The following is a 60,948-nucleotide window of genomic DNA, read 5'->3' as shown; positions in this document are numbered from 1 at the left end:
GACCTCGGTAGGCACTTCTTCCTTAGCGCTAGTGCCCTTCCTCCTGTCGTTCGCTGTCGATCCACCGTGTTACCGCTTCTTCGATCGAATCAATCCCGCGGTAAGCTTCCCAGCGACCTCTTGAATCCTTTGCACGCGTCCATTTTTGTTTGGTGCGTCGCTGGCACGCTCCTCCGTGATGGACGAGCCGCCGCTGCCGCCTCCCCACGCATGCCGCCAGCCGAGCCGTTGCCGGGCCCATCGGCAAGTAGCCACGCTGTTGCATTTGCACACCCGCATAGATGCCGTAGGTGCCTTTGGTTAGCCCGTTTGCGTCGTTGTTCATTGTCGAGACGCCGCGACAGAGCTACTGGCATGCTATCACCGTTGTGCATCGCCACTGCTGCCCTTCCGGTTGTCGCTGTCGGCAACCCGTGCCTCAACCGGGTATGCACGCGCATGCTGATGCCACTGGTGCCCCTGACCAGCCGCTTCCGCCACCGGTGAGTCCTGGCCGAGCCGCCGGCCGTGTGAGTGCCATGTTCGAAGGCCTTTTGACTCAAGGTCAAATAAGCTGGGCCTGCGGTCAGCCCCTATGGCTAGAAGGCCACCAGTGCAAAAAGGATATTGGGGCACTTTTATGTTTTGTTTATTTTGGGTATTTCGGAAAAGGCGAAATTGATTTATTTTTATGCTTTTAATTCAACTAAAAGTTGTAAAATGCATAGAAAATAGAATATTGCTCCAAAAATAGTGAAACCAATTTTGTTGGGTTTGTATGAGCATAGTCTATATGTTAAAAATACTGGGAGCTATGAAATATGTATTTAAATTTCATGGGTTAATAAAATAGGTTTGATCTTCATTAATCCATAATTAATTGTTGGTAGCTCCAAAATTGATGGAATCAATTTTGTAAATCTTGTTGATCGATTCCCTGCTCATTGAAAATAATCACCCTCATGTTAAGTATAAATTGAGTGTCTATTTAGGTCTAATCTTGGATTTAACCAAAATAAATCCAGAAAAGTATTAGATGTTTTATAATGAATCCAAATCAAGAAATATTTGATGCTTTAAACTCTTGTCATGAAACATTGCATCTCCAATATTGATACATTGTGGAGCATCCATCATTGCACGTCATTCATGCTCATCATTGCATGCGTTATTCATTAGTGAACGAAGATCCGAAGCGAGAAGCGAGCGCGATCGAGGACAACGCCAACCTTCCGTATTTTTGTGAGTTCTGTTCGGCAAGTATCGGGCAAACCCCAGAGCAACAAGGCAAGCATCTAGGCTTACTGCATCCTTTGTTCAAATTAAATGGAGTCTAAATTGATAAATTATGCCTTATGTATATTTGCATGTGTTGAGTCTAGTGTCGGGCTGATATGAGTAGAACCTATGTTGATGTATTATCTTTACCTTGACTTATCGATGAATCCTTATCCTTGTAGCCTTGATGATATAGTTGGTGTCTAACTTCACAGATTATTCGAATTGCTTAGCAATGCTTAGGTCCTCGGTAGAAGTCGAGCGACGGTACTACCATTGTTCGCGAGCCTATGGCTTAATCACTGTTCATAGATACAAAGATGAGGTTAAGATGGATGGTTGAGATGTGAGATTGAGGCGAGATGTGGGCGGTGTTAGGGGTATCTTCTGCCCAAGAGGAATGCTCTGGGTAGTTGAGGAGAGGAGCCCGGATGCCATAGACCACTTGCATTGTTTAAGGCCGTCTGTCGGTACAGTTGGCTCTAGCACTTTCCGTACTCACCACATGTTGATCTAATGGTAAGGTAAGACGATTATCATATGCTGTGCCGACACTTGCCTTGCAGCTCTATGTCACGTCCCGAAATCCATAATTGTGTGTTTTAATTCTAAAACATGCAATTTCAGCTTCATGTTCCAGTTTGGGTCGCTGGAGCACTTCACTTTGAGTCAATGAGGTGGGAGAAGGAAAAACTAAGAGAAATAAAGGAGCTGGAAGCAAGTCTGGACTTTCCTCTAGGTAAATGGGGCCCACTTGGGTGGAAAATATCTCTCTATAAGTGGGCAACAACTATCTCTCCCCTCAAACTTGCCCATACGTACTCCTCACCCACTCCACCATATAAGGCTTTTTGAGGGAGCAAGTTGGAGTTGGCTGTCTCTCTCACTCTCTCTCTTAGGCTCTTTTTTTTCCCCTTTGGATCCCTACCTCTGGGAGCAAGATCAAGGTACGTATGTGGTACTCACGAGACCACCAGCTCAAGGACTACTCGTCCATCCAATTCATTTTCAGTTTCCCCGAAAGAATTCGAGCTGGTTCTGAACTTGTTTGGTGTTCTTTGGGAGAAGCAAGGAAGCAGCAGTTTTTCCTCTCTTCTCCAAGCCATTTTCCGTCGTTTCCATGGCAAGTATGCTCATTTTTGGTTGGATAGATCTTGAATCTGGAACTAGGGTTACAAAGTTCTTAAAGTTCTGCAGTCTGGGAACAAATGAGGATTTATGTGGATTTGAGTTAGGAATCATGTTGCTAGGCGGTTGAGCAAAGTCTAGACCCTGTACACCCTTCTAGGCATTTTTACTTTTGATTTAGAGAGACTCTCAGGCTAGTTTAGCCCAGTTTTTCCCTTCGTAATGGCTGCTGTTCTGGAGCTGCGCGAGGCTGATTTTACTGTAGCGCCGAGACTGTTCACCCGAGCACCCCGGGTACTGTTCACCCGACGACCCCGGGTACTGTTCACCCGAGCACGAGCGCAGTCACCCCGAGCACTCCCGAGCACCCCGGGTACTGTTCACCCGACGACCCCCGGGTACTGTTCACCCGAGCACGAGCGCAGTCACCCCGAGCACCCCGGGTACTGTTCACCCGACGACCCCGGGTACTGTTCACCCGAGCACGAGCGCAGCCACCCCGAGCACTCCCGAGCACTCCCGAGCAAGGTGCAGGATGTGCTCGACTGGGTTCAGCCCCAGAATGTCAGTGAGATTCGGAGTTTTCTTGGACTTGCAGGCTATTACCGTCGGTTCATCGAGAACTTCTCCAAGGTTGCGAAGCCGATGACTCAGTTGTTGAAGCAAGGCAGCGTGTTTGAGTGGTCAGATGCCTGTGAGTCTGCCTTCCAGACATTGAAGAAGCTGCTCACGACCGCTCCAGTGCTTGCTCAACCTGATGTGACCAGAGGATTTGATGTGTATTGCGATGCGTCTGGCATCGGTCTCGGCTGTGTTTTGATGCAGGAGGACCGAGTCGTTGCATATGCATCCCGACAGCTGAAGCGTCACGAGGAGAACTATCCGACACATGATCTTGAACTTGCAGCTGTCGTGCACGCCCTGAAGATGTGGCGCCACTACTTGATGGGCAACTTGTGCCGTATCTATACGGATCACAAGAGCCTGAAGTACATCTTCACGCAGTCAGATTTGAACATGAGGCAGCGCAGGTGGCTTGAGTTGATCAAAGACTATGAGCTGGAGGTTCACTACCATCCTGGCAAGGCGAATGTGGTCGCCGATGCTTTGAGTCGAAGGGCTCATTGTCACTGTCTTATAGCCTCGCCGATGGATTCCACGTTATGTGATGATTTCCGGCGTCTTGGGCTTGATATGGTGCCGGATGGTTTTATTGCCAATCTCGAAATCAAGTCCACGCTCATTGATGAGATTAAGGCTGCACAGAGGGATGATAAGGGTATGGCCCGAATTCGAGAGAAGAGGAAGATCAGGCAGGCCTTGTGCTTTACTGAGGATGATCAAGGCGTTATCTGGTTTGGGAACCGTCTAGTGGTTCCGAGGGTCGAGGCGCTGAGGAAGAAGATCCTTGACGAGGCTCATGATTCGTTGCTGGCCATTCACCCTGGCAGTACGAAGATGTATCAGGATTTGAAACCCCGTTTCTGGTGGACTCGCATGAAGCGGGAGATTGCTAGGTATGTGTCTGAGTGCGACGTCTGCCGAAGGGTGAAGGCTGAACACATCAAGCCTGCCGGCACACTCCAGCCTTTGCCCATTCCATCTTGGAAGTGGGAAGAAGTTGGGATGGATTTCATTACCGGCTTACCGAAGACTTCGAGTGGGTATGACTCTATTTGGGTCATCGTGGACCGGTTGACAAAGTCCGTGCATTTCCTTCCTGTCAGGACCACTTATTCTGCTAAGCAGTATGCGGAGTTGTACCTCACTAGAATTGTTTGTCTCCATGGAGTGCCGAAGAAGATCATTTCTGATCGGGGTACACAGTTTACTTCTCATTTCTGGAGAAGTTTCCAGGAGGCTATGGAAACCGAATTGTTCCACAGCACGGCGTATCACCCGCAGACGGATGGTCAGACGGAGAGGGTAAATCAGATTCTCGAAGATATGCTCCGTGCTTGTGTGCTCACTTATGGGAAGAAGTGGGACATATGCCTGCCGTTCGCGGAATTTTCGTATAACAACAGTTTCCAGGCTAGTATTGGGATGGCGCCATTCGAGGCCCTTTATGGTCGGAGGTGCCGTACGCCGCTGAATTGGTCTGAATCCGGTGAGTGGGCTTTTCTGGGTCCGGATTTGGTCAAGGAGGCAGAAGACCATGTCCAGAATATCCGCAGGAGTATTCTCACGGCCCAGTCTAGGCAGAAGAGCTATGCGGATCGACGTCGCCGAGAGCTCACATTTGAGGTGGGGGATCACGTGTACCTGAAGGTCTCACCTCTCAAAGGCGTTCGTCGATTCCAAGTCCGAGGCAAATTGGCGCCTCGGTATGTTGGCCCATTTCAGATTCTTGCTCGGCGTGGGGAGGTCGCGTACCAGTTGGACTTGCCTCCATCTCTCTCCGCCGTACACAATGTGTTCCATGTGTCACAATTGAAGAAGTGTCTCCGAGTCCCGACGGAAGTCGTTGAAATTGCACCCCAAGAGTTGCAACCGGATTTGACATATTGTGAGCGACCAATTTGTATCTTGGATGAAGCCGAGCGCAAGACACGGCGCCATTCTATCAAATTCCTGAAAGTCCAATGGAGCCACCATACAGAAGCCGAAGCGACATGGGAGCGGGAAGATAAGCTCCGCTCCGAGTATCCTGAGTTCTTTAAGGACTTGTGAAAGATGTCGTAATATGGCATATTGGAATCTCTCACATGAGTGTGCTCATCGTTCTCTCCCCGACTCATACTGAATCTCGGGACGAGATTCTTTTTAGGGGGGGAGGTTTGTCACGTCCCGAAATCCATAATTGTGTGTTTTAATTCTAAAACATGCAATTTCAGCTTCATGTTCCAGTTTGGGTCGCTGGAGCACTTCACTTTGAGTCAATGAGGTGGGAGAAGGAAAAACTAAGAGAAATAAAGGAGCTGGAAGCAAGTCTGGACTTTCCTCTAGGTAAATGGGGCCCACTTGGGTGGAAAATATCTCTCTATAAGTGGGCAACAACTATCTCTCCCCTCAAACTTGCCCATACGTACTCCTCACCCACTCCACCATATAAGGCTTTTTGAGGGAGCAAGTTGGAGTTGGCTGTCTCTCTCACTCTCTCTCTTAGGCTCTTTTTTTTCCCCTTTGGATCCCTACCTCTGGGAGCAAGATCAAGGTATGTATGTGGTACTCACGAGACCACCAGCTCAAGGACTACTCGTCCATCCAATTCATTTTCAGTTTCCCCGAAGGAATTCGAGCTGGTTCTGAACTTGTTTGGTGTTCTTTGGGAGAAGCAAGGAAGCAGCAGTTTTTCCTCTCTTCTCCAAGCCATTTTCCGTCGTTTCCTCCTTCAACTGGCGGTCACCAACCTCAGCAAAGAACCTTGGGTGAGTCTGCTAGGCTCCCATGGCAAGTATGCTCATTTTTGGTTGGATAGATCTTGAATCTGGAACTAGGGTTGCAAAGTTCTTAAAGTTCTGCAGTCTGGGAACAAATGAGGATTTATGTGGATTTGAGTTAGGAATCATGTTGCTAGGCGGTTGAGCAAAGTCTAGACCCTGTACACCCTTCTAGGCATTTTTACTTTTGATTTAGAGAGACTCTCAGGTTAGTTTAGCCCAGTTTTACTGTAGCTGCTGTTCACCCGAGCACGAGCGCAGCCACCCCGAGCACTCCCGAGCACCCTGGGTACTGTTCAACCGACGACCCCGGGTACTGTTCACCCGAGCACCCGAGTACCCCTGGTACTGTTCACCCGAGCACCCGAGCACCCCTGTACTGTTCACCCCCGAGCACCCGAGCACGGTCGATCCCGAGGACCCCCGGGTACTGTTCACCCCGAGCACCCGAGCACGGTCGACCCCGAGCACCCCCGGGTACTGTTTATCCCGGGTACCCGCGAGTACTGTTCATTCCGGGCACCCCGAGCACGGTTTATCAGGCTTTCCTGATAGCTGATAGCTTGTAAAATTCGTAGTTAATTCGTAGGAACTCCAAACTTTTTGAGACCACTTGGAAAATTCTGGTTTGGACAGTACGATCTTGGAATAATGTTGTCATGTATTGTGGAGCATATTTTTCTTACATGATCGCATTTCATACATGCTCATTACATTGCACGCGTTGCTCTCTGTAGTGAACGCCGATCCGTCGATCCCGGAGGCCGTGGGCGATCGTGAGGCGTCCCACCTTTCTGATTCAGGGCAGCAAGGCAAGCATCGTTCATATTGCACCGTGTCTACTTGAAAATTTAATATGTTATCTACGCTTATGTATACATTGCATGTGTCGGGTACCGAGTTGGGTAGAACCTATGCCGATGCATTATCCCATTTCGGTCACGTGTCATGTGTTGTTCCTAGGAGCCTAGTGGTGTCGTCGCGGTCTAATTTTAGTTTGCTATGCTTAGTGGTACTTAGGCTTTCCGGTAGAAGTCGACGACGGCGTCCACCGTTGTCGCGAGCCTAGGACTTATTACCTGTTCACATTTGTGGTTGGGTTGATGATGAGTCGGTTTGGTGAGTGGTGAGTTGAGACGAGGTGTGGGCGGTGTTAGGGGTGTCATCTGCTCACGAGGAGTCCTCAGGCAGTTCGGGGAGGGAACCCGGACACCGTAGACCGCTTGCACCGGTTAAGCACCGATCATCGGTGTAGTCGGCTTTAGCACATACCTTACTCACCACATGCTGATATAATGGTAGGCGAGCCGATTACCTTCGCAGACGTGGTCATGTGGGCCTCGTCATAGACGGTGTGAGTCCGGTTTGAGTCCGGGCTTTTAGCGGTATTAGTTTGCTCGGGGAGTAGTTCTAATACCGCCTCGCCGGGCTATGGTTGATCCACATGGTTGGGCCTGGTTGGGAAAGGTTGTCACGGGTACCCCCTTGTGCGCATCTTAGCGGGTGGCACAAGCCGTATGGTCCCTGTGTCGTGTGGGTCCAGGAGTATCCCCCTGCAGGGTGTATAATCAGTTCGAACTGCCGCGCTCTCGGTCATGAGCATCGCTATTGCTTATCTCCACCGAGCGACCATATTTTGGTCGTAGAGTTTCGATGTGGGTTGTGGCATGGTTGGTTTGGGTGGTTTGGTCGGTTTGTGGTCGGTGATTTGGTGGTATTGGTTTACTTGGTGATTTGGTGGTATGGGTTTACTTTTATACACTTGTTGTTTACATATCTGTTATGGTCAGTTGGTTGGCAGGGTTTGAGTTGGTGGTTGGTTAAGTTAGTTGCTTACACCTAGAGTCTAGGTTGCTTACCGCTTAATGAACTTAAACATGTCTTAATCCTTGCTACAGCTTTAAATGCATGATCCTTGGAGTCGAGAATATATATATACTCATACTGTGTCAGACTTGCTAGTACCTTCGTACTAAGGGTGCTGCCCTTAAGTTGTTTTCAGGTTCACAGGTCGGCGAGGAAGAGGCGGTTTTCGGCTACTTTTTGCCTGCCGATCCGGGTGGCGGGCAGGAGTAGCACGTTCTACTCCGAACTCCGACGCTTTTGGTATGGAGCCTAAGGGCATACGGCTCCATACTCTTTTGTTGTATAGGTTTTTCTTCCGCTGCTTAGTTGTTGCTGTTCTTCTTTTGTTGTAAATTGTGGAAGTAGTTGCATGTTTAATAATTGTAATCCAGTTTAATTACTTGCTCTCTATTAAACTGTGTTGTGATATTTGGGTTGGAAGGCATGTGTTCTGATCCTGGGCACAAAACACGTGCCGGGACTACCGGAATGGTATTCTGGTTAATCGTCGAGGTTGTGATTATGAATAATGATCCTCCTGATGATTAATTAGAATACTATTTGGACGGTTCCTCACACTCTATGACGCGTAAGAGAAAAAGAAAAGGAGAAGCAAGGTAGCAGGGAGCTGAAGGTGTTCGGGACACGCTCGCGGTAACCCAAGTGTCATAGGGGCATTACAAGTGGGTGGTTCTGGGTATGAGAAAGGTTGACACGAGTACCCCCTTGTGTGTACTTCCGTGAGTAGCACAAGTTGAATGGTCTTCGATTCGTATGGGTAAAGTTATACCCCCTACAGGGTGTAAAAATATTTTGAAATACCGCGCTCTCGGTCATAAGCATGCTATTTCATTTGTATCGGTCGTAGAGTTTACGAATGTGAGATAAGGTTATGGTATGATGGCAATGATTGGTGGGTTTGTTGATGAGATGGTTCTTTTTGCATATGTTTATGTTGGATCTTCTTACTCTATGTTCATGTTGGCTAAGTGTAGGTGCTCACACATGTGTCTAGGTTGCTTACCGCATATGTTTCATTTAACCTTGTGGCCTACTCTTTCTAACAGCTCAATGCATAATCCTTAGAGTCGAGTTATGTATATGTGCTCTATATGGATTAAGTCTTGCGAGTACCTTCGTACTTATGCCTGCGCTTTAAGGTTCTGCTGGTGAGGGTGATACGGTGTTTGGCTACTTCGTGCCCGCCGATGCAGGTGGTGGAAAAGAGTAGTGCATCCTACTCTGGTGAGGTGTAGTTTTTGGGGTAGAGCCTAAGGGCATATGACTCCACTCTCCTTTTGTTGTTGTTAAGGTTTTAATCTTCCGCTACGTAGTTTCTTTTTGTGTAAACGGTTGTAAATAGTTACATGCTTAAGAACTTGTAATATAACTTTAATTACTCGCTCTTTCTTAAGCTATGTTGTGATGTACATATTGGAAAGGCATGTGTTCTGATCTTAGGCACAAAACACGTTTCAGGACTACCGAGATAGTATTCTGGTTAATCATCGAGGTTGTATTTATGAAGAATGATCCACCTGATGATCAATTAGAATACTGTTTGGACGATTCCTCACAGCCACCATCTAGTCTACACTATGTTGAGAGTAGACTAATTAATTGGCTAAGACACACCTATAGCTTGGCTTGTGGTTATACTGTAAAGCTCGATCCAATCGTACCATGAACCAATCCTTAATCGATTTGAGCAACTACCACCAACTTGCACCATATAACCCGCACCTGTCTTAAGCATTATTTCGAGTTTTATTTTAGTTGCACAGTACCATTATCACATATCTTTGTACAATTATATTTACTAAAACTCCAAGAATGGCTAAGCACAATCTACCCTTTCCATGTTCCAACCAACTAAGGCAACGAGGAATATAAGGGAAATATAAGGTATAGCCTATTTTAGGATCCCCAGTAGGTTATTAGCATGCAGTCTTACAAACAAAACATTTACAAACATAGGAGTCAGATGTTTAAGGACAACTTGCTTTCCTCTTAGTGCTCAATAGGTTAATTTTATGGTGAAGGAAACGATCAAACCAAAGGTACAACAATTAAGATATGCCTCTTGGAATCTTAAAACAACCCAATAAGCATGAAGGACAGAAGATCATAAAAGAATATGAATTTTCTGGATTTTCTGAAGTGATAGAAGATTTTCATGGATTTTCTAGGATTTATTATGAATTAAATTAATTTATTGAGAATTCTTTATGGACTAAAAATAATTAATCATGGGCTAACTGAACTAATTGTGATTTAAAACTAATTAGAAGGCTAACATTAATTTTATATAATTTATTTCCAGAAAACAGATTTAAATTACTACTTAAAACTCTACTTAATGATTTATCTAATTTTATAAATTATTTTTCTACTGGAAAAGGATGGATATGACGTAGGCACTAGGTGACTACCACGTAAGTAAAAACGGTGACACGAAGCTGACTAAGCGGTGACATGGCTGACTGGGCTGGTTGAGTCAGACAGTGCTTCATAAAATCTAGAGCTCAGATTTCAGATCTATCGGCTGATATCAAAGAGGTCGAAGGGGTATACGGCGATCTAATATTCTAAACCGTTGGCATTAGATCGAACGGTGGTGGGTGAACTACCTCGGCACCGGCATGACTTGAACACAGCGCAGAGCTCCCGCAGCGGCACTTCGTTGGAGTTGAGGAAAAACGGTGTTGCAGTGGTCACGAAGCTCCAGCGAGCGGCGAAATAGCACCGAGGGACGACAACAAATTCCTTTTAATCTGTGACAGGTGTCGGGAAGCTCCTCAGTGGTGCGGCGACGTCGTGCAACTTTGGCGGCGGCGTGAGCTCACAAGGCTTGCTCTCAAGCAGCGCTCTCAAGGCATTGAAGCATGGGATATGATCGGTGTGCTGTGGGGTTCTTGACGAAGGGTATCGGGTGGCTTTTAAAGTGCAAGGGGACGGGGCCGAGGTCAACTATGGTTTAAAGTAGTACGCGCGTCCACCGACGTCGGTTTCCTATTTTCTGTCCGCTTTCACCACGAAATTGGTCGAGCTGTGAATGCACGTTCTTGCGGTTTCCTTTGGAGTCTTAATGATCGATTTATTTCCTTAAATGAGGGCGAAACCGATGGGGATTCTGCGTCGGTGCGGGAACATGGAAGGGGATCACGAGGTTGAAGGAAGGTATGACCGGTGGGCCCGGCTCGGCAGCTACTCTGAAAAAAGGTAACTGGTGTGACATGTGGGGAGGGTTGGGCTAGGCGGTCGGTCCAGTGGGGAGTCGGGTGGAGTTGGGCTGAGGTCCAGCGCATAGAGAGAGAAAGGAGTGGCACGTCACCTGAATTGGGCTGCGTCTCGGCCTAACCCAGTGACGGATGCGCGTCGTGATGGAAAAGGATGCGGTCTGAGGTTCTAGTCCAGAGAGGATAGTGTGAACGGGCCGCGGATGGAAGGAAGTAAATGGGCCTAGGGGAGGAAGAGAAGGTTTCGGCCCGAGAGGATTCTATCTTTTTCTTTTTACTATTTTTTCTATTCTGTTCTTGCATATTATTAAATTTTGTTTATTTAGGAGAAGGGAGAACTAACAAAAGGAAAAACAATCGCACTAGAACAGGGATTAAAGCTATCACGATTTAATTGATTTATCTCATTGTTTTTGCCTTCGCGATTTTACATTAAAAGGTTCTAACGACAACGGGCTGTTACAACCCCTGCCCAAGGCAACTCTGCTGTGCCTGAAATGGCAATCGCCTCCCCGCTCGAGGAAGACATCCCGAGTGGTGGAAGATGGGCTGGTTGTCGCAGCTAAAAAGATATCATGATGACTGATCATTCACTAGTCATGTTATTGGGGTTTGTCTTTATAGAAAACGAGAATGGGATAGTTGATATTGGTTCTTTGAGCGGATAAAGTATGTTATTATTTTGGATCGGTCTGATGTATGTTTGATTTATTATATATTTACAGGGCTCTTGTAGGCTTTGCTAGATATGCAATACCGCAGTGTTTGATGATATGTAACAGTAAAATGATCAGACTTGAAGAGCAGGTGTTGCATGAGGCATATGAGTGCAAAGTTATACGAACAATTCAAAAACAAGTATTTGATGAATCTTTTCAAGAAATTGTGTAGCCAGTTCAATGCACTATGGGTAGACTAGATGAACTAACTATGAAGCAGCCAGCTAAGGTATCAGACACCAGAGATGAGCTGGTTGCTCTTAGACCCATCCCAATAGATACTCTCCAGATAGTAAGGAGGTTTAGGTCATCTATTATGAACTTCTCGTAGTGGATATGAAGTGAGCCAAGAGAGAAGTGGGCCTTGATGTATGACACTGGAGGGGCAAGATATGAGACAATGACAATTAATCTTACTGAGGTCTACAACTAGGTAATGTGGAGTATGAGGTCCCTCCCTGTTGTTGGAATTGTTGAAGGTATTATGGATGGAACTTACAAATATTTCATTGATCTCTACGTAGTTGCTTCGAAGGCAATGACAGATAACCGTATGTTGTATGGATCGATGCTATGTCACTACATGGAGAAGGCCACAAACAAGGCACATATGCATCACGCAAATCAGAAGGGAACTACGAAGCATAGGTTCGCTATCTTGTGCCGGGATAAGAGTCGTAGGGGTGACAGAGGTGAACACCATGTGCAAGAGTGCATGCTTAGGAATGGAACATGCAATAGTTGTGCAAGAAGTCACAATTGCTACACATGCCATGCATACACGTCATAGCTGCATGTGGGGAGTCCAATATGCTACCCCGACAATATGTTTTCTGCTACTTTATGAAAGACCCAATAGTGAACATATGGAACTATGAGCTTTATGGCTATGTCATTGTTGATACGTTTATAAGTGAGCCAAGTCCATCGTGAATGTATGGGCCAGACTTTGAGAAGATAAAGTACACACCGGGATGTCGACAAACTCGGTGGATTCAGAATGATATGGATGAATCCGAGGTGGGTCCAAGGGTCTAGCGATGCAACAAGTGGATGAAACTGGTCACACGTACTAGAAATATAAAAAAAAATGCACATGATATGTAGATGGGGTCGGAATAGTCGTCAAGTGTGAATGTGTTTATCGTATCTGGATGTTCTATTTGTGAAGTTTTCGCCTAACCTATGTTCGGGGTAGTTGGACATTACATTTGTATTTGATTTGGGATTCCTATATGTTGCAATATGTTTATATAACTATTTGTACCTGTATGGCATACACTGTTCATGTAACTGTATGTATATGTAATATGTTCACGTAACTATGTGTACTTATATGTTATACGATGTTCTTGTAATTGTGTGTATATGTATAGTACAAACTATTTAATTTTTTTTAATGCGGATGTGGTGCACCTATCGACCCCCGAGCTTCTTGACCCTACAATGGACAAGAAGCGCCACAGCCTCTTGTCTGTTGTTCACCAGACTGAGTTAGGAGTTTTGCGACCTCGTGGCCCTGGGGAGCTACTTACAACTGACAATCGTTGGAAGCATCGGTATGTCGAGACTTACCTGCATATAATCCTAATTATTTATTTGTTACATATTCTAAATTCACTTAATATTCCAAACTATACAGATTGGCAACAATTGGACTCCTATTGTTGTGTCATTTGGTGGAGGCCCAAGCGACAGAGAAATCTGAGGTAGTTGCGAGGCGATTATATTTCAACTGATCGCTGATCGCTGCACTGGTCTACCGGTGGAGACCTGAGACCCACACTTTCCACCTCCTCTGTGGTGAGATGGCTTCGATGTTGCAGGACGTAACCTATCTATTAGGCTTACCTTGCGTCAGACCCGCCGTTGGAGTCGTTGACGTGGATCCTGACTAGACCAACGTCATGCTCGTGCGGTTCGGCGTTGTTCAGTGGAAGGACGGCACACCTCCCTACATGCCTGAGTTCCTATCAGATCTGAGCGGGCCCACGAAGAAGTGGATCCTCCAATTCCAGGTACCTTGCAATTTACCTTCACAATTACTATAAGCTTTTCAAGACATTTTACTCATCATGATTTACATTACTTCAAGCCTACATACATCCACCTGGACGCCGGTCCGTACTCGGTTGTGAGGCACTTGGAGGCCTACCTACTTTGGTTGTTCGGCTGGGTTATGTTCACCAGCGGCCTAGGCCACCTGGTGTTGAGAACCCTTCTTCCGTACGTGAGGTGGATAGCAGATGCGGAGCCCAATGATATCCCCTAGTTTAGCTGGGCCTCCGTTATCCTAGCGGCGATGTATTGGGCCTGTGCGACGCGTGCACAAAGATGGAGTCACTAGCCACATTTGCTGGGTGCCCACTCCTGCTGTGGTTGTGGTCATACACGAGGTTATCCATCGGTCGATCTGCTATGGATCAGGCCCCATACCCTGAGGAATAGTACAGGGAACCCGAGGAGGACGAGCCCACTATGGGCTCAATGTGATGTCATCGGGTACGTAGGAAACATAGCTCTGCTTTACTTGTCTACTGTTTTTAGTCAAGCTTAATACATTTTTTCTCCACAACTACACTAGGCACACTAGTAGGCCAACAGCGTATACGAGCTTTTTAGGGTGCAGTTCGACCGTCTACATCCAGAAGATGTGGTCTGGACCCCCCCCCCCTACAGCCACACGTAGATATATGGTTATGCGCCTTTTGGCCTTTCTCCTTTGTGTGACCGCGACGAGGACTACTATCTTACAAAGAAGCCGCTCGTCTTTGACATCTACGTCGAGGAGTACTCACCGCACTTCGTGATGATGAAGTTTGAACACTTCCAGGCGTTGCCCCTCATCAACTTTCACACTGTTCAGCCCCATGTTCACAAGTAAGTAAACTTAAATATATAATCCATATCATTTGTATCATTTATAGTCTATCTAACATGGTTAACCTGCAGGTATTCACGTAAGGATCAACCAAGTGGCAACATCTAGGCAGGTCTCTTAGCACCATACGTCTCAATGTGAGCCCATGCCTTTGAGGATGTCGTTGAGGAGCCTTTGTCCTTTTGCCAACTCGGCCAACAAGGGGTACCTGAGGTGGTACGTCTCGCGTATTGAGAACCATGTTCTAGTTGCCCCTTCAAGGGCTATGGGAAGGTAATTTTCCATTACCAGTTCGTCCCTGCCATCCGCTTGGATGACCATGGTATAGATGTGAAGGAACTCAACTAGGTTACTGCTCCTATTGTACCTCTCGATCATCTCAGGGCGGAACCTTGCTGGCCACTTTATGTTTTGTAGATCCAAAAAGAAGGCCAGTCACAAATTGATAGCGCCTTGCTTGGATATGGCAGTCTTAGGGTTTTTTCCACAGGAGTCAGGGATCATCTCTGACTTGTATGATGTTGGGATGTCCCCCGATCAGGTTGTCGAGGGGTGGACGATGCTCCCTTGGGGGTCCTCGGACGTGTAAGTCGTTGATTGGATGATTTTTGACTAGCGAAGTTTGATCATGATTATTCATCCTGTTGCCATCCAGGAAGCCTTCTTCCAGGGATTACGCCTCTCTAAGTCCGATATGTCTCATGATGGGGAATTGCACGATCTTTCTTGGTTAGCACTATTTCTGGCTAGGGACTGATGGGAATTCTCAGCCTGGATGAGAACCACTTTAGTCGAGTCGATCGCCAAGTTCATCCAGCCCTTCCCGACCGGGGTCGTCAGATTTGTGGTCGGCGGACACATGAGAGACTCTTGTAGGAGCCTCTTGGTAGTTGCAGATCTAAAGCGTTCAGCCCCCTGTTAATATTCAGGAGACAAAAAAAAACCAAAGCTCTGTTAGGGTTCAGGTTCAGGGGCAGCATGTTCAACTGGCCATCACCTAGACCCAGAGCGAGAGAGCCTCATATGCTTGCTGGGTCGTCCTCATGATTACCCAAACTATCAGCCCCGTCTCCGATAGCTATGATTTCTCAAGGGTAACCTTCTCTAGAGAAAGAAAGTGTCTAGATCCATCATGGATTTTTTTTATCGGACTGCTCTTCAAAATCCATGTTGTCGGAAGCTACGAGGGAAGATCCCAACTTAGGGTGAATAGGCATTCACCATTGTCTTCACAGCCGAGTGGTTCGGACTCGATGCCGTAATCCTTGGCGCATTGATCTATAAATCAATTTACCTCATCGCTAGAGTCGTCGCCGAAGAGTTCTTAGTCAAAGTTCACCCGATCGATTGTCGATTCGTCAGTGGGAGTGGTAAAGTTATCGTAGAACCCCTCCCTTTGAAGAACTAGTCCTCGGTGCCGATGCAATCAATGGCATGTTCTATGTAGAATCTTCAGCGCCTATTGTCATGATCCCCATGGATAGCGGTAGCTATCGACGATAGATAAATCGCCGATCTTACAAACTTGTAGAATAGATGGGGGATGCTATGAGTAGACAAATCATAGGAACACACTGAGAGGTTTTTATATAGGTTCGGGCCTCCCTGAGAATAATAACTGTATTGTATATTTGTCTTGTATTGATCAGAGCTTATTTCAAGGGGGAAGGTGCTATCCTAGATGTATCTAAACCTAGTCGATGAGTTTTTTGCTTAGCTTGCTTTGCTTGAAATGGCTCGTAGCTTGTGCGACTTGTCCTCCGCAAGATCCCCAAGCTCCGTATGTATAGGAGCGTCATACATCCTCTAGAGTCTTCTTTACTATTCTTGAGATAAACTTCATTGTTTATGAGATACTCTGGACTCCTACGGGCAATTTTCTTTCATCCAAGGATCCCCTTCTCGAAGATAGTGATATGCTCTAAGAATTACGGGAAACCCTGGGGTGTTCAAATATGGTAGTTATCCAGTAGTCATCGTCACACCTGAAGCACCATTGGAAGGCAAAAATTCAAAACTATCAAAGTGAGCTGGGCAAAAATTCTTTATGTCGGCATTGTTCCCTTGAGATGCTATGCCTCCTCGATTTTTTTATTTATATATTTTATGTTTTCAATATTTACAAAATTACACATCCGTTTCAATAAATTGCAAGAATAAGCTACCGTCGCCCAATAAACGGGCGAGATCAAGATCTCATCTGAGACATTGATCATGAATATGGTAGTTCATCTGGTACTTCATCGGACGAGACCTTGTGGACCCTACCGATCAAAAGATTAAAAATGCAAAAAATATGGTCAGGCCACGTCTCGCACTGAATAGGCGAGCGATACGTCCGCCTGCTAGCCTGTGTTGTGTTTGTATGTGTATATTTCTTTTTTTTTCATTTAACTCTTGATTTTATCTAAGAGACACGAGTGGTCCAAAAATTTCTAAACATTTTTATGAGTAAAGTAGAGCTCAGTAGCAACTTATTTTAATTGGTTTGATCCAAAAATCCTAAGCCAATATTTAATTAAAATTCTCCAAAGAAGCTTACTTTTATAACTTATAGAAATTTTTAGTGTCTCAAATAAATTCCCAAAAATTAGGAAGAAATCACTAATGTTCTTCTCATATGATGTACTAATTTATAAGAATATTTCTAACCCTAGGTTATTTTGTAAAAAAGTGAGTTCCAAATAATGCTCTATTTATATGTATTTTTATTATTTCATGTAATATTCTTTTGGTGAACTTACCTTAGGTTATTTGATCATCATAAAAAATATTTTCACTTCCTTGATCTCTCCCTGTGAAAAAAAAAGAACGAGGGTATGTGCCTCCATTTGCTTAATAATGGCTCGCACAAGTTTTAAGTTGTTGGTTAAACTTTGGCTATGATTCGAACATAGCTTTTGTAGGTAGTGATATTGCTATGCAAGATAGCAAGGATCTTACCTATTATTCATATAATTATATTTGCATTTTATCTTGTGCTATATATATGTCTCAATTGTTTTAGTCCAAATATAATTTAGATATTGAACCCAAATCCTTTTAGCTGTTTTATTGTTATTTTGTTTAGATTTGTCCTTTCAGTTATTTGTCTAAATTATAAGCATAAGTTACCCCTATCCTACATTGCAAACTTATGATTATGAAGCCAGAACAATTATGTTTCATGATTATACTTTCTAAATGTATGTATATTATGTACCTCCATCAACTGCTTATCAGTTTATATCACATTGCACCGATGATCTTTTAGTGAAGTTACCCTAGATTATTTGGTGCAATTTTTTGTGATAATATTTTAATGAACTTACCCCTTGATTATGCAGCATTTGGATGAATTTGTGTATGTTTAGTTTCAAATTGAATTAAAAAGAGAATATCACATGAAATGATAAAAATGCATATAAATAGAGCATGACAACGAAACTCTTTTTTTTCACTAAATAATCTAGGGTTAGAAATATTTTTATAAATTAGTATATCATATGAGAAGAATATTAGTGAATTTTCCTGATTTTTTAGGAATTTATTTGAGGCATTAAAAAGTGCTAGAAGTTATAAAAGTAAGTTTTTTTGGAGAATTTTAATTAAATATTAGCTTATGTTTTTTGATCAAACCAATTAAAATAGGTTGCTAATGAGCTCTAGTATGCTCATAAAAATGTTAAAATTTTTGAATCACTGGTATACTATCAAATAAAATCAAGAGTTAAATAAATAAATACACACGTACAAACACAACACAAGCCAGCAGCAGACGTGCGGCTCGCCTGGGCGAGAGCAAGGTCAAACCACATTTTTTATTTTTTAATCTTCTGATTGGCAAGACCCACCAAAGATATCGCCCATTTTTATCGGACGAGACTTTAACTTCACCCGATAAACAGATGACGGTAGCATATTCTTACAATTTGTTGAAATAGACATGTAATTTTATAAATATTAAAAAAATAAATATATAAATAAATAAAATTCTGCCTCCTTCCCCTAGCTTCGCGGATCCCGCCCAGATCCTGAACGCTGCACCAGTGATCCTGCCCCCGAAGTCCACCACTGTCGACGATGAAACGCAACCTAAGTTAGGGCCGGCAACTTTCTAGGAGGGGTTCCTCTCCCCATGGCTGTAGTGTTTTTTCCCCTGAATCTACCAACGTTCGAAACTTGCAGTTTGAAACACAAGATCTGCAATCTCGCATTGTATCCTAACGGGATACCGCCACCTGCAAAGAATTGCCCATAATGCCGTAACCAGGCAACGTACAAGCTCCGTCAGGTCCATACATTTTTCATTTCTGTCGTATCTTTTCCAAACTTGCAACAACTTACAACTTCCGACAAGTGGTAATAACATATAGGTTTAGAACAACCAAAAGATTAAAAAAAATGGCAATCAATACCAGGAACAACAATGCCCGCTTTATTTATCAGTTACATGACTGGTTAACAGCAGCAACAGTGCTCCCAGCATCCACCAAGATTTCTGGTTCTTGACAGTAAAATGACCGGTTAAAAGTGGGAATCGGAACACTGATCTCGACTTCAACCCAAAACATAAAGTCTACAACTATTGAGCAGGTGACCATCCAAGCTAACGGTAAATCAGAGGCAATGTAACTTTTCCTCAAGGGTATTAGCACTTCACTCGAGGGGAATGTCTCGAGTGCATTGGATGCTCTGCTTACCATCTCCACACTAAGGTGGATAAAATTAATTATCCAGTCCATGAAGCCCCTAACATCTTTGCCATAAAACTATATCTGTCTGTAGCTTCGTCAATCTGAAAATATATGCAGGATATATAAATTACTGAATGTGAAGCTAAAGCAGGATTCGAGAAACGGTTGCACAAACCATTTTTTTAGTCGGCCTGCCAGCTCCATGCCCTGACTTGCGGTCAATGCGACCAATTATTGGATTTATCTGTGGGGTGTCCTCTATGCTAGTACAAAGGACATACTGCAATGTCTACGAAAAACAATGGAAGCGTAGTAAGAACATAAAAAGCAAATATGTTAGAACACATTAAGAATATCAAACAGCTACATATAATGCTTTGAACCAAATTTATCACCAATACAGTTGCTGTAAAATTCACTCATAAACGACATAAACATATTTATAAAACATTCATTTTTACATTCAACTGTAAACAGTTATTACTGATAAAATCATAAAAACAAACCAACAACAGGCGCTAAAAACTATATAGACTAAGCCCAACAAAGAGGACAAACATGATAAGCCCTATCTGACTGAAGGTATAGCTGTTGGCGTGGAGGCCGAGCCAGCCGCAGCATCCTGCGCACCTTGCACAGCTGCTGCCCTTGGCCACCTGCCGCGGCCTCATTATGACAACTATCCACATTTCTTTCAATAGAGATTATTTTTCAATAGAGATTAGCTTAGCGGATAGATCTAACTCAATCCACTGAATCTAAATTCAACCATATCTTATCTCTGGCTCTCTTAGGGTGCATTTGGTTGGAGGGCAAGGTTGGATGGGATATGACCATCTATATTTTTCTGATAGGATGATACAATTTTTTATTTGGTTGGGATGGATAAGATGAGCCAGTTTTATGTTTAGTGGTGGGATCAGAGTGGATATAATGAATCAGTTTTATGTATGGTTGGTAAGATTATAGTGGATAGGTTAATCCATTAATATTTATATGCATTCCATAAGCATTTGGATGAATTTGTGCATGTTTAAATTTGTTTAAATTCAAATTGAATTAAAAGAGAATATCACATGAAATTATAAAAAATGCATATAAATAGAGCATTACAAAGAAACTCATTTTTTCACCAAATAATCTAGGGTTAAAAATATTTTTATAAATTAGTACATCACATGAGAAGAATATTAGTGAATTTTTCTAGATTTGTGAATTTATTGAGGTATTAAAAATTGTTAGAAGTTACAAAAGTAGGCTTCTTTGAAAAAATTTAATTAAATATCGGCTCATGTTTTTTGGATCAAACCAATTAAAACGGGTTGCTAGTGAGCTCTAGTTTGCTCATAAAAATATTTAGAATTTTTAGACCACTTCTATACTTTTAAATAAAATTAATCACAACGCACACGTACGAGAGCACGGATTTCGACTGGATCGACTCATCCAGGATCTAAGGGAATATTCCCACGCCTTGGCCACCCCATCCACCCTTGCCACCCAACCAAACACTACAAAAAGCGGATGGCCATCTCTCAGATGGCTTGGTCTGTCCATCCAAACACACGCTTATATAGACTATCTTATCACCTACCGTAACATGGAAAAAGCAAAGGATAATTAACTTGTCTCTAAGATGGATGTCATGCAGCTGTTACTGTTACGGGTGGGTGACTGAGCACAAACATATACATCACCTCATGTGAAAATAGTTTAAGCCAGATTAGCATAGAAGCATTCCTGAGTACGAATTGCTAATAGAAGACGATTCTAGGTAGAGCACTGCATGTTTTCAGTTTGAATGAAAACTCAGAAACAGAATACACAAATTAACTTACTGCTAATAACTTCAATGAGTGCAGTGGCACAACACGATCATCATGATCAGCTGTCAACAACATGGTTGCTGGATATTGGCAGTGGTTATCAGAGCTTTGCTCCCAAGGTCTCCGCACGTTATGAAGGGGAGAATATCTTGTTTATGTCATCAGTGCAGCAAACAGTGAAAAAATGATCAGGATAAATATAATAGAATAAATCTAGCAATGAAAATCTAAACATAATTGTTACTCAGAAACAAGAACAGTTAGATCAAGCACCAAGATAACATGGTGTCATTATAAGTTTTGGGCTGTGGCATGTCCTCCACCATACAAGAAAATCAGAGAAAGAAATAGTTTCCCCATGAATATAATACTGCAGATCAGTTTAATTATATACTTATGTATAGAGACATAGTACATACGATTTAGCCTAGGAATCTAGAATAATAAGAAACCATTAACAAAACAAAAAAAAACCATGTGATACAGAAAGCACCATAGATCCCTTCTTTAGTGCACCTGCATAACTACCTCTGACAGCTCAAAAATTGTAATTTTTGACACTTCAATAACATTATTTGATTATTGACTATTTTCTAAATGGCTCATTAATCAGTCAGAAAGGTAATGCAGTGACTCAAATATAAGTTCTAGCATACGATGATGTTGGAAATAACAGAAACACCCATACTTGATAAGCCAGTGGAACTCTTCTTCCTTATCTGAACAACCATAGTCTGTAGTCCAGGCATGACCTATAGAAAACATTAAACATTCACTGGTAAGCTGTATCAATATACAGGTAAAATATAGCTAATCCACAGCTGAACTGAAAATTAGGGAACATTGCAAATGGTCCCCTTAGCTGTCACTCTGAGTTTGTTTTCCCCTGATATCTCATTTTTTTAGCAAATACCGTCAAGAAATGTGTAACAAGTCAAAAGACCCCTACCATCACTTCTTGGAAGCACATGGATCATGTTTTTGGAGTCGGACTAGGAGAGCACCAATGACACGGAGCAGAAACTGGTGCTGGAGAAGACGATGCATGCTATTGCATGGGCGGTGTGCAACAACAGCACTGGTGAAGGATGCCTTCAACCATAAGCAGCACCAGCATGGGAGCCAAAGCTCGACTTAATTTTGCTGGATGATGATATAGGAAGAGCTTGAGATTGGTGGGTGGTGAGGTTAGGAAAACAAGAGAGATATAGAGATGGGAGTGAGTAGTGAAGGCTAACACAACAGCAACACCGGTGAAGATGCCTTCCCCCACAGCTAGCAGCATTATTGGGAACCAAAGTTGACTTTATCGTGCTGGATACAACAGTGCTGGTGGTCGTTGGTCCACAGTGGTTAAAGATCGATGACACAGTGACAGATTGACATCAGTGGGTGGTGCGTGGGGTTAGGGAAACGAACAGCATTTAGAGATTAGATAATCTTATGTTGGGCTACCATTAATATAGACAGCGAAAAAGAAAAGAGCTACTTCGGTGCTATTTGTTGAGGTGGGAAGATGATGGCACTGGGGGGCTTTTACCTTTTTCATACTTCTGATAGCTATACGATCAAAAAGGAGTAATTGGGGGGGCGGGGGGGGGGGGGGGGGGTTGACCAAACTCAGGATGAATTTGAGAGGGTTTTGCAATTTTCCCTTAAACATACCAATTGTGAACTTGTGAAAACGGAGCATGTCCATAACGCCAACATGAGCAAGAGCACACCCAAAGAGATCAGGCCGCTGCAACACAGTGCTTGATTTAGTTTATGCATGACAGTACAAATACTGCGTGATGATAAAATTACAAGACAAAAAAGTACAAATTCATGAAGCAGCAATGATGTTAAATGGGAGTTTATTACCTGATTAATGGAAGCTGCAATCAGAAGACCACCATTGCTTGCACCTTCAATACATAATTGTTTGGGACTGGTGTAACCATCAGAAATGAGGAATTCAGCACAAGCAACAAAGTCATCAAAACAATTTTGTTTCACTGCAAGTGCTCCAGCTTTGTGCCACTCTTCCCCATATTCTCCGCCACCCCGAATGTTTGCTACACAGACAACAAAACCCAAGTTCTTGCATAGCACAACACGACTAACGCTGAATGAAGGGGTAAGGCTTATGTTGAATCCCCCATAACCATATAGCAAAGTTGGGTGTGATCCATCAAGTTTGATATCTTTCTTCGACATTATGAACATGGGAATTTTGGTTCCATCCTTACTAGGAACAAAAACCTGAGGATAAGAGTAGTTGGCAAAAGATAAAGTTGTGGTAAATAAAAAACATCACATATTGAAACCAATATTGTTCAAACCAGCAAAAAGAAAGCACACAAGATTGAGCAAAACTATTTATGATACTTCTGATGAAAATGTAAGTTATCAATGCTTGGAACCATAGCTCACAATCCAAAAAGTACAGTGGAAGCTACACAGTAATTTTGGAATTAGCCTAGGTGTTATTTGACAAGGATTACATACGTTGTAATGCAAGATGAAGGAAGTTAACAAGCCTTGGGAAAATACAAAGAGGAATAATATAAGATTGATCATACTCTACTCAGGGGGCTCAGGAGGGGGTGTCAGTGAGGCCTGAGTGATTTTTTGCACAATCTTAAGACATTTATTACAAATTCAGCTCATATTAGGATTGAATAAATACAATAGCAAACAGTCCAAACTCCGAAAAGCTGCATCTTCACTTTTTTGTCATGCTTAACTTGTTGGTGAACCGATTTTGTAAGAAACGTTTAGTTAAACCGGTGATCTCTAGTAGATATTGTCCTTGTAGAAAATGGTTCTTGAATTGTTTACAAACCAATAAAGTTAAATTGGTGATATTAGAAACTGTCAATGTAGAATGTAGAACAAATTTGGACAGGCAAGATATCTACCTGCTTAACCTGAAAACTCATGCGATCAAATCCAGGAACTGAAATTTCTCGAAACATCTTCATTTCAGGGATTGTAGATGCTAAGCTACACCTGTAAATAATACTCGGAGAAAGAAAGCTTGTGAAGCCAATAAAGACTTCCTTGTCTTCCCGCCTACAAGATATCTCTGAAACAGAACCAATCTCTAGAGGCAACTGATGAATCAAATTCCCAGTTCTAAGGTCTCTTATCTGCAGAATATGCTTAACATCTGACATATAACACACCAATAGCTGGTTATTGTTAACCACATCAGCTGACTCGAGCACATCATTTTCATGCTCAGGAAGAACATCTGTCCACAACTCTGGGTTCTTGATATTTACCCGTACCAGTTTATTTTTAGGGGCACTTTTATTGGTCAAAAATGTAAATTCATCACCATCATTTGCCACAACTTGATATTGAGCATCAAAGTTGTCAATAAGCTTAACAAATGGAAGCATTTTAGGTGTCTCTCTGAAACCCTCTATTCCTTGAGGAAGAGAAGAAATTTCGCAATAGTACAGCTTATTGACAGGGTCGCAACCTTCATAGATGCCCAGTATGATGTACTGCCAAAAAACACAAAGTTCAGAGAACTATATTTTTTGAATGCAACAGAAAGGACTTTGAAAATGTTCAATAATTAAAGATGAATATAATAGTTTCTAGTCACTCTGTTTCCAATGTTGCTGCAAATTACATATGCATCATTCAAAACATGCAAACTATACCATCTAATTTAATTATTGGCACAACATCCTTGTACAAATGACATGAGCGAGAGTGAGTTACCTTTCCATCTTCAGTGACCGAAGCACCAAAGGAATACTTAGGGTGTTCAGGATCTTTCCAGCATAATATATCCTGTGACTGATCTGATCCCATTACATGGTAATATATCTGATGATTAAGATTGATATTCGTTTCAGTTCCAACATCCAGTTCCCCTCCTTCTCTAAAGAAACAAATTAGAAAAAATAAGTGATGGGGAGATTCCAAACATAACATATGATGCTGCTCCAAGTGCTTCAGAACAAATAGAATAGACTAATTCAATAAAACAAACTTAAACAATGAGGGGTTGATGATGAGAAATCATGCCCTACAGAGGAAGAACGAAACGAAGTGAGAGGCCGGGGGGCAGGGAAAAGGCCCTCCAACGAAGATGGTGGGCCCTCCTACCAGTCTTCTTGAACTTGAGGAGGACAAGGAACTGGAGCGGCTCGTTAGGCTATGGGATTTCTCGCACGATTTGTCTTTTCAAGCTGAGGTTTTGAGTAAGTTCAAGTCTTCAGTTCACCATTGCTCTTCTTCTCCTGAAGGTTCTTTCTTCTTGCTTGCCGTTTTTCGACGCTACACTTTCCACCTCAATGAGGCCTCTGTTAGCCTTGCACTACATGCCTGTCTGGGTGGTTCTCCGGCTGGTTTTCATGTCTCCTTTCAAAGTGATCGGCATTTCCGTTTCTCGGTGGCTTCCAAATCTGTTGGTTTTCATGTCTGTTCTCTCAAGAGGTTCATCTCTAAGCATTTTGACGTGTATTTTCACCTTTGGAGAAATGGTGGAGATAATTGGCTTTCTGAAAAAAGAAGATGGGAGCTTGAGGAAAGGAATAGTTGGACAGTAGTTTCTCACTGCAAGAAGAAGTTTTCTCAAGGAAAAAGGGTTTCTTTTAAGAATAATTTGGTCCTTGACTCTCCTTTGAGAAAATCTTCCCCACCTGAACTTAACTCAGTGATCAAGATTGGAGAATTTTTCTGTCCCATTCCTAAACTTTAGCAAAAAACCTCTTTGCGTTCTTCACTTGGTTTCAGTTAGTATGTTGAGGATGGTCAAAGCAATCAATTTTCAACCCAATCTCCAGTCTCGGGTGTTTTTGAGAGACTAAAAAGTGTCTTGGGCATTCAATCAGTTTCTGGGGAAGCCAAAGCTCCGACGGCTGACGCTTCAGTTTCTGCTAAGCGGACTGGTAATTACGTTTACTCTCCTCCCCAGCATCCTTTACTGCTTTGCCGGAATTGTCTGCAATTGGGCCATGATCGTTGGAAGTGCAAAGGGTTTTCTAGATGCTTATTTTGTTTTAATTATGGTCATAGAGCGACTTCCTGTTTCAAAAGGAACTTTAGCCTTAAATTTAAATGAGCTCCCAAGCTCAGCACATCTTCTGCTCCCCAGTTTGGGCCCAGCTCTGGTTCCCTTGAAAAAGAAACTCTTCGTTCCAGCACAGGAGCAATAACTCTTCGTCTTCCTCGCCCCTTCCCTTGGCCTCCTCGCCTTCTCCAAGAAAACCTCCTCCACCTCTTCATCTTCTCCCTGCTCCCTCTCTCTCGAGCTCGATCATGGCGAACTTTGCCGTTGATCCTGTTTGTTTCATTCCGCCGGGTCTTGTCATTGAAGACGGTGGCCAGAATTGCAAGATTAGGTCCTTTGTCAGTATAGCGGGCAACCCTACTAAGAGGCATGAAGACTTGGCGATCGCAGTCTCTGAGGAGGAGCTCTCCCCAGCCCAAGAACTTGCTTTGATGCATGATATCAGGCAATACATTGAGGTAGAACTTCTTAAGCATGTTCTCTACTTCAGTCCCCACCCGCATAGAGTTGGCATTTTTAAGCTAGGGGACTTGTGTGAAAGAGATGTTTTGTTGGCTGATAATCCTCATTGGATAGGTCCCCATGTGATTAATTTTGTCAAACATGATAATGCCAAGAACCATAAAAGATCTCCTTTCACCAGAAAAGGTTGGATTATATTCCTCGGGTTCCCGCTAGACTTCAAGGAACTACACTTCATTAAGCAAGTATGCTCTTCCTTTGGCAAGCTTCTTTACTGACATTCCTCAGACCGTAGTTTGGCTCGTGTTCTAGTTAAAGTTCTGATTGATGATCCCCTAGACATCCCTATAAGCATGGTTATCAAGCTTGGTCGTGAACTTGATGGGGATGGTCGTTCTTGGACTTGCCCAGTGTATATCTTCAACTCTATGATGGCTGATGAGATTCCTCCGAATGAGGATGTTCCTCCTGCCAACAATGGCAACCCTCATCCTTTTGAAGGTCTTGTGATTCCTGGTGAACCTGAAGCTGTGGCTCAGCTTGTTGATCAACTCTTTGGTCAGAGAGATCTTCATAATCAGGCTCAGCAAATGCAAATAGATCAAGTTTCTAAAGCAAGTTCTATCAATCAAGCTTCTTCTCCAGATGTCCCTTTTGTCCAAACTCTTGGAGTTGAAAGAAATGCTGAAGTTAGAGGGAATCAGAATTCTTGCAGACAAAGGGCTTTGTTGATACATGAGCCTCTAGTGAACCCTTCTCTTCAGGCTGAAACCTCAAACTCAAATAACCAGTTGAATGAAAACTTGGATACAGTTACTAGTTTCATGGGTAATCACTTAAGGACAGCCATGGAGAGTTATCTCAAGCAAGTTCAAAGTTGCTCAAAAAACATTTTCTCGGTTTCAATGCCAGCCCACCTCTGGAAAACTAATTTCATCAACAAGGGTATTGTTATCAGCACCTTGGATTCTTCTGAAGACCAGGGAATATCCATGATTCAGTCCTTGATAGAAGTCAAGAAGTATCAGTCTCTGAACCAAAAGGATTTCTTAGAAGCTAATATAAAAAGCAACAATCCCCTCCTTCTGACATGGAAAGAAAATTCAGAATCAACTCAACCTACATCAGATTCTAATGGCATCTACTCCAAGCCAGCCATCACCAGAGTCTTCTTCAGGAAGAAACTTAGAAACAAAAAGAAAGATGATCAAAGAACTGTAACTAGTGACCAAATCTTCCCTGTTTTCAAAGAAGTCTTTGCTCAACAGGAGACTGATGCAAAAAGAGGTGGAAAAACGAAGACAAGGAAGAGAGTTGCCACACCTTTATCTGATAAAAGCTTGAGAAGAAGCAAGAGGCTCCAAAGCAAGTTTGATGGACACAGGGTTAGTCCTAGCAATGATTTTCAGAAGATATATACCAAAAGCAGGACAAAGATCAGGAGAACTCCTAACAAAAGACTTCTAGCTGGTAACTCTCTTCAAGACAGTTTCAATTCATCTGCTGAATTTCCTGATCTAGCAAAGATTGATGAATACAACAAACTAAGCCTAATTTATCCGGAAATTCCTATTCCGCAAATTCAGCAGATGGCTACAGAGAAATGCAGTTTACCTCCTTTGGAGGTAACAAAGGAGCTGCTCCTGGCAGGGGGAGGGGAGGACTTCAAGCAGGGAACTACACGCAGAGCGTGACCAAAAAATGGCTACAAGAGAAGGGAGCAGCATCCAACCTTCTATCTTAGTTAGCTATGAATAGTCCCTTTAGATCTTTTGTGACCACCAGGGAATGCCCTGATGACTTTTACTGTAATCTAAATTCTGGTCTCTCCTATGGGAGGTGGAACCTTTTGAAGACTTTTGTTGACTGGTTCACGTTGACCTCTGATGCTTGGTACTTTAGTTTATTATCTTTGGATATTCGGTTTGGTTGGATGCTTCACAAGTGGATTCATGCATTGATTCTCTTACTCTGGGTTTTTTCTTTGAATGAGTATTCTACGTTTGTCTCTTAGTTCTGGATTTCTTACTGGTATACTGCTAGTTATCATCTTGGCGGTTTTCTCTCCAGCTTTGCTGGAGTCCCAAAGGCTGGTTCTCTCTTTGAAGGTTTATTCATGGATAATCATCATAAAAAAAGTTGGAATATATTAAACTGGAACATTAGAGGCATTAATTCAGCTGATAAATGCAATGCCATCAATTCCAAGATTGAGGAAAGTGCTTGTGTCATATATTGCATCCAAGAAACAAAGAGGGATCATTTTGATCACTCCTTCATCAGAAACATTGCCCCCAAAAGATTTGACAAATTTGTCTTCTCTCCCTCTAGAGGAGCCTCGGGTGGTATTCTCTTAGGTTGGAACAGCTCCATTTTTATGGAAGAAACAGTTGAGATCTCAAGTTTCGCCATCACAATTAACTTCACTTCTAGATACAATAAAACTACATGGACTCTTACTTCCGTGTACGGTCCCTGTCAAGGGCCGGACAGAGATGATTTTGCTACTTGGTTGAACAATATTGATATTGATAACTCATCAAATTGGATGTTTATTGGGGATTTCAACTTTTACAGAGCAACAACGGATAGAAATAGAGATGGTGCAAATATGAATGATATTTTCATCTTCAATAATATTATCAGTAATTTGGGCTTGATTGAAGTTCCTCTCAAAGGGAGAAGATATACTTGGAGCAACATGCAAGATAACCCTTTGCTTGAGCAGCTAGATTGGTGCTTTACCTCGGTAAACTGGTCTTCTGATTTCCCAAATACACTGCTGTTACCTCTAGCCAAACCTTTGTCTGATCATATCCCCTGTATGGTGCAAATTGGAACCTCTATTCCCAAAGCCGCAATCTTCAGATTTGAGAATTTTTGGATTGATCATCCAGGCTTCTTTGAAACTGTGGAAAGTGTTTGGAATTCTGAGGTGAAAGTGAATGATAGTGCCGCCAGGATTTCAGCTAAATTCAAGCTTTTGAGAAGAATTTTGAAAAGGTGGAGCAAGGGAATCTCTAAACTTAATAACCTGATTAAATATTGTAATTCAATTCTGGAAATATTGGACAAGCTTGAAGAGCAAAGTTACGCAAGAAAAAAACTTCAGAGTGATTCTCAAAAAACATATCATAAGATTACTTCAATATAAGAAAGAGTATTGGAAGAAAAGATATACTATCAGATGGACTAAATTTGGGGATGAAAGTACAAAACTTTTTCATGCAGCTACTACAGAAAGATTCAGACTTAATACAATCACAAGTTTGGAAGCCCAGGATGGAAGATTGGTGACCGATCACTTGGAAAAAGCTACAATTCTCTATGAAGCCTACAAATCCAGAACGGGATCCTCGTCCAATCCTCAGATACACTATAATATGGATGATCTTCTGAATACCCATGCAAACTTAGATCATCTCTCTGCACCCTTCAACAGGAAGGAAATTGATAGCGTTATTCACCAAATGCCCAATGATTAGTCTCCTGGGTCAGATGGGTTCAATGGTCTTTTCCTTAAGAGTTGTTGGAACATCATCAAGGAAGATTTCTATACTCTTTGTCAGGATTTCTTTAATGGTAATCTCAGTTTGACAGCCATCAATAGCTCCTTCATCACGCCCATTCCAAAGAATAACAATCCAATTGGAATTAATGACTTCAGGCCCATTTCCTTAATGAATTGTGTTCTGAAACTGCTCACTAAACTTATGGCCAATAGACTTCAGTCAGTGATTATTCCAATCATACATCATAACCAATATGGTTTTATAAAAAATAGAACAATCCAGGATTGTTTGGCTTGGGCTTTTGAGTACATCTACCAGTGTCAACACTCAAAGAGAGAAATAGTGGTTCTCAAATTGGACTTTGAAAAGGCTTTTGACACCATTGAACATAGCACCATTCTGAAAGTGCTTCATTAACTTGGCTTCGATGATAAATAATTGGATTGGACTCAAAGAATTCTTGAATCTGGTTCTTCAGCCATTCTCCTGAATAGTATTCCTGGTAAATTCTTTCAATGTAAAAAGGGTGTAAGACAGGGTGACCCTCTTTCACCTCTCTTATTTGTTTTAACTGCTGATTTGCTTCAATGCATTGTTAATAAAGCTCATGAGAAGGGCCTCTTTAGCCTATCAATTCCTGCTGTCGATACAAATGATTTCCCCATCATTCAATATGCTGATGATACAATCCTTTTCTTGAAAGCTTCTCAAATGGAGCTCTTTTGTCTTAAGGGTATTCTGGAATCCTTTTCTCAATCTATAGGGTTAAAAGTAAACTATTCAAAGTCCTGTCTCATCCCTCTGAATCTCAGTCAGGAGAAGGCTGAATGTATGGCGGCTGTCTTTGGTTGCAAATTAGGTTCCCTCCCCTTTACTTATCTTGGCCTACCGCTTGGAATTACCAAACCTAGAGTAGATCATTTCACTCCTCTTATGAGTCAGACTGAAAGAAGACTTAATTCCACATCCTCTCTCCTTTCTCATGCTAGTAGACTGCAACTAATCAATTTAGTTATCTCTTCTCTTCCAACTTATACAATGTGTACTCTGGAAATTCCTGCTGCAGTAATTGATTACATTGATAGAGCAAGGAGACACTGTTTATGGAGAAAGTTTGAAATTAATGCAAAAAGCAATCCTTTAGTAGCTTCGAAAAAAGTATGCAAACCTAAATCCAAGGGAGGTCTAGGTGTGGTCAATCTTAGAAATTAGAATAGTTCTCTTCTGCTCAAACATCTGGATAAATTCTATAATCAGAAAGACTTACCATGGGTGAAGCTGATTTGGAGTTCTTATTACAAGAATGGCCAAGTACCTCGTGCCTCTAGTGAAAAAGGCTCCTTTTGGTGGAAGAATATCCAAAGGCGTCATGTTTTGTTCCGAGGAATTGCTACCTGCTCTCTAGGATGTGGAAACACAGTGCTATTCTGGTCTGACATTTGGAATAATCATTTGTTGCAAGATAAATTTCCAAGACTTTTCTCCTTTGCAAAAAAACAACAACATTTTAGTGGCTAATTTCCTGATGAATAATAGTTTACAAAGGCAGTTCCACACTCCTATTTCTGCTCAAGCATATGATGAATTTTCTAATCTGCAAGAACTCATTCAGAACTTCCACATACATGAAAATATCAAGGATACCTAGCACTATTTATAGGGTTCTCCGATGTATTCTTCCAAGAAATGTTATAATTTGCTTTATAGACACATTTCTCATCCCCAATCTTTCAAATGGATCTGGGACTCTAAATGCAGTAACAAACTCAGAGTTTTTTCTTGGCTCCTCCTGATGGATAGAGTCAACACAAGGAACATTCTGAAAAGTAAAAACTTCAAAGTGGAAAATGACAATTACAATTGTGTTCTTTGCAAACTTCAAACTGAAGAAACAGCTTTTCATCTCTTTTTTCAATGTACCTTTAGCTTGAGGTGTTGGCATTTCATTGGCATTCATTGGAATTTCTCCAAGCCTTTCTTTGATATGATGATCCAAGTGAAAAATGCCTTCAGTTCTTCTTTTTTCATGAAAATCTTCATTATTGGAACTTGAAATATTTGGAAGCAGAGAAATGCCTTCATCTTTGATCAGACTCAGTTGAGCTTTGCTCTTTGGAAGAAGAATTTTAAGGAAGATTTTTTGCTTCAATCTTATAGACTTAAGGAAGACCATAGACTTTTGTTCCTTGACTGGTTTCTTTCTCTTCCTTAGCGGTGTTCTCTTTTGTTTCTTGGCCCCCCTGTTTTCGGCTTGCTAGCTCCTGTTTAGTATAGTTTAGTTTGGTTCTCCTCTTGTATAGTTCTTTTCTTTCTTCATTAGTATTTACTAATAATCTTTTCGCAGTGGGGGTCTCCCCTACTGCTTTTCCCCGATCAAAAAAAATGATGAGAAATCATGTAAATCTTTAATAACAGACGAGCACGTGCTATGTTTAAGTGTAATAGCCCAAATTCCTCTCTGTCTCGCTGCCAACCGGGCCCACCCATCATAACCATCCCCTACCTCCTCCTGAACCCTATTCCAATCGAATCCGCAGGTAGCCGCATCAAATCCCGTCAAATCCACAAATAATAACACGACGCAATCAAAGACTTGATGCCGGGAGGGAAACTGGCAACGAAGGAGTGATGGTGGACTTCAATTTCGCGAAGAATTTAGTGAGGGAAAGGTGGAAATCGACGCAAAAATTCCCGCCACCACCATTAACCCTAGATCGCTCTGAACTCCGCCCCCTCCCGCCTATAAAACCCGCCCCAACCCCTCCAGGAGCTTCCCTTTGCCTCACCACGTCCCTAACATAGCACGTTGTCGAAAGAATGCAGCTCGAGTGCCGCTGCACCGAGCCCGTGCCTCCACCGAAGCTCGCCATTGTTGTGCATTTGTGAACCACCCCAAAGCTTTTAATGCAAATAATTTTTTTAAATTCCTAAAAATGTAAATAAATTCTATAAAATTGTTTTAATTAGTTTTATGTTATAAATAACTCTAAAAATTATAAATAAATGTTTGTAACCTCTTATAAATTCAATTAAATTAGAGTAAATTCTAGGAAAATAGTTTTCGCCTTTTTCAGCTCGTTTAATTCAATTAGCCATAGTTTTCGCACCATGGCTCTGATTTGGGCTATTTTGGCGCTAAAATCTTTCTAAAATCGTGCTCTAGCCAGCTTTAGCATTTGTTTGTTATGTTAGCTTTATTTGGTGCTTGTTTTTAGTGAGTTGTTTTCTCCGCGTGTACACGATCCTGTCCCGGAGCCTTTCGAGAATATTCAAGACCAAGACTTCGAGAATTTCAAGCAACTTAACTGAGAAGGCAAGTGTCCTTGAACATTTTGCACCCATTTTTATAAATTGTTTGTTTTCTAAATTGCATGCTGGTCAAATATGTGTAGTTGACCAAATTTTTAGGGTTTACTAGTATTTCCCCAATATTTCTTGTAGCCTTAGTGTTGGTTTCGTGTTTGGCTAGAATACGCCTAGTCGTGCTTCCTTATGGGTAGTATAAGTTTGATAAATTGATGGATGATATGGATCATGATGTTAACTTTGGTAAAAGTGCTTGACACATGGAAATTAGGGTCTGGGCAAATTGTTGGCATAATGGTTGGTCTGTGGATGTGTTCCAGGCAATTGTGGACTTTAACGGATATTTGGTGATTTCCCTGTTATTAGATGATGATGGTCTTACCCAGACCATGTTAAGGACCGGTTTGTGAAGCGATCACCCATGAAAATAGTACAACCACAAGGCTTATATGAGTACAGCTTGTCCAAGTAATTAGAAGTTCTGGTGTATGAGCTAGATGGAAGTGTAGGGAAGGAAGGGTTACTTTCTGGAACTACCAGGCACAAGAGGGGGCTTCTGGAGTGGAGTCTTAACCCCATGGCTGTGAAACCTCAGTGGGCGAGTACATGCTAGGAGACTCTTTGAAAATGTCTCGTAGTGATCTCTCGGTGCACACCACGGAAGTATGTAAGGTACAAACGGATATCGGCGAAAGAGCTGATCACGACTCGTTGGTAACATGTACAATCTCTATAGAGTGAAAACTGATATATCAGCCATGCTCAACAGTCATGAGCGGCATGGACCCTCACATGATTAGTTAGGCGCCTTCGGATGGCTTGGTTGGTTTTAGTGGATCACAGCGGAGGGAGCTATTATTCGACTTTGGTTTGGTTAGAGGTGGGCAGAACCTCGAAGGTGGAGTAAGGTGATTGGAACCTTGGCTCAAGTTTCAAAAAATGTTTCACATAATAAATCGGTTGCTTTTATAACTGTTTTACTACTAAAATAATATTTATGCAAATAAACTCCTAAGTTAAGCCATTCATACTTTCCCACATCTGCTAAGTATTCCATGTACTCACTCTTGCTCTCACCCCTCATAATGTTGTTCCTCAGAAGGCGAAGATTTCATGGAGTACCCGAGATGATGCAACGTTCTAAGGTGTGTTCTCTGTCGATTGCCTGTGGAGTCGCACGGAAAATTGAAGACTATGCTTAGTTCCACTACATCGTTGGTCCCTTTTTGATAGAACGAAAGTACACTTAGTTAAGGATATTTTTTATGTTATCCACTTATGACATCACTATATGTATGTAACTTGATCCTAACATATATATAGTTTACATTCAATTTAGTCTTAAAATCAGGTGTGACATTAATATACATAATTTATGAGAATTACATACTGCCTACACTTTGACTTTGCTTGACTATCCGCAAGGTAGATGAATTAGCCAAAAGAGATCAATAAAAGGCGTAGGACTTAGTCACAAAGAGTTATTGACGTTTATTGGTATGTTCCACTGTCACATGGACGTAGAGAGGTGAAATATGTTGAAATGTCAAAAGAATTAGAAACAGAAGAAATCCAGAAATCTGTGCGAACACTATATCGAACATAACTTGAGTTGTTTTGACCCATCTGAGAGCAAAAGATAATTCGTGGCATGCATATCATAGCCAGAAGTTCATGTGAGAGTTGCAACCACGAGAAACCAGCTATGCCAAGCATGTGTCCAAGCAATAGGCCATATCAGTATTGCAGGTAAACAGGGCCTGAGCCACGTGGTAAGGTTTGCTAAACCCGAGTGCTAATAAAGTAATAGAGAACTCCCTTCCAAGGTTACTCTTGTGCTTTCCATTGGTGATTGCAAAACTTAGTATTCAAATGGAAGTGAGACTAACATCGCGAATAACAGAGAGCAATAGATTCGAATGTATACAGTAATTGCAAGCTCTTGCAAATAACTCGTGGTTTCCTTTCATTGATCTTTGCATTAGCTATCAAGAAATTCGATGTCGAGAAGGAAAATCCATAACAATTTTTAGGACTACCTTGATACTTGAAATAGCAGTAACTACGATAAAGAAAAAAAGAAAAAAAATTGTAGGCCTACCTGGGTGCTGGATACCGACCATAAAAAAACCCTCTCCCATCATGAGTCCAACTGATAGATGAGAACTTCACCTGCATAAACAAATTGATCAGACTTGGTTGAAAGAGCCAACAAGTAAGGACTATTGTATTGCTATTTGCACAAAGGAAAACTAAGAGCAGTTGGCAAGTTGCGACAACTTACCCAGGACAATTTGTCAGGCATAGGCTGCTTGTTAGTAATGCTCATCACATGAATAGTAACCCAATCGCTACCGCTTTCACTAAGCCCATAAGCAATGTAGTTTCCATCCTCACTAATAGAATATGTTGAAAGAGCAACTGTCCCATCCTTACTTAGAGTATTTGGATCCAAAAGAACCTCTGCCTTTCCATCCAAATCGTCCTGCAATGTCAACATAGCACGTGACACATTCAAAACTCATTCATTAATGTCATCATTATCATATCAAAGTAGGCACAATTTGCATTAGACTCACAACAATCTTCAAACCCCAAAAAACAATATAAGCTAAAAAAAGTAAACAATTACGTGGAGACATTTGTTATCAATAGTGTGACAATGTCACAAACATTTCACCCTATCACCAACCAAAAACATGTATGTGGGGAAAAAACAAAAGACACACAGATTCACGGAAGTTTACACACAGGGGCAGACTCACCGTGGGGGCGGAGGGGGCTCAAGCCCGCCTACCCCCAGGGCACACCTATTTGTACCACTATAACACAGAACTACAACTTTTGAAGTATATTTCACAAAACTACAACTACTTCGACTCTTGGTAATAAGAAACTACAACTTTTTGGTATGGTCGCACCTGTCAGCCACAAATGTGCCACATGGCCTGGCCCCACACGTCAACCACATATGTGCCAAAAAGTTGTAGTTTCTTGTTACCAAAGGTCGAAGTGATTGTAGTTTTGTGAAATAGACTTCAAAAATTGTAGTTCTATGTTACAATGGTACAAATAGTTGTAATTTTGTGAAATTTACTCTTTATAGAAAGCAAACAAAATTTGAGATGTTGAGTTTAAATTTGTCTTTGTGCTTCAGTGGACACCACACCATAGAGAAGGTGTGGCTAGCTTTGTACCATATGACCAGGACTGCCTAGCACCGTCTGACCAGCACTTCCCCCCAGCACGGCACTACGACCACCGCATCTAGCTGGAGGATGGCTCAAAAACAATGGTAATTTGCCCCTACTGCTACAGACAACTGCAAAAGGATGACTCAAGTGCCAGTGGAAGTAGAACTTATCAATATCCTTCAATTCATTCTTTTCTCCTTCATAATGCTAGAACAAGGGATCACTCGCGACAGAAGTTTGCCTTTTCATCACAAGTCCTCGTGGCGAAGATGGATGATAGCATGCAGTGCTCCGCATCGACTACCGCATACTTAATGAAATCCTAGTCAGGACTCAAACCTCCAAACTTCGCCACAATTTGATGAAATGTTAGACAAATTGGACATAACTATTCAAATTCTCCCAGATTAAGACTAGAAAAGGTCCTATTGGAGGGAGCCGTGACATGGGTTATGGCTGTTGTTCTATTTGCCATTGTTATGCTATTCTTTTTTAAAAAAAGCTAATGTAGAAAAGTAGTTGTGACAATTTCATAGCTTGTTTAGTACATAAAACTAAATTTAAAAAATGTTCAGTAAATAAAACTAACTAAGTTTTTTTTTTTTAAAATCTATTGCACAACTGTTGTTCCTCTCACATTCATTGTAAGATTTGAAACAAGTTAATATCTTCGTTTGCGACTTATATTAAAAGAAAAGCATATAACCAAACAGTTAAATTTCTTCCACCAAATAAGATCATCATAATCTACCTCAATGTCAAACAGAGGCTCTAGCGTGATTTTCCTTGAGTGATCCAAGTGCAGAACCGGAATGTCAACGACAGAATTTATTTTGACCACATAAATTCCCGTCACCAATTAATTTCCCTTATACCAACCTACTTATACCCGATAGCTCTAAACCTAGATCTACCATGTGGTTCCCCGCTTCCAGGGAAGGTTGGAATACCTGCATATAGAGCACGCTCTGGGCCTGGAGGCCGGAGTTGTGGAAGTGGAAGTACTTGTTCCCGCGGCGGAACGGTGCCGCATGGCGTGGGTGGTCGAACAGCCGCGTGATCTCGCAACGTAGGTTCTCCCTGTCCGGGCACCCCGCGAGCACTGTATCAGCCAGCTCCGCCTGCGTCGCCACGAACTCTTTCGTCTCTTCCGAGTCCGGGTCCTCCAGCCTGCGCGCGCGGCGCGAGGCATAAGCATAAGCAGCCAAACCTGGTGAAACAGAGGGAAAACAGAGGAGGGTTGGCTGGGCGGCTCGTGCACGGTTGCTTACCATCGATAGGGGTCGGGGATCTGGACGCCGTGGTAGTTGTCAACGACAGAATCATCGCGGCGGGCCGGCAGGTACGCGAGGCGGGAGGTGTGGCCGGCTTCGGAGCCCATGGCGGCGCGTGGGAGGCGGCGGGGGCGTGACGACGTGGGGACGAAGATGGATTTGGGAGGACGGCGTGAGAGAAGCAGGCGGAGGGGAAGGGATTTATGTAGGAGAAGCATTGCTAGCTGTGCGCGGCCGGCCCGGCGGGGTTCTTTCTTTATCTCTCCCTTTTCTTTTTAAGTGCGGCTATCTTTTCAACACTAACTTAAATCGTTTAAAAACCAGACACATATAAAAACAATACAGACATGCTTTAGATTTATGACATACACACTTATTTTTAATAAAAAATTATTTGAACATGAGTGTTTTATTACATTTTTGAATTTTTTACATTTAGACTTGTAACACGCTTCGATGTGTGGCAAAAAACCGAGCAAATATTTGATAAAAAAATACATTTGTTCGTCTACCTTTTAAATGCAATTATGTAAAAAACTTTGTAAAAGAAAGGTAAGCAAATTAGAATTGATTCATGAGCAATTTAAGAAATAGATTAAGACAATTTAGATCGGATATAAAAAATTATGAACAAATTAGAACCATTCAAAGGCAATATTAAATTTACCTGCTATATATTTTCAATTAAAATGATAATAATTTGTGAACAATTATGCTACAAGCAAATTCTAGAAAAGCAAATTGATTCATACTGGCAGGGAAGTTTGTAAACTTTTAAGAGCAAAATAAATATGCATGACATAAGACCAAAATAGCACATACAGTTTTTAGATTTTACCTTACAATAGAGATTTGCTAGTCCTTGATACTATGAGATTGTGCTTATCTTTCAGTCAATTTTTTTTATGTTATAAAATACATTACTATCGGTTGCAATAGTTATTTTTTATGTTACAATAGTTTTTCATATTTTTATCTACTACAATAAGTTTTTATGTTGCAATATTTATCATTATGTGTTGCAATAACTATATGTTGTAATAGTTTTTCATATTTTTTATCTGTTGCAATAGTGCAGGTATTATTGTATGTTGCAATAGATATTTTTGTATGTTGATATAATTCTTCTTATTTGTTACAATAGTTATTTATGTTTGTTGTAGATTCTTCGACTTTGTTGAAACATTAGAGAAACGGAGTTCTTCACGTAAGTTGCAGCAGTTAAGAAAATGACTGAGAAAAAAAAAGGAATATCTCAATCACCTCATGTGGAGACATACCCTGAAAAATAATGCCACTAGCTCTGAGATTCACTTAAAAAGGAGATGGCCATCACATGCAGGGAGCTGAACTGCCCGGTCTACCAGCTAAGAGCATCCTAAAAAAAACTCTCTAAAATTCACTCCTTATATCTCTATACAGGGAGTCATCTTAAAAAAATTCTATCCATAAATCTCTTTCATCTCCAACAGACACTCAATACCACATTCCCTATATATCCTCTACTGTATCACCGACAAATGGACCACACCCATCATCTCTCCTTTTCCTCTAAACAAGCAAACGGATAGGGAACAGGAGTTGTTCTTTAAATATAGGGGTTGAAAGGGGATGGATAGGGAGTGTTTAAAGATAAGGAAGCAGATACAGAGTCGGTTGGAGAGCGATTTTGTCCTATAAATCTCAAAATTTAGTTATAGAGAGTCAAATAAAGAGTCTCTGGGAGATTCTCTAAGCGTACAGTCCCTAACTTTAATTTTTACACTAAAATAGAGTATTAAATTTTGTTAGTACAATTAAAAAATGACTTCATGTCACTGTATTTTAGTAACTTTTATAAACATATATTTAGAGCATGTAATTGCCAAAGACTAAGAGTTGGTACAAATTTTCAACCATCTACTTCCGTAGTTGCTTTAGACGAGGTAAAGAACCCAAAGGTTACGGGTGAAGCAGAGAATCTGGTTATATTATGTTTGTAATTTCTTTATTCTCATGAATCTCTGTGTAATATAGGGACATAATTTTCTGCCATTAATAAAACTCCAACCTTATTGAAAAAAGAGCTTGTGAGCTGATTTAAAAGTTAAGTCAATCGGATTTGGTTAGGACACCTGGTTTGTTTCATCTCTTGCACATAAATGCTACGGTTGCAAGGAGTTGGGCATCCAATCAATCAGTGGATCTGATGTTTGCTAGCATGCCAATGCCAATACTCAAGAGGCTCCCGATGGCACGTGCGCTCTCCAGCGCTGTGCACAACACTCGACACACTAGCCAGTAGCCACTGCCCACTAGGGAACGTGCAGACCTGAGCTTTTTTCCACTACACACGGTTTTTTTAACTTTTCTTTAAATGTTTTATTATTTTTTCTAAGCACCGGCACGATACCCTAGAATTGTCTTTTTTTTCAAGGTACTGATATCAAACGACAAATAATTCTTCTTAGATACACTAGAATTGTTCCTTTTTAACTTTTCTTAAAATGTTTTATTATTTTTTCTAAGCACCGACACGATACCCTAGAATTGTCCCTTTTTCAGGGTACTGCTATCAAGCGACAAATAATTATTCTTAGATAGATGTCTATGAGCAATTAACAAGTCCTAGTTCAGAACTCAACAAATAGCTTTTTTGCAATTAACTCAACCAGATAGCTACTGCTACAATATTTTCTCCCGGCCCGACCAGCCATGGCAGCAAGCAATTGTAGCAAAACAGCAGCAAGCTTCTAATCACTACGGTTTAAGATTGTTCAACAGTATCACCATGTATTTAGATGCAATCTCGACAAGTATACAGAGATAATCACATCACTTGCTCCGGTGGCGGAGCTATGAATAAAGCCATCAGTGCTAAGAAATGAAAAACAAAAATATTATTTATTTTTATAATCTCTATTATATAAAACACAAATTTCACTCTTTACGTTGAACATCATCTCTATTTCTATACCCTAATGTATATGAAAATTATTCGCGTTTGCTATTCACTAGACCACCAGAAAAAACACAATCGCGCGGGCCTCACAGTGTGGCACGAATGGCGTGCTCCTGCGCTATGCGGGATTCGCGCGGGCCTCGGCCAGGGTTTCAAAAACCGACGGTTACCGAGAGAAAAATCGTGATAACCAGCCATCTCGGTCCGGCTCTGTCGGAGGATTAACTCCTGTCGCAGGGATCCCGAGAGGCCCCTTTTTAGAGATTCGGCCGGGGGGATGATCCTGAATAAGTTCGTCGGAGAAATAAATGGAATGAATGCAACGGCGGGTGATGGGGGTGATGACCTAGTGCAAAAAGAAGTAAATGCACCGGAATTTAGACAGGTTCGGGCCGCACGGGGGCGTAATACCCTACTCCGGTATGGATGCGATAACTATCCTGAGGAAGTCCCTCAAGGATGTTGCTGGTTACAAGAATATTGGCCTAACTAAGAGCCTGAGGCTCCTTGTTCTTCGGCTGGGACTGTGCCTGGTCTTCTCCGAGAGAGCTCGAGTTCGTATGTGTGTGAGTCCGTTGCCTATTGTCTGTGTTGGTTCCTTGTGTATCCTCTGGCTCTGGATCTATATCTTCGATTCGCCCTCTCCTCTGTGCCGCCGGCCCTTTTAAGTACTCGCCGGCTGCGACATGTCCCGAACGGGAAGGAGAGGGGCACAAGTTCCAAGACGCCATGACTGGGAAAGGCGTCATCATTTTCTTCTGGGTGAAGTGACCGGGGGTGGAAAATGTGTTGCACGTCCGGTCACCTGTCACCATAAACGTCCTGGCAACGGGCGCCGTGGAGAGGGCCCATCGGGCAACCGCAGAGCAACCCGGCGTGCCCGCCCTGTCTTGTTCCTCTGCCACGACAGGGCGGCAGACGGAACGCCTTGATCCTCGCGATGTTATCCCAAGACAAGCCGGATGATACGGGACGGGACCCGTGCAATTAATAGCCCCACGCCTCTCTGCCAAAACATGGTAGGAACTGACGCCGCGGCGGGAGCAGTTGGAGATGTCAGGCCACGCACGCTCATTAAATGCGGCTTCAGACCTCTGACTGGTGGACACCTCATCGGCGGGCCCCTCGGGGGCCTTTCTGGGTCGTCGGGGCACCGAGTGCTCGGGGGGTACTGTTCACCTCCCCGAGCACTCTCTCCCGAGAATGCCTATCCTTGTCCTCGGGGTACCGGGTGCTCGGGGGTACTGTTCACCTCCCCGAGCACTCTCTCCCGAGCACTCGTGCACAAACCTTCGGGGAACCGAGTGCTTGGGGGCCACCACGTGCAGCCCCGAGCACTATCTCCCGAGCACTCTTGTATGGTTCTTCGGGGAACCGAGCGCTCGGGAGCTGCCGCACGCAGCCCCGAGCACTCTCTCTCGAAACTTAGCTCTTCTGATCGTCGGGGGACTAGGGTGCTCGGGAGTGACCTGGCACCTCCCCGAGCACTTTCTTCCCGGTACTTAGACTATGTGGATCATCGGAGAACTAGGGTGCTCGGGAACCACTGACTGTGACCCCGAGCACCTTCTTCCGTGACTTGAGCTTTTCTCATCCTTTAGGAGGGACCTCGTGGAATGGCGTCATGTGGCGGAAGGCTGGCCAGGCCTCGGGACTCAGGGACCCCCGGTTCCTAATACACCGACAGGCTCGGTTTCAGAAATCGAACGGTAACCGTATTTGAATTCAAAAAATAAAAAAAATAAAAAAAATTCAAAAACATTCAATAAAATCTTAAAAAGACTAGACACAATTCTAAGACCTTCTGTGATTTTTTTTAAAATAATGTCATTTTCATCATATTCTATAGAAACGAAGTTTAAAAAAATAAAAAAATTGAAACGTGCGGCTTAATTATTAACTCATGTTAAGAAAAAGTTTAACATGCAAACACATATTTTTTTTAGAAATTATCTTAAGAGGATCTTTAAAATTGGTTTCACTTTATTTAGAGTTTTATTAATTTCTCTATAATTTTTAGAAAATTCACAAGCATAAAGTGAATATGTTAAGAAACAGCACTATAATTAACCTTTTCATGTCTACTATTATTTTTCCTACATAAATCATAGTATAAATAAACTAATAAAAGTGGTTTTACTAATTTTTGATGTGTGATAGGTCAATAATGAATTAATCTAGTCGCAACACATTTACACAATCCTGCATGTTACAATAACTAATTCATAAGTTCATATAATTTTAAAAGACATAGGATCGCGTAAGAAGACTAACAAAATTAATTTCATGATTTTTGGATTAGCAAAGAGTAAACTATGTATTTAACTTGGTTTAACAAATAAATTTTCTCACAGAAAATTTTGAACTTTTTTATGAGTATAAATACTTTTATCATGTAGATCATGTTGCAGGGAAACCAACAAAATTTGTTTCACTTGATTTGAAGCTCAGATAAATTAGTTATTGATTTTACAAGATTGAGATAATTTTTGGATTTTTTGTTGAACGTCACTAAAAAAAATCGAGAAAACCGCTCAATAAATCGAGAAAATCGAAAAGTTATCGATAAAACCGAGCGGTATCGAAATGCAGAAAATTCGAGAAAACCACTCGATAAATCGCAAAAACTGCTCGGTAACCGGTCCTTACCGAGCGGATAAAATCACGATTTTTCTCAAAATTTTAAAAAATTAAATAAATTTTATTCAATTTTTTTTAAATTTTCGTCTAGTTACTGCAGTAACCGTGAATTTTCAATTACCGCCGGAGCTCGTTAAGCGAGCTCCGGTCGGTAAGCAAAACCTTGGCCTCAGCTCGGTAGGCACACAACTTCAACGGAGCTCGACGTGTCGGCACAATCTATGGTGGGACTCCTGTGGAATAAGGAAGGGAAGAAATGAAAAAAAAACATCTCTTGTTGGAAACATATCGGAGCACCTCGTCTTGGAAATGGAAAGGCACCTCTCTTTGAAAGTAATCAACGTCACGTGGGATCGGAAGCAATCCCCGATCCGAAGATTGGATCCACGGGCAAGACTTTATGGCTCTATGTCCAGGAAAAGAATGCCTCATGGAAAAAAAAAGAGAAAAGTAGCGTAGCAAAAAAAAAAATCTCTATTCTCAGTCTAAGTAAGCCCGTGCATTATTTAGATGCCACAATCAGAAGCAATCTTCTTTTGAATGATCCGGTGCAATGATTTCATTTTTAATGGATTAAGCGCGTCCTTTTGTGATCTGGTTTGGACTCGGCAGATTTTTGTGATCTCGTTTGGACCCCAAGATCCATCTACGGTGAGCAAATTGTGAACACACAGTAGTCAATTTTTGCTTCGCAGCTATTGTATACCATCTTGATTTTCAAATTTCTTAAATTTCTAAAAAAAATTAAGATTATTGAATAGCTTCACCAATAGAATATATTTAAAACCTATTTTTTAATCAATCAATCAATATATATTATTATTTCTTATGGATTACATGCTGAGTTTTGTTAGGAGCTAGGTAAATGCATTAGAATTCTTTTTTTTTCTTTCTCTTTGGTGTTTTGAGTGAAAAAGATTTTGAAAAAGTTTTTACAAAACTCAGTAGTGAATAAGTTAAGGATCTTAATGATTGGAATTCAAAATTTTTGAATTATCATCTATTCAATCCTCGATCATATCTAATCCTTTTTTAGTTCAATTTAAATCTTATCCAAATCCTTGTTTAAAGTCAATCTCTTCTCTTTCTCAAATTCTACCCAAATCCAAATTCAAATTCCTTATCTACTCCTGTCGGAGGATGAACTCCTGTCGCAGGGATCCCGAGAGACCCCTTTTTAAAGATTCGGCCGGGGGGATGATCCTGAACGAGCTCGTCGGGGAAATAAATGGGAACGGAAATAAATGCAACGACTGGTGGTGGGGGATGATCGACCTAGTGCAAAAAAGAGATAGATGCACCGGGGTTTAGACAGGTTTGGGCCGCACGGGGGCGTAACACCCTACTCCTGTATGAGTGCAATATCTTTCCTTGAAGGGAATTTTTCAAGGATGTGTCTGGTTACAAGGGTGTGCTGTCTACAGAGAGCTTGAGGCTCCCGTGTTCTAGCTCTGCTCGAGCTTGTTTTTGATGTTCTTCGAGTGCTGCTTTTCTTCCGTATCTTTTGCGTCTGAACCTTTTTTGTTGCGTGTGAATTTTTCCGTGTGTCTTCATGTGTTCTCCATCATTTCCTTTTATACACACGCCGACCTCGACTTATCCTGAATGGGAAAGAGGGGGCGCGAGTGCCAAGGCGCCACGGAGAAAGGCGTCATCATTCCGTCTTGGCGAAGTGACAGGGGCGGTGGAAAAATGCGGCGTGCATCCGACCACCCGCCACTGTGGACGTCCTCCGGCGCCATTGAGAGGGCCCACCGGGCAGCCACAGAGGCGCCCGATGCGCCCACCCTGTCTTGTTCTTCTGTCAGGGCAGGGTGGCAGGCGGAACGCTTCGATCCTGGCAACGTTATCCCGAGGCACCCGGATGATACGGGACAGGATCCGTGCAATTAATGGACCCACGCCACCCCTGCCAAAGCATGGCAGGGTCTGACACTAGGGCGTGGGCAGCTGAGAATGTCAGGATGTCAGGCCGCGCGTGCCTATTAAATGCGGCATTGGACCTTTGACTGGCTGACACCCCGCCGACGGGACCCTTTGGGTCGTCGGGCGATCTTGCGCGAACCTTCGGGGAACCAAGTGCTCGGGGGCTGCCACGTGCAGCCCCGAGCACTCTCTTCCGAGCACTTGGGTAGATCCTTCGGGGAACCGAGTCCTCGGGGGCTGCCACGTGCAGCCCCGAGCACTCTCTCCTGAGCACTTCGGCAGATCCTTCGGGGAACTGAGTCCTCGGGGGCTGCCACGTGTAGCCCCGAGCACTCTCTCCCGAGCACTTCGGTAGGACCTTCGGGGAACCGAGTCCTCGGGGGCTGCCACGTGCAGCCCCGAGCACTCTCTCCCGAGCACTTCGGTAGGACATTCGAGGAACCGAGTCCTCGGGGGCTGCCACGTGCAGCCCCGAGCACTCTCTCCCGAGCACTTGGCTGTTTATATCATGGGGGGACTATGGTACTCGGGGGTGAGTGGGAACCCTTCCGAGCACTTTCTTCCCGGTACTTGGACTCTGCGGGTCATCGGGGAACTGGGGTGCTCGGGAACCAGAGGCTGTGGCCCCGAGCACCTTCCCCCGGAACTTAGATTCTCCTCATCCTGCAGGGGGGACCTCGCGGGATGGTGACACGTGGCGGACGGCCGGCCTGGTCTCGGGACTCAGGGACCCCTGGTTCCCGATACACCGACAGTAGCCCCCGAGCCCATTGGTAGGCGATGGCACGGAGACTGCGGATGGGTCCTTCGTCGCGGCTGAGGCCGAGGCTGGTGTAGACGCCACATGGCAGGCTTTCGAGAGGTGGCCCTTGCGGACCCAGACCTCAGATACGACCCAACGGGAAAACGAGTGGATGCGTGTCCACACAACTTCCGAAGGGTATGACGACCGTACGGGCGGCACGCGCGGCCGCCGCGCAGATCGAGGAAAATACGCCTGGCAGCCGCTGACGCCGCACGATCGGCGGGAGATTCGCCTGGCAGTTGCGTCGATCGAGGCGACGCTTCGCCGAGTGAACCGTTGGGCGGCAATTTTTGAACTTTGGGATATAAAAGGGGGAGGGGATCGGTCCGTCCCCCTCTTTATGCTTTCTTGCACTCCTGCTCTTGCCTTCCCTTCCTCCACCACCAAATCACCTCCACTCTTGCCGAGATGACGAGGGTCGGAGGAGGCCGCCGGGACAAGGCTCCAGACAGCATTCTGCCGGAGTCTCATCTGAGGAACGAAGAGGCGGCGGACAAGATCAGGAAGTTGCTAGTGCCCGAGGGGCAAGCGGGAGCGGTGGTGGTGACGCCGGTGAGCCTGACGCCAGCGACGACTGTCCTCGGGCGGATCGTTCTCTTCACGTCTTTCGTGGCGGCGGGGTTGGTGCCGTCGTTCTCCACCTTCTTCCTGCAAGTGCTCGAGACCTACGGCATCCAATTGGTGCACCTGACTCCCAACTCCGTCGTGGTGTTGGCGATCTTCGCGCACCTCTACGAGATGTTCGTGGGGGTGGCGCCTTCGGCGACGCTGCTTCGACATTTCTTCGTCCTTCGGTCGGTGGGGAAGAAGAGGGGGCACTCCACGGCGGATGTCGCGGGGTGCTGCAACCTTCGGCTTTGGGACGGCCTGGGGGATCACTACATCCCCCAGGTACTGCGCAGCAAGTGGGAGGAGTGGCGACGGGACTGGTTCTTCGTCGACGTCGACCCCCACGAGCGCCTCGAACTGCCAGAGGCGGCGGCGGAACCTCGGAGGTCGACGTGGGAGGCGCCGCCGCCAGAAGACGCGAGGCTGAAGCCGGTGCTGGAGCGCATCTGGGATCTGCGCGAGTCCGGGCTGACTTCTGTCATGGTGGTGGTGGATTTCCTGCGCCGTCGGCTGGCGCCTCTGCGAGAGCGGGCCCGGCCGAGTTGGTTCTACACCGGGCCGGAGGACATCACCCGGACCCAGATCGGCGCAAGCTGGGATCTGGGCCCGGCGGAGTTGAGGGGCATGACGCGGGTGATCACCGGGGTAGAAGACATGGGCCGGGCGGAACTCCCGTGGCCGGAGATGGCGCTCTGCGCCAATCCCGACCGGGTGGCAATCATGGCGCGGTTGCCGGAGTTCGACGCCCAGGGGCCCGTGGACCGGCCGAGGAGCCGGAGCCCCGAGGCCTCTGAACTCCCCAGATTGGACGAGCTGCTCGGCGAGGAGGCCACAAACAGCTCGGCGCGGGCTGGCGACGGGGCCGCTGCAGGCAGCAGCCGCCACACCAGAGAGGAGGGCGTCTCCGATACCGCCGTGGTGGTGGCGCCGGGGGACTGGGGAAAGCGTCCCCGAGCCCTCATCCTGGTGCCGGATTCTCCACCGTCGTCGTCGGCAGCGGCAGCTTTCCCGGTGCTGGAGCCGCGGCTGGTACGGATGGGGCCTGCGCCGACGCCTGAGACTCGCGCAGCGGCCCCGCCAAGCCCCCAGCAGAAGAGGCGGCGGGAGGACTCCGGGCCGGCGCCGCCGGACCCGGACTTCAGGCTTCCAGCGGCCAAATGGCAGTACCGGTGAGTTTCTTTCCTTGCTCTTTCTTGGGCGTTTCTTGCCCGAACTGAGCCTTGACCTTGATCTTCACCTATCTCCCGTAGGCCGGCCGCGGGCGCCACCGCGACTGAAGGGGCGCGGGCGCCGAGGCCAGAGCCGAGCCCGCCGGCCGCGTCGACGCAGGCGGACGTAGGGACGGCGGAGGCGCCAATAGTCGTGGCGGCCACTGGGAGAGAGGCGGAGGCGGCTGCCGAGAGGAGGACAGAGTAGCCGTCCGAGAGGAGGACAGAGCAGCCGTCCGAGTCCTCAGCGCCGGCAGAACCTACCCCGGGCGTGCAGAGCCCGGGGCGGACGACGGTGGAGGTAGAAGTCTTGCCGGGGTCGGCGGACGTGGCGGCCGATGCGGGAACACGGCCGCCGTCCGAGTCTTCGGCGCCGGCGGAGCCTACCCCGGGCAGGCAGAGCCCGGGGCGGATGATGGTGTGGGGCCCTGCGGAGACCTCGGACCCCCCGAAGGCAATCTGCGGGGAGGCCTGGGCCCCACCGGCGCCCGGCCAGCCCGCTGACCCCTTCCTGGCCGCAATCGAAGGCGTCCAGGTGGCGGTCGGGCGGCTGGGCGCGGCAGTGAACGCCAAGGAGGAAGAGCTTGAAGCCGAGCGCGCCCGCCTGGCTTCGGAGAGGGCGCAGCTGGTGGGCGCCCAGGAGGAGGCCCGCGCGGCGGCCGCGCGGGAACAGAAGCTCCTAGAAGACACCCGCGTGGAGGTCGCGCGGGAGCAAATAATTTTGAAGGCCGCGCGGGCAGAAGCCGCGCGGGAACGAGAAGATGCCGCCCGCCTGGCTGAGGCGTCGAGGCAGCAGGTTGCCGAGGCCCTTGCCAGGATGGGGCAGGCGCAGGAGAGGGAGGTGGCGGTCGCAGCTCGCGAGAAGGCGACGGAGGAACTGCGGGCCGAGCTGACCCGCCGGGAGGGTGCAGCCGAGAAGATGCGCGCCGACCTCCAACATTGGGAAGACGGCCTCCGGAAAATCAGAGAAGACATCTGCCGCTGGGAGGAGGACATCTCCCTTCGGGAGGTGGACAATGAGATGTCAGCGGCGGAACTTGGTGCCCGGGAGGATTCGGTGACCCAACAGGACGACGCGCTGGCCCGGCGGGAGGGCGAGCTGAGTCGTCGAGAAGGCGAGGCTGCTGCGGCGGCAGCGGCTGCTGCTACCAGGGCGGAGGAGAACGCGAAGCACGAGGCGGAATTAACCGCCCGTGAACGCGCCTTGTCCAAGATGGTGGCCAAGACGAAGCAGGCTGCCAGCCCCGCAGCCGTTGGCGGTTCTTCTGGTCCGGCCGGGGACCAGGGACTCGAGGCGCGGCTGCGGGCTGCCAAGGAGAAGCTTGAGACCGCGTTCGTCTCGCGGGTCAATCTGCAGCACATGCTAGAGGAGATACTCCGGCGGATGCGGCGGGCCGTGGAGAAGGGCGGTCTCGGGCGGCTCGTTGAAGACCAGAAGAGCGAGAGCCCTGCACGAAAAGTGTTAGGGCTTCAGCAGGTTTGCGAGCGCCTTGAGGCCCTGCCTTGGGCTGTCCAAGAACTTGCCGCCCGGGAGGGACGTGGCTTGGCACATGCAGTGGCCGAGCACGTCCTGGCCTGCTACCGAAGCAGAGACCCGAACTTCCCGCTGGAGCCGGCGCGGGAGGGAGTGGTTGAAGCTGAGGGAGAGGCCGCCCGGGAAGCGGTCCGGAGTACCGCTGCCGTGGTGGCGGCCGGCTTCAGGCGGGAGGTGCCGCCGCCGCCAGCCCCCGGGGACGACTCAGAAGACTCAGCTGCCGCCTCCGTTGCCGACTAGACCTTTTGTAGTTGTTTCTTTCTTTTGTTGTCTTGATAGATGTAAATATGGGAGTGATCCCTCAGAAACGCTTTGTATGTGCCTTGTGAATATAGTGGCAACTTTTCTTTGGGCTCGTAACTCCAGTTTCCTTGAGTGCTTGATGTTCCCTCTGATATTTTGCCTTGAAGCCCCGGGGAGTACTCAGTCGGACCGTTCCCAACCTTCCCATCCCCGAGAACGAAGTTGTCCCGATTGCTGTTTGTTGGCGTTGTCAGCCCTCGAGATCTCGCGAGTTCGCATCGTCTAAGTTTAAAAAACAAAGACACGAACTTCCTTGCTCGGGAGATAGATCGATCCAGCACGGAACACGCCGTGCCCGGTGAACACTTTTTCACTCCGCGACCACTCAGTTAGTAGACGGGAGACGCGTGCGGGCGAAAATGTGACCAAGAGTCCTCGTGGTCCGGTGGTGCCCGGGCTTAAGACGGACCGGACCGAGTACTGACAGCCTGCCCCCGAGGCCTGAGCTCCGGACTACTCGAGTAGCTCGACCGATAAGATTACCCAGGGCACCCAAGGACTCGGTAGTGCTCAGGGTCCTTAAAAGCGGACCGAACACCATGACCACCACGAAGGGCTTCGGTCAGACATTACCGTACGCGTGGTACTCCTTTCTACGAACCGCTCTGTCATTTCAGGAAAAAGTAGACACGCGGTAGGGTTTTGTGCGCGAGGAGATCATCTCGCCGAACAGATTAAAGTGCGAGAGCCCCCGAGGATGACTCGGGAACATAAATTTATTGAAAGCAGACTTGTCTGAATATAACCACTCACCGGACAGCTGTCGGCCTTCCAGCCAACCGATCCAGGAGGGGTGTGCTTCTAAGCTCGGGGTGCCCGGGGACTTGGTTCCTTCAGCGGAGCGCCCGAGTGCCCAGAGGCACACGAGGATCCCGGGGTCGGGTGATCTCGACCACTCATGCCTAAGTGGTAGGACCACCCGAGGACCCTTAGGGCCGACCAGAGACCGGGGCATTGAAGCCCTTGCGGTCGAGCTGCTCTTGATTGTCGGCCTGTGACTTAAAAGGGAATATAGAATTTCTTTGCGTGGTGCGCTCTGTTAGTGCGGTACTTGTTATAGACTACTCTCGTTTTCGACCCGAGACCTCTTGAATACCCAAACTGGCGGACAAGAGCGGACAGAGGTATAACCCAGAGGTCCTATGGTTCGGTGGCGCCCGAGTATGACAGACCAGACTGAGCACCGACAGCCCGCTCCGGGGGCTTGAGCTCTGGACTACTCGAGCAGCTCGAGCGATAGGATTACCCAGAGCGCCCAGGAACTCGGTAGTGCCCGGAAGCCTGCCACGACACCGAACACCACAGCCTACCATGCCGGACGTAAGTCAGCGGCAACTGCTCGCATGCATACCGATTGGGATTCTTTTATCAGCGGGGAAAATGAGAGAGCGAACTTTTTCTCGCACAATCGAGCACCTCACCAGACAGATTAAACATACGGAATCCAGAGAAATGAATCTGACATAGTGATTGCCTATTGAAATGTTGAATGTACAATGTTTACAAGGTTGGGCGACGGCGACTTACCCAATGGGTGGAGCCCTCGGTCTGCTTGGGCGGGGGGAAGCCCCCGGCCTGGTTGACCTGAGCCGCGAGCACGACCATCTACGGGTAGAACCTGCGGAGATGCTCGGTGTTCCACGGGTTCGGGAGTGGCTGCCCTTCCTCTGTCGCCAACATGAAAGAACCTTCTCGCGGGACCCCGATCACGGTGAAGGGACCTTCCCACATAGGGGATAGCTTATTCATTCTTTCGCATGACTGGACGTGTCGGAGAACTAGGTCCCCCACCTCGAGAGATCGGGCCCGGACATGGCGCAGATGATATCACCGCAGACTCTGCTGGTACCGAGCCGCCCGGACGGCGGCACGCCGCCAGCGCTCTTCCAGGTAGTCAACATCGTCGCGCCTTTGCTGCTCCTGCTCACCCTCAAAATACGCATGCACCCGAGGGGAGCCCAGAGTGAGCTCGGAGGGGAGGACCGCTTCGGTGCTGTAGACGAGGAAGAATGGAGTCTCCCTGGTGGCGCGGCTTCGCGTAGTCCGATTAGCCCATAGCACGGCGGGCAGCTCGTCCACCCATCCCTTCCCGTGCTTGGCGAGCACGTTATAGGTCCGGGTTTTGAGGCCCTTTAGTATCTCCGCGTTGGCGCGCTCGACCTGCCCGTTACTCCGAGGATGAGCGACGGAGGCGAAGCAGAGCTTGATGCCGAGGTCTTTGCAATAGTCCCCGAACAGGGCACTCATGAACTGGGTGCCGTTGTCGGTGATGATCCGGTTCGGGACGCCAAAGCGACTGGCGATGCCGCGGATAAACTGGAGCGCCGTGTTTTTGGTCACCTTGATGACTGGGACCGCCTCCGGCCACTTGGTGAATTTGTCGACGGCGACATATAGGTATGCATAGCCCCCGATTGCTCGGTGGAATGGACCCAGAATGTCCAACCCCCAGACCGCGAAAGGCCATGACAGGGGGATCGTATGAAGAGCCTGAGCTGGCTGATGAATCTGCTTTGCATGGAACTGGCACGTCCTGCAGCGCCGAACCAGCTCGGAAGCATCCTGGAGAGCTGTAGGCCAGTAGAAACCTTGCCGGAAGGCCTTCCCGACCAGCGTGCGGAACGATGAATGGCCACCGCACTCGCCCTCGTGGACCTCAGCGAGAAGATCACCGCCTTCTGCCCGGGAGATGCATTTCAGGAGGACACCTCCTGCGCTACGCCGGTAGAGATCCCCATCTACTATGGCATAGCGTCTGGATTGCCGAGCAACTCTTTCGGCAGATGCCTCATCCCCGGGTAGGAACTTTTCTTTCAAGTACCCTCGGATGTCAGACATCCACGAGGCATCTTGAGAACATTCGGCGAGCGCAGCGCACTCGCCGGACGGCGGCGCCCTGACGGGGCTTCCCACTGAGGGCACCGCCGGGGTCCCCTGAATTGAGTTCGAGGTTTCCCCTTCATCCTGTTCGGCAGGCCGGACGGAAGGCCGTGCGAGTCTTTCTTCAAAGACTCCGGCAGGGACGCGCGCACGGGAGGAGGCCAGGCGGGAGAGCTCATCGGCCAGGGTGTTGTCACGGCGAGGGATGTGCCGCAACTCTAGGCCATTGAAGCACCTCTCCAGCTTCCTGACCGCAGCCATGTACGCCGCCATTTGAGGATCTGTGCACTGGTACTCCTTGGATACCTGGTTGACGACCAGTTGGGATAGGCAGAGATCTCTTCGGGGACGATGTAGGGGACGGGTGTCCACTCTGCCACGAAGTCGGAGAGCGCCTGGCTTTTGATCGCCTGGCGACTGATGAAGTGCAGGTCGAATTCCGCCAGCTCCACTGCCCACTTGACAACGTGCCCGGTGCCTTCCCGGTTTCGGAGAATGGGTCCCAGTGGATACGTGGTAACCACCGAGACCTTGTGCGCCTGGAAGCAGTGGCGCAGCTTCCGGGAAGCGACGAGCATGGCATAGAGCAGCTTCTGAGCCTGGGGATATCTTGTCTTGGCTTCCCGGAGGACTTCACTGACGAAGTACACTGGTCGCTGTACCCGGCGGGCCTGGACGGCGGCTCTACCCGGGGGGCTGCTGCAGCCCCCAGGCTCGACGGCATGGTCGGGGCTGGCCGGGCACTCGGGCTCGACTCCCTGGCTGGGAGGAGCAGTGCACTCGGGCTCGACCCCTTGCCCAGGGAGAGCCGCGAGGACAGGTGAGTGCTCGGGGGCCTCTGGGAGCTGGGACCCAGCACCTGGCCCTGAACACTCGTCGCGCTCTACCACCAGTACCATGGTCATGACCTGAGGAGTGGTCAAAACGTAAAGCAGCAGGGGCTCACCTTCGGAGGGAGCCACCAGCACGGGTGGCGAAGTGAGGTACTTCTTTAGATCGCGGAAGGCCTGCTCGGCCTCCGGCGTCCAGTCGAAACGACCGGACTTCTTCAGAAGCTTGAAGAGGGGGAGCCCTCGCTCCCCAAGCTTGGAGATGAAGCGCCTGAGGGCTGCCATGCAGCCGGCGAGACGCTGGACCTCCTTGAGTCGAGCTGGGGGTCGCATCTGCTCGATGGCCCGGATCTTCTCTGGATTGACCTCGATTCCTCGGCCAGAAACCAAGAAACCAAGGAGCTTGCCCGCCGGCACCCCGAAGACACACTTCTCCGGGTTGAGCTTGAGGCGGGTAGTGCGGAGACTGTTGAAAGTCTCGGCAAGGTCCTCGAGCAGGGTGGCGCGGTCTCGGGTTTTGACCACGAGATCGTCGATGTAAGCTTCGACGTTGCGGCCAACCTGTGAGTCAAGGGTAATATGAATAGCGCGCTGGAAGGAGGATCCAGCGTTGCGCAGGCCAAAAGGCATTGACATGTAGCAATAAGTCCCCACCGGAGTGGTAAAAGCAGTTTTTTCCTCGTCCCCTACGGCCATGCGAATCTGGTGATACCCAGAGTTTGCATCTAAAAAGCATAAAAGATCGCATCCCGCAGTTGCATCTACAATTTGATCAATGCAAGGTAAGGGGAAGGGATCTTTAGGGCAAGCCTTATTCAGGTCGGTGTAGTCCACGCACATGCGGAGCTTGCCGTTGGCCTTCGGGACGATGACTGGGTTTGCCAGCCAGTCGGGGTGGAGGACTTCTCGGATAAATTCGGCGTCAAGGAGCTTGCTGACCTGCTCGCGGATAAACTCCTGGCGCTCAGGCGCCTGCCGCCGGACCTTCTGCTTCACCGGGCGGGCGTCCGGATGCACCGCCAAGTGATGCTCGATCACCTCCCTAGGGATCCTGGGCATGTCGGACGGTTGCCAGGCAAACACGTCTGTGTTAGCCCGGAGGAAGGTGACGAGCGTGCTTTCCTTTTTGCTGCCCAGGTCACCGCCGATCCGGACGACCTGGGTAGCGCCTTCGCCCACCACGACCTCCTTCGTCGGAACAGAGGCGTCGGCGGCGAGTCAGGGCTTGGATGAAGAGGGTCCCGGGCCCCCTGTAGAGCCATCGACCTCGGCCTGCGCTAAAACCAGAGCCATGTATGACTGCTCAGCGCAGGAGACGGCGTCGCCGGAGTCGGCGATCACGGAGATGGGGCCCGCGGGGCCCGGCATCTTAACCGTGAGGTATGCATAGTGCACAACCATCATGAACTTGGTGAGCGCCGGACGCCCGAGGATGGTGTTGTAGGGGAGAGGGAGCTCCGCGACGTCGAAGAGGACGCACTCCGTGCGGAAGTTGTCCCGGCTCCCGAACGTCACAGGCAACTCGACCTGCCCGAGGGGCAAGGAGTGCCCGGGGGTCACTCCGCAGAAGGGGAGCGACGGCTTTAGGCGCCTGGAGGACACCTGCAGCTTCTCAAAGGCCTCCTTGGAGAGGAGGTTGAGGCCTGCACCACCGTCGATCAGCACTCTACCGACCTTAACATTGCAGATAGTGGGGGACACCACCAGGGGTAGTCGCCCCACGGCTGCAGTACTTGCGGGGTGATCAGCCATGCTGAATGTGATCGGAGCGTCCGACCACCTCAGGGGCCTCGCGACCTCTTCACTCGGGGTTGCCGAGCACACCTCGCGTCGCATGACCTTGATGCCACGACGCGAGGTAGGCGTGTACGCGCCTCCGTCGATGAAGGCGACGGTGTGCTCGGGCTCCTGGAAACCGAGCTCGGCGTTGTCGGGGGCGACCTCAGCATCGCCTCCTCCGCGGGACTCGTCGCGCTCCCTCTGGCTCTGCTCCATGAGTCCTTTGACCGTACGACACTCCGTGAGGTCGTGCCATCTGGTCTGGTGTATGGGACACCATTTGCCTGGCTTGGGCCCCGCGGGAGCGGGGGCCCTCGCTGGAGCAGGAGCCCGGCCGGGGGCCGGGGCTCTTGCGGGAGCCGGTGCCCTAGCTGGTGCCGGGGCCCTAGTGGGCACGGGGGCCCGAGGAGGGGCCCTAGCAGGGGCCCTTGCGGGACGTCGGTCGGTGCCTGGCCGGCGCTCTTGCCGGCGGTCGGGCTCTTGTGGCGCCCTATGGGCAGGGCCCTGGATCGGCTCGATGGGAGCGTCCTCGCGCTTCCTTCTCTTCTTCTTTTCCAGCTTGTCAGAGCGGGAAGAACTTGGCTGGTCGGTAGCGGGGCGAGGAGCATGCCACGCCCTGGCCTCCGTAGCCTTGGTGCACTTATCGGCCAGTGCGAAGAGCTCCGCAGTGGTGTCGATCTCGTGCGTACCTAGCTTTTCGAGCATTCGCTCGTCGCGGACGCCCTGCCGGAAAGCAACAATAACAGCATGGGGGGCCACTCGCGGGATAGTGTTGCGAACCTGGCTGAAACGCTGTATAAAGCGCCGCAGCGTCTCCCCTTCCTGCTGTTGGACGGCGTGGAGGTCGCACTCCAAGTCGGGGCGCGTGAATGTGCCCTGAAAGTTGGCCACAAACTGGTGGCAAAGGTCATCCCAGGAGCTAATAGACCCTGGGGGTAAGTTCATAAGCCAAGAGCGGGCAGAGCCCCTCAAGGCAACATGAAAATAATTTGCCATCACCTTTTCGCTGCCTCCGGCCGCTTGAACGGCCGTTGTGTAGATCTGGAGGAACTCGACGGGGTCGATGGACCCGTCGTACTTCTCCGGCAGCTCGGGGCGGAACTTGGAAGGCCACCTGACCCGACGGAGCTCAGCGGTGAAGGCACGGCAACCAGTGCCGTACCCCACAGCGCGAGCGGGGGTCCTTGGTGGCGAGTGGCGGCAAGCCGGGGATTCCCGGTGATCGTGGGCCGGGAAAGAGGAAGCCTGGTCCTCTGCCCCGACCTCCTGCCGGTTTTCCCGCTGGCGCTCGAGAGTAACCCGGGCGTCCTCGTGGCCCCTCCGCTCGTCAAGACGCAAGCGAAGGTCCCGGGCTTCGGACACGGCCAGGGGGACGGCACTCCGCCTGGAGGCCCCTCGGCCTGTGCGGACGTTGCCCGTCGAGGAGCCGGCTCTGGCGGCGCCACGCTGAGAGGTGGTGCGAGGACTCCCAGCCTGCACCTGGCGGCGAGCAGTGCCAACCAAAGCGACGACATCTTGGTTCCACCGGCCTTCCGGAGTATTCGGCGTGGCCTGAACGGGCGGATGCCTGAGGAGAGCATGCGCTGCAAGCAGCGCGCTCCCCGGGCCGGCCTCGCTGAACTTGAGTCTGCACCGAGGCGGCACCCGACGCTGTCCAGAGGCGGACCTAGCGACCGGGGTGCCGACCTCCTGCTGGGGGTCGGAAAGTGCATCAGCAGCGGCGGCGGCGGCCCTGCTGGGCCCAGCGCCTTGATCCCCTTGGGAGGGAAAAACCGCGCACGTGGATAGCGGCTGCTGCTGGAACGCAGCAGCGACTGGGCTCTCCCGGGCGTCGGGCAGCACTCCGTCACTGGAAGTGGAGCCGGAACGCTGGAGACGGTGCCCACCAGCCATCGTTTCCAGTGGAAAAAAGCAAACGAACAAATCCAGGGATATTCCCCCCTACCTGGCGCGCCAGCTATCGGAGGATGAACTCCTGTCGCAGGGATCCCGAGAGACCCCTTTTTAAACATTCGACCGGGGGGATGATCCTGAACGAGCTCGTCGGGGAAATAAATGGGAACGGGAATAAATGCAACGGCTAGTGGTGGGGGATGATCGACCTAGTGCAAAAAAGAGATAGATGCACCGGGGTTTAGACAGGTTCGCGCCGCACGGGGGTGTAACACCCTACTCCTGTGTGAGTGCAATATCTTTCCTTGAAGGGAATTCTTCAAGGGTGTGTCTGGTTACAAGGGTGTTCTGTCTATAGAGAGCTCGAGGCTCCCGTGTTCTAGCTCTGCTCGAGCTTGTTTTTGATGTTCTTCGAGTGCTGCTTTTCTCCCGTATCTTTTGCGTCTGAACCTTTTTCGTTGCGTGTGAATTTTTCCGTGTGTCTTCATGTGTTCTCCATCCTTTAATTTTATACACGCGCCGACCTCGACTTATCCTGAATGGGAAAGAGGGGGCACGAGTGCCAAGGCGCCACGGAGAAAGGCGTCATCATTCCGTCTTGGCGAAGTGACAGGGGTGGTGGAAAAATGCAGCGTGCATCCGACCACCCGCCACTGTGGACGTCCTCCGGCGCCATTGAGAGGGCCCACCGGGCAGCCACAGAGGCGCCCGGTGCGCCCACCCTGTCTTGTTCTTCTGTCAGGGCAGGGTGGCAGGCGGAATGCTTCGATCTTGGCAACGTTATCCCGAGGCACCCGGATGATACGGAACGGGACCCGTGCAATTAATGGACCCACGCCCCCCTGCCAAAGCATGGCAGGGTCTGACACTCGGGCGTTGGCAGCTGAGAATGTCAGGATGTCAGGATGTCAGGCCGCGCGTGCCTATTAAATGCGGCATTGGACCTTTGACTGGCTGACACCCCGCCGACGGGACCCTTTGGGTCGTCGGGCGATCTTGCGCGAACCTTCGGGGAACCAAGTGCTCGGGGGCTGCCACGTGCAGCCCCGAGCACTCTCTCCCGAGCACTTGGGTAGATCCTTCGGGGAACCGAGACCTCGGGGGCTGCCACGTGCAGCCCCGAGCACTCTCTCCCGAGCACTTCGGCAGATCCTTCGGGGAACTGAGTCCTCAGGGGCTGCCATGTGCAGCCCCGAGCACTCTCTCCCGAGCACTTTGGTAGGACCTTCGGGGAACCGAGTCCTCGGGGGCTGCCACGTGCAGCCCCGAGCACTCTCTCCCGAGCACTTCGGTAGGACCTTCGAGGAACCGAGTCCTCGGGGGCTGCCACGTGCAGCCCCGAGCACTCTCTCCCGAGCACTTGGCTGTTTATATCATCGGGGGACTATGGTACTCGGGGGTGAGTGGGAACCCTTCCGAGCACTTTCTTCCCGGTACTTGGACTCTGCGGGTCATCGGGGAACTGGGGTGCTCAGGAACCAGAGGCTGTGGCCCCGAGCACCTTCCCCCGGAACTTAGATTCTCCTCATCCTGCAGGGGGGATCTCGCGGGATGGTGACACGTGGCGGACGACCGGCCTGGTCTCGGGACTCAGGGACCCCTGGTTCCCGATACACCGACAACTCCTATTCTTGTTCAACCTCATTTTTTGTTTCTCTTAAATTCACTCCAAACTCAATTCAAATTCAAACCCTATTCAAATTTCTCTGTAAAAGTTTCTTTTCTAAACCCTAGATATACCTAAAGTGTCGTTAGTGCTTGCTAAAGTACAAACCCTTAATCAAGTCATCTAGAAGGCCCAACACAAACCATGCACGAAATCTGCAAATTTTCGCGGAGTCTTGGACAGCCTCATCTTCTAATTAAGTTTCGGAGTTCAAAACGGCCTCAAATGCAAATCTTGACAATACCAAAGTTGTAGGTCTCGTCGAGAGCTTTGATTTGAAACTATAGAAGTCCTCTTTTGGATAATGGAGCTAGGAGTTATGGCCCCCAAAATTAGTGCTGCCTAGATAAGTCTGAGTTCAAATAGTTTATCTTGTGATGCTGGCCACGGAGAGAGCGCAGCTTACGACTGCTTGGCGCTCCTTCGAATCCCGCCTCGTCGCGGTGCGTGCCGCCAACGAGGAGGAACAACGCGCCATGGAGGAGTCCCGCGCGGAGGTCGCGCGGGAGCGGAAGTTTTTGGAGGACACCCGCGCGGAAGTTGCGCGGGAGCGGGAAGACGCCGCCTGCCTGGCTGAAGCATCGCGGCAGCAGGCTGCCGAGGCCCTTGCCAGGAAGAGGCAGGCGCAGGAGCGGGAGGAGGCGGTCGTGAACCGCGAGAGGGCAGTAGAGGCCCTCCGGGCTGACCTAGCTCGCCAGGAGGGCGAGGTCGACCGGACCCGCGCCGACCTCCAACATTGGGCGGAGGAGCTCCAGCACATCGAAGGGGATCTCCGACGCTGGGAGGAGGACGTCGCGATCTAGGAGATGGACGCCGAGATAACGACGGCGGACCTGGGCGCCCGAGAGGAACTGCTGACCCGCCGGGACTTCCCGCTGGAGCCAGCTCGGGAAGGAGTGGTCAAAGCCGAGGAAGAGGCCGCCCGAGAAGCAGTTTGGAGCACCGCTGCCAAGGTGGTGGCCGGCTTCAAGCGGGAAGTGTCGCCGCCGCTAGCCCCCGGGGGTGGCCGTGACGATTCTGACTCCGACGTCGACTCCGACTAGGCTTTTTGTAGTTTCTTCTTCTTTCATTTTTCTTTGACTTGATGTAAATACGGGAGTGATCCCTTAGAAATGATTGTATTCCCTTTGTAAATATAATGGAAGCTTTTCTTTGGGCTCGCAACTCCGGTATTCTCGAGTACTTAGTATTGTTTATGATGTTTTCTCTTGGTGCTCCGAGGAGTACTCAGTCGGACCGGTCCCGACCTTTCCATCCCTGAGAACGAAGTCGTCCCGACCATCCTTCTCGGTGCATTCAGCCCCCGAGCCCTCACGAGTCCGCATCAGCTAAGTCAAAAGACAAAGACACGAACTTCCTTGCTCGGGAGATAGATCGATCCAGCACGGAGCACGCCATGACCGGTGAACACTTTTCCACCTTGCGACCACTCAGTCAGCAGACCGGAGACACGTGCGGGCGGGAATGCGACCAAGAGTCCCCATGGTTCGGTGGTGCCCGGGCTTAGGACGGACCGAACCGAGCACCGACAGCCCGCCCCTTAGGCCTAGGCTCCGGACTACTCGAGCGGCTCGAGCGATAGGATTACCCAAGGCGCCCAGGGACTCGGTAGTGCTCGGGGCCCTTAAAAGCGGACCGAACACCACGACCACCATGAAAGACTTTGATCAGACATTACCGCACGTACGGTACACCTTTCTACGGACCGTTTTGTCGTTCTAGGAAAAAGTGGACACACGGTAGGATTTTGTGCGCGAGGAGACCATCTCACCAGGCAGATTAGAATACGAGGGCCCCCGAGGACGACTCGGGAACAAAATATTATTGAACGTAAATTCGTTCTGAATTTAACCACTCACCGGACAGCTATCGGCCTTTCGGCCAACCGATCCAGGAGGGGCGTGCGCTCCGAGCTCGGGGTGCCCGGGGACTTGGTTCCCTCAGCCGGGGCGCCCGAGCATCAAGGGGTGCGCGAGGAGCCCAGAGCCGGGTGATCTCGACCACTCATGCTTAAGCGGTAGGACCACCCGAGGACCCTTGGGGCCGAGCAGCGACCTAGGCATCGAGGCCCTCGCGGTCGAGCTGCTTTTGCTTTGATTGTCGATCTGTGACTTAAGAGAGAATGGAGAAAATCCTTGTTTGGTGCGCTCTGTTAGTGCGGTACTTGTTATAGACTGCTCTCGTTTTCGACCCGAGACCTCTCGAATACCCAGAT

General features: G+C 47.2%; 1 protein-coding gene across 1 annotated transcript; it reads right to left on the bottom strand.

Annotated features, from left to right (window-relative positions):
* Positions 1 to 18,721: 18,721 nt before the first annotated feature.
* On the bottom strand, positions 18,722 to 37,976 carry LOC133896763 (uncharacterized). The gene is made up of 12 exons (XM_062337377.1): positions 37,717 to 37,976; positions 37,396 to 37,615; positions 35,536 to 35,736; positions 35,353 to 35,423; positions 24,675 to 24,837; positions 23,858 to 24,451; positions 22,818 to 23,198; positions 22,620 to 22,695; positions 21,643 to 21,706; positions 20,967 to 21,102; positions 19,304 to 19,417; positions 18,722 to 19,229 (listed from the first exon to the last, which is right to left on the bottom strand). Exons 1-12 carry the CDS (start codon positions 37,935 to 37,937, stop codon positions 19,164 to 19,166), a joined length of 2,307 nt encoding a protein of 768 aa, XP_062193361.1. The 5' UTR covers positions 37,938 to 37,976; the 3' UTR covers positions 18,722 to 19,163.
* Positions 37,977 to 60,948: the final 22,972 nt, after the last annotated feature.

The sequence above is a fragment of the Phragmites australis genome, chromosome 17 (genome assembly GCF_958298935.1).
Source record: "Phragmites australis chromosome 17, lpPhrAust1.1, whole genome shotgun sequence".
NCBI lineage: Eukaryota > Viridiplantae > Streptophyta > Magnoliopsida > Poales > Poaceae > Phragmites > Phragmites australis.
Note: the sequence above shows the minus strand (reverse complement) of the source record. Positions and strands in the feature narration are given on the sequence as shown.

Bases quoted from the DNA above. Each gene is read 5' to 3' on its own strand.
- LOC133896763 (XM_062337377.1), bottom strand. From the start codon at position 37,937: ATGCTTCTCCTACATAAATCCCTTCCCCTCCGCCTGCTTCTCTCACGC. The intron at 24,452-24,674 runs GTAACTCACTCT...GTTTTTTGGCAG, and splicing joins CGGTCACTGAAGATGGAAAG to TACATCATACTGGGCATCTA. The intron at 23,199-23,857 runs GTAGATATCTTG...TCTTATCCTCAG, and splicing joins TGAGTTTTCAGGTTAAGCAG to GTTTTTGTTCCTAGTAAGGA.